Source organism: Silene latifolia, chromosome 8 (assembly GCF_048544455.1).
Source record: "Silene latifolia isolate original U9 population chromosome 8, ASM4854445v1, whole genome shotgun sequence".
In the NCBI taxonomy this organism is placed as follows: domain Eukaryota; kingdom Viridiplantae; phylum Streptophyta; class Magnoliopsida; order Caryophyllales; family Caryophyllaceae; genus Silene; species Silene latifolia.
The window spans coordinates 32,531,117-32,603,205 of NC_133533.1; the positions used below are offsets into that span (position 1 = coordinate 32,531,117).

The 72,089-nt window shown below is 36.2% G+C and overlaps 5 protein-coding genes, 1 long non-coding RNA gene and 1 other non-coding gene across 7 annotated transcripts; 3 read left to right on the forward strand and 4 right to left on the reverse strand.

Annotated features, from left to right (window-relative positions):
* Positions 1 to 4,648: 4,648 nt before the first annotated feature.
* On the reverse strand, positions 4,649 to 5,417 carry LOC141594281 (uncharacterized). The gene is made up of 3 exons (XR_012522095.1): positions 5,278 to 5,417; positions 5,114 to 5,164; positions 4,649 to 4,860 (listed from the first exon to the last, which is right to left on the reverse strand). It is a non-coding gene; the product is annotated as an uncharacterized LOC141594281 (long non-coding RNA).
* A 3,758-nt stretch (positions 5,418 to 9,175) lies between these two features.
* LOC141596718 (UDP-galactose/UDP-glucose transporter 2-like) lies at positions 9,176 to 12,995 on the forward strand. The gene is made up of 7 exons (XM_074416960.1): positions 9,176 to 9,552; positions 10,047 to 10,075; positions 10,557 to 10,758; positions 11,343 to 11,585; positions 11,690 to 11,791; positions 11,899 to 12,006; positions 12,468 to 12,995. Exons 1-7 carry the CDS (start codon positions 9,409 to 9,411, stop codon positions 12,729 to 12,731), a joined length of 1,092 nt encoding a protein of 363 aa, XP_074273061.1. The 5' UTR covers positions 9,176 to 9,408; the 3' UTR covers positions 12,732 to 12,995.
* Positions 12,996 to 13,705: 710 nt separating this feature from the next.
* LOC141596721 (uncharacterized) lies at positions 13,706 to 14,836 on the forward strand. Its single transcript, XM_074416962.1, has 2 exons — positions 13,706 to 14,209; positions 14,450 to 14,836. The coding sequence occupies exons 1-2, from the start codon at positions 13,775 to 13,777 to the stop codon at positions 14,834 to 14,836; spliced, it is 822 nt and encodes a 273-aa protein (XP_074273063.1). The 5' UTR covers positions 13,706 to 13,774.
* LOC141596719 (uncharacterized) lies at positions 14,409 to 27,794 on the reverse strand. Its single transcript, XM_074416961.1, has 16 exons — positions 27,557 to 27,794; positions 27,358 to 27,448; positions 23,346 to 23,520; positions 23,159 to 23,264; positions 22,157 to 22,239; positions 21,630 to 21,656; positions 21,389 to 21,498; positions 21,198 to 21,311; positions 19,365 to 19,445; positions 19,118 to 19,182; positions 17,429 to 17,485; positions 17,143 to 17,214; positions 16,794 to 17,039; positions 16,192 to 16,307; positions 15,452 to 15,681; positions 14,409 to 14,832 (listed from the first exon to the last, which is right to left on the reverse strand). The coding sequence occupies exons 1-15, from the start codon at positions 27,605 to 27,607 to the stop codon at positions 15,483 to 15,485; spliced, it is 1,593 nt and encodes a 530-aa protein (XP_074273062.1). The 5' UTR covers positions 27,608 to 27,794; the 3' UTR covers positions 14,409 to 14,832; positions 15,452 to 15,482.
* A 9,128-nt stretch (positions 27,795 to 36,922) lies between these two features.
* Positions 36,923 to 37,028, forward strand: LOC141597748 (small nucleolar RNA R71). The gene has a single exon (XR_012522967.1). It is a non-coding gene; the product is annotated as a small nucleolar RNA R71 (small nucleolar RNA).
* An 18,250-nt stretch (positions 37,029 to 55,278) lies between these two features.
* On the reverse strand, positions 55,279 to 56,133 carry LOC141594995 (uncharacterized). The gene has a single exon (XM_074414973.1). The coding sequence runs from the start codon at positions 56,131 to 56,133 to the stop codon at positions 55,279 to 55,281; it is 855 nt and encodes a 284-aa protein (XP_074271074.1).
* Positions 56,134 to 58,652: 2,519 nt separating this feature from the next.
* Positions 58,653 to 60,071, reverse strand: LOC141594996 (uncharacterized). The gene is made up of 2 exons (XM_074414974.1): positions 58,854 to 60,071; positions 58,653 to 58,727 (listed from the first exon to the last, which is right to left on the reverse strand). Exons 1-2 carry the CDS (start codon positions 60,069 to 60,071, stop codon positions 58,653 to 58,655), a joined length of 1,293 nt encoding a protein of 430 aa, XP_074271075.1.
* Between the last annotated feature and the right edge of the window lie 12,018 nt (positions 60,072 to 72,089).

The following is a 72,089-nucleotide window of genomic DNA, read 5'->3' on the forward strand; positions in this document are numbered from 1 at the left end:
TTTTTAGTGTAAATATCGAGTTTGCTCCATTCTCATGGGTAGGGATCGAACATCTGACCTCATAGTTAAGAGATGATAAGCTGGACAACCACCACACCAAATTCATTTGGTTGAAAATTTTACAATGTTAGTATGTTAATTTATGGTATTGCATAATTCGTCTCTCCTAAAATTGTATACCCCTAACCTAAGAGCATCCGGTTTTAAATTTTGAAACATTTTGATATTGTCACCGACTCACCGTATAATTACTTGCTCAATTATAAGTGAATAGTTCGCGATATTAGAAGGTTGGAGATAGGTAAAACATAATTTTCCTTCACATTTCTTTTATCAACCACAATTTATAAATAAGATTGTTTCACGATGTAAGGTCGCGTATACACAAATAGGATTATACATTCAGTTGTACCATAAGCATGGTACAACCAAGTATAAGAATTCGAGCTTACGTGTATTTTTTCTAAGCTAATTTAAATTTCATGTTTTTAATGTGTAAATGAATGAACTCAATAATTTCTAATAAAGCTCATATTCTTTAATATAAAGCTCGAATACTTTGACACAAAGCTCAGATTCTACACCGTACAACATATACATCTGGTTGTATAATCCATGAATTGTCGCGTATAACTCTCCGATGCATGTGCAATTAGCTATTGTAGTGCAAGAACTAACATCAATGATATAGTAGATTAACATTATACGAAGCATGAAACGAGGCGCATCCTTGGTTCAATTGGTCTCCCTTGTGGCGGGTTACCATTTGTGGCGGATATTTTGTGAGTTAAAATGGTAACAAAATGGGTTAGTGGAGAAAGGGGACCACATGAATAGTGTTGCAGAGAGAGAAAAAGTGGATATTTTGTGAGGTAAAATGGTATCCGTCACTCAAGAGTGACGGATATGTGCCGTCACAAACAAGAATTTGTGTCCTTGGTGATAGGCGTCTATTTGATTTGCTTAGAGAATTATACTACCACCGTTTTACTCTTTTACTTTATGCTGCCAGCTACTTCCGAGTTTTTTTTTTTTTTTTTTTTTTTTTTTGGAATTAAGCTACTTGATAGTGTCAAATTGTGACGAGTCAATAGGTTAATGTTATCACAATAAATATGTTTGATACCGGGTTTTAGTTGGACTTGTTGTAATATACCGGTTTGCACTTTTGGTTGTAATTTTAGAGTCTTAACTTATAACTTACCAAGGTGAAGGAGGAGAGGCAAAGGTAAGCCAAGGGAATAAGTGCAAAGTCAAGAGAAGCAAGTAAAAGGAAGAATTGAAGCCTTGGCATGCACAAACAAGAGCCAAAATGAAGAATTGAAAACTCGATTTCACAAGGGTCAACTTCAAACGAGTATATCTCGAGTTCTAGAGCTTGTATCGACGCAAGGCCAATTGGAAGTGAAAGCTTGTGATCTTATCTTTCCAACGGTAGGTCACACGCCTCATTTGTCCAAGAAACGGGGAGATAATGCCTTCGAAAAATGTTGTTTGTCGATCTGAAACGCACTTGCGTCATATGACGCACTGCGCTCTCGCTTCCGAAATCGCAAATCTAGTTCCGTGTTTTGGGCTTTCTTGAGGGACTTAACCTAGATTCTCGTGCCTCCCTATATATATCTAGAATTTTGAGATCTAAAGACACTAGTCACACTACTACTCTCATCAAATCTTGGGAGGCAATAATCTCAAAAACTTGGATGTTAAGAAAACTTGGTATTTTAGGAGAAAAGTTGTAATCTTTGATATTAGATGTTAATCTTTCTTCATTTTGTGGGTTTTAACAAGACTATGGAAGGATAAATCCTTCTTTGCTTGGTGTAATTCATCCAAAGTTTTCAACTTTGGTATTGTAAGACTCTTTTAATCTCTCTTAATTTATCTATTGTTCTTTCCTTGTGCTTATTTTCTTATGTTGAATGAGTTTATGTTTGGGTTGGTCATCCATGCTTATTATTTGTTCAACTATTGCAAATTCGAGAGAAATGGTTTAATCTATCTAGAATTAATTGGAGCAAGCTTGTTGTATGTTGATTTGGTTGAAAGGATTCATGCAATAAGTAGGAAATTTCATGTATTTTCTCATTTGTATGGTTTAATCTTGTGAGACTTTATCCTAGCTTCTTATCTTGGTATAATTCTTAATGCTCATGTTTAATTCTCACTCATGGTTTAATGAATTGTTGGTTATAAACTTGAAGGATATACATGGATGGTTTAATTTGTGTATGTTAACATCTTGATTTGATAGTATTTGGTGGATAATAAGAAGAGAGTTATAAAAGAGTCAAGCTTTATCTTTGTTGGTTACTAAGGAGGGATCACACCAAGTTCTTCTTAATATTGAGTTTTCCGGGGAAGTGGTGATTGACCCCCATAACTTTGTGCAATTGTGAAATTAACCCCCATAACTTTCAATTGGAGTGATTAGGCCCCGTAACTTACATAATAAGTGAAATTAAACCCCTTTGTCAAAATCTCACGAGAAATTCAATTTATCATATCACAAAAGTAAAAATGGTTATGTTTTTACGAAAAATACAAAATAAAAGTTTAAAAAATTAATTAAAAAGATAGCATATATATTAGATAAAAACAATTTTTTAAATACGTATGTAATTCAGTATGATTTTTGAAAAAAAACAAACTATTTGAATATATTTTTTAAAATGTTGAAAAATAGAAAAATTTGAATATATTTTTTTTACCCTTTTATTATATTTTTTATATATTTTGTCATGAAATCTTTTATTCCGACTTCTAATTTTAAGATAACTATCTAACAAAATATTTTGCAATTGAATTTTTTTTACAAAAATTGTACAGTAAAAAATTTGAAATTATATAAAAATAATAGGGTTATTTCATAAAAATAATCTAAACTAAGGCCTCTCTTCTCATATTAACCCAAATTAATGTTTAACTCAGAAAAATCCAAACTATTACATCATTTAACTTGTACTGATCTTGTCCCATATTTGACCTGATACAACCTGTTGCCCAACAGGTCATGAGGTGAGCCCAGTGCTTTTCTATTTTTTCTTCTTCTTTTTTTCATGGTCATTCACATCTTCTTCTTCCTTCCACATTTCTTCATTCTCTCTACAACTTTTACAAAAGCCAAAACCCCTCCAATTTCTTCACCTTCCTTCTCTCCATTTCTATGTAACCCTAAAATTGCAAATGTTTCCCATTGATATAATAACAAAACGGCTGCCTTCATCATAACCTCCTTAACCCTGTAATTCTTATTCAATGCTTATTTAGAACAATTCAACCATTAAACCACCCTAAAATTCCAAATTTCAAGTATACTTCACTATTACAATCAAGATTTTTCAAAAATGGAAGCAAACTGGATCATATCACGAATTATATCCCAAATTTAGCATTAATTATAAGCAAATATCTCGATTTAATGAACTAAAAATACTGGATTAGGCCTAATAATTACCAGGTGAGAGTGAAGAGAATCAAAGCCCCAATTGAAATAATGGCGCAAATCGCCATAGATTGAAAGCATTAAACCAGCAATTCAATTCAAATTTGACGATTAATCAATCATTCTCGCTGTATTAATTGGGGAAGAACATGGAAAAGTGAGGAGAGAGAATAGAGAGTAAGGTATTGCGAAAGAATTAATTAGCGCAAATGGAAGTTCATATGTTTTTCTTTCCAATAATTCTCCCTTGTGACGGTCACAATTTGCGACGGCTAAATGTGACCACTTTTTGATAAAATGTAACCACCCATAAACTGTTCATAAAATGTTACCTATGAAAAAATGGTCACATTTTCTCATAAAATGGTCACATTTGGCCCGTCTCTTATTTGAGACGGAATAGTACCCGTCGCAAATAAGAATTTGCGTTTTCATATTGCCCAGATTTTCTAGGTTTTGTTTTAATTTGGTGAAGAAATTTAGTTTTTGTTTTCTTTTTGTTAAATGTGACTTGATCAGTAGGTAGCCGGTTACCGGGTGCATTGTGAGAAAAATGAGGGGATAATTCGGATTATTCTGAGTTAAAGTATAATATGGATTAATATAAGAAGGAAGGACATAGGTTGGATTATTCCTATGAAATAACCCAAAATAATAATCTGTTTGTTTTCGTATAATATTTTAATTTTTTTATCTAATATATTTTAATTTTTTATCTAATATATTTTAATTTTTTTATTAATTTAAACTTTTATTTTGTATTTTTCATAAAAACATAACCACTACAAGTAAAAGGGCGATTAGCAACCAACTTGGTTGGTAGCAAACTGCCCAAAATTAGTCGCTAAACTCAATTTGCGACCAATTAGCGACCAATTTTAGGTAGTCGCTGTAGGCCCAGTCGCAGATCTCAATTGGTTGCTATATTGGTTGCTAATTAGCGACCAACTAAATTAGTCGCTAAACAGCGACCGACTAAATTAGTCGCTAATCAGCGACCAACTCAATTAGTCGCTAATCAGCAACCACTTCATTTGGTAGCAATTTAACTACTACTTATACATTCAGTTGCAAAAATGGTTGCAAACCGTATTTTCGTATTTAAAAAAAAATACGACCTCCCTACCTAATTAGGTAGAGATGAGAAAGACGTAATTAAAAATCTTAAGACAATTAGCTTAGAACTAAGATTGAGACGCCCAATTAAGGAATTCGCGATATCATTCGAAATAAAAATTATAGAGCCAACAAATACTTTTCTTGATTACAACTTACAGCATATATTGTTGCCCATAACATTTGAATATCTATATGGCCAAAATATTAGTGCAAAAAATAGATATACTCCTATTTATTAAAGAAAATCTGAGAATCAAAGTATTCTTCAAATCAAATCTCTGAATCCCGATACATGCCTGCAATTTAGAAACACACGATGTTAGTACTTGGTGGAATTAAAAGGACGAAGTGAAGAAAATTACATGTAATAAGGCCAATGAGGCCAGATCTAAGATTTAAAGTGCAAAAATTAAGATCAAGACAAGTAAAATCAATAATGAAATTCACTTGTTCAAACAAAATTAAGACCTACAGATAAATGAACAAAATGAGGGAGAAAACGAAGACAAACGATTGAACACAAACGAATTGAAGGAGAAAATGTTGTACCTTTGCTTTAGCTTTGATTTTACAGTGGTACAGTGACCCCGGAGCTCCAATCTGCCATAAAAACAATGAATGAAGGAGAAGAAGATGTAGGAGAAAACAATTGAAAGGGACAACGAATGAAAGAGAAGACAAATGAAGAAGATAGATAGATTCATTGATCTTACCAGTTTTAGGGAGAAGCTTGGCTAGGGTTAATTAAAAGAGGTGATTCAAGGAGAAAGAGGGGCAGTTTGGCAAAAAATAAGATGAATAAAATAAGAACCCTAGCACTTAGTTCTAGTATAAGATACCAATTACCAAGACAAAGATGTTGTGTTTGGCGGAAAACGAAATTTAGAAAACAATTTCTCCCGCCTAACCCCAAATTTGGAATAGTGTGAGTGCAACTTTGGTGGGACTTGGGAGTGTGTGACTTAGCTTACTCCGTACTACATTAATTAAAGTAAGTAATTAATTAAAAAAAGATGAATTCATGATATTATAAAATCAAAATAAAAGAGTACTGTATTTCCTAAAGTAAAATAAATATAAGTTACGGAGTATTTTATTTAAAAGAAACTATCTTATGCAAGCGGAATCATTAGTGTAATAGACGAAAATAAATGAAAGACAAATACGGTTCAGCAAGTTGTTATTACAGTCAGAACAATTTCCCGTTATTAGTCTTGTTAATCTTGTAATTGGCTAAACTATCGCGTTTCGAGTTAGTCTTCTAATATCGGTGTAATTTTCCGTTATTAATCTTTCGTTATTGTCCGTTAATAATTTTTCGTTATTAATCTTGTTAAGACAAATACGGTTCAGCAAGTTGTTATTACACAAAATCAATGTTAAGTTGGTCGTTAATACCAACTTGTTATTAGTTGCTAATTAGCATCTAATATTTGCAACCAATGTCAGAGTGGATGCTAATTAGCTACCAACTTGGGATTGGTTGCTAATTAGCATCCAATGTTTGCAACCAATAATAAGGTGGTTTCTAATTAGCGACCAACTTGTGATTAGTTGCTAATTAGCGTCTAATTTTTACAACCAATGTTTAGATGGTTGCTAAAGAGCGACCAACTTGTAAGTGGTTGCTAATTAGCAACTAATAAATGGTTAGTCGCAAAAGTTGGTCGCTAAACAGCCTTTTTGTTGTAGTGAACCATTTTTACTTTTGTGATATGATAAATTGAATTTCTCGCGAGATTTTGACAAAAGGGTTTAATTTCACTTATTATGCAAGTTACGGGGCCTAATCACTCCAATTGAAAGTTATGGGGGTTAATTTCACAATTGCACAAAGTTATAGGGGTAAATCACCACTTTCCCGTTGAACGTTTCTTGCTCACCAAGTGTTTGTTATATTGCTTGTTAGAAAAGATTGTCATTTTACCTTACATTCATGTTACCAATCAACTCAAACCCTCTCTTTTTGATCTATGTTCATCTACTTGTTGGTCATTGTTAATAACCATTGTGTGTTTATAAACTTGTCATTAGAGCCTAAATTAGTAGTAGAGTCTTGTTTAGTATTCAATAGTTTACAATTCAAGTTTTTAGTTTAATAGTCCTTCTCTTGGGATCGACCCTTACTTGCACTATATTGCTTTATCCATTAGAGTAATCTAGAGTATAGTTTGGCTTATAAATTGTTAATTTGGTAGTCTAATTCTAGTATTTAGCGACCTAGTCTTTTCACTAATCACTACTTCCGAGTTTGGTGATAAGTAAATGAGCCATATAGCATACTAGCCTATATTTACAACAAGTAAGATAGATGTTGATGTTTGGATCATAATCATTTACGGCGTATGATATTCATCTTATACCGTAGTAACGTAGATGCTAATGCCAAATTAAAGAATGAATGATTAGCTGAGGCCGAGCCTCCTCTCGAAACTAAGGTCCATCGCTGGACCTCAAGCAGCCCTATTCGGCAAACATTTATATTAGCGGGCTGAGTTGGACCGCCCTCACTATAAACACCAACTTTCCTATAGGACTATCCTATAGCATAGGACTGACCCAAAAGGAGAAAAGTCCAAAGTTAACCTATAATTACATTCATATTTCAGTTTTATTTTGATTACCCGATATCTAATAATGAATACCGACATATTTAAATATGCAAGTTATCAAGATAAATTATTATGTTACCAAAATAAACAATTTTTACACATTTATTAACTTATTTAGTTGGCTTTGTGTCATTAGACTAGTCTTTTACAAAAAATAGTCTTATAGAACAATTTGTGCACTATAAATTATCCAATTTTAAAACTCGTATATAAAAATTGTTTATTGGAATCCTTTCCATGGTATAGTAGTTATTACGGAATTTTATACTCCATAGTAACAATACCCGTGCATATTAATGACAACTACCAAATAAGAACCGGAATTTAATGACAAAAAAGAATCATACCTGAAATTGACTTAAACTAGGAACAACACAACGTAAGGGGCATCGTCTGATTTAATAAACTACCTAATTCTTTGAGCATTATTTTTTATGCAAAAAATCTGGTATCAAATCATCTCTATATACCTAGCCGCTAATGTAACTAATTAAATGAAAATTGTCATATATTATGAGTAATTTTGTTGGTTTTATATACTTAATAAATAAATAAATACATTCAGTTCATTTCAGCTCATCTTATCTTTTCATAAATTAATTCTTATTTCGATTCAATTTAGTTCCATTCAGACTAGTTCAATTCATTACAGCTTCATTAAGTTAAATTCAACTCTTTCCAGTCGAAAAAAATAAGGCTAAAAAGATGAGCTAGAGTGTACTGAATGAAGTTAAACTGAACTGAATAGAGCTGAACTGAACTGAAATGAGTTGAAATTAAGTCAAAAGAACAGCGCGACATGAAGAGATGAGATTGCTGAACTGAATGAAGTTGAATTGAACTAAGTTCAAATTAAATACAGTACAAAAGAACATGACCGAAGTTTTATTTTAGCTTAATGGAATTAAAAGTAAAGACTTTAGTTAAAATAGAGAAGTTTTATATGTAAATGTTTCCCTTGAGTCCTATGAATTAATTAAATGATACTTCATATCATATATATAAGGTTTTGGCTGGTCTCATTAGTGTGATTTACTAGACTCATCAGTAACTGAAGTGATATAAAAATATTTAATTAAAATGATATAAAAACATACCTATACCATATAAATACTCTTGAATAACACCTAAACAAAGATCACTAAGTGAAAAGATCATAATTTATTTCCATTATCTTATTGAGGTCAACACATATTAGAACTTTGACCGTATTAAAAACGATTCCAAAAATATACTAATTCTGTTCCGGTTATTTGTTGTCCTATTTTATTTTTGGGTGTCTCGATCAATTGTTGTCATTTCTCTTTTAAGAATGAACTTGATGAGCAATTTGATCATTCACACACAATATAATCCACTTGCCATTTTAGTAATTGGTCCCTTCCTCTTTCCTCGATCTTTGTCCAAAACTAATGACAACAATTGACCAGGATTTGACGGAGGAGTATATTTTTACAACAAAAATATAAAAATATGTTATTAAAATGTTAGTTTCAAACCTCTACCAAATTAAACAGAGAATGAATAAAAATGAAATGAAAAGTGTATACGAAATCGATCATTAACTATTACTCCGTATGTTACTAAAAACATCTATAAACATTTAAAAATCACATTATTTTTATACATATATGATTGCCTCATGTAGACATGCACTGGTGGAGCTAGATGGGGTAACAGTAACGCTTACCCTCATTGTCGGATAGAAATTTCATAAATTGAAGTTAAAATATTCTAACTTTTTCCGAATTTCCATGTTAAAAAAATGTCTCCTCTCTAAGAGTTAAAATCCTGGTTTCGTCAATAGCTACATATATTTTTTCTTAAACATTTTATAGTATTTTTTTATATATATTTTATATTTTTTTTTTATATAAAAAGGTCCAAATTTTAACTCAAAAACCGGTAGAAATATCATACTACTACAAATCGGACCCACCCGGCACCCCTCAAGAGAATATAATAATTATAAAAGGTATGCAAGTACTAAACCTCAATCAGTCTCCTTCCACTACTAAAACTCCCAAAGATGACCTCTTTCTCCTAAAATTCAACAATTCACAAACTTGTATACAACACACCACACCTCTTTTTTCTTTCAAAAAAAAAACCAGAGAATACCATAATCAAATCCCAATTATTTATGTCTATATATATGAGTATATAATTTCTAACCAAAATCATTAATTTCATTCACTTTTTATTTAATTGGTAGTAATTATAATCAGGAAAATGAAGAACAATAATCATAATAATAATGAAGAACAAACAAGGTCTTTGTTTGGAATTAACTTAACAAGCAGACCAGTTTGGCATCAATTTCTTATTTGTTCTTCTGGGTTTTTCTTTGGTTATCTTGTTAATGGCATTTGTGAGGTTTGTTCTTCTTTTTAATTATTCCAATTTTTTAGTCTATTAAAATTTAAAACAATTGGGTTTTTCAGGGATTGATAATTCAATGATCAAATTAATTAAGTTTCGACTTTTCAACCTTTTTGCGTTATACTAAGTTCCGGTCAATAGTTATCTATCTGACCTGACTTCTCTGTTTGTTTTTTTTTTGTTGCACTGAGATAAGTCATTTTTTACCGTGAGTCATGGTAAAAGTTACCGTGTCTGGTAATTTTGGTATCTAAACTATCCATGCATGTGATCAAAAAATAGGATTTTGTAATGTAGTATGTATGTAGTCATGGTTTATGGCAGATAAATGTGTGAATCACTTTTTTAATGGAAATTATGGGCCTAATTGATCATGGTGTATGTCTATATGTGATTGCTAATTTATGATTAAAACAATTGCAATTTGCAAATTGTGTATTTGGGGAAATTTAGCTGATTTTGGTAAATGGGTATTTTTCTTGTTGCAGGAATATGTATACAACAGGCTCAAATTTAGGTGAGTTTCAGAATTTTGGTACACTGTTCTTTGGTCATTTTTAGGCCTTGTGTGTAGCTGGTAAATAATCTCAGGCTCTAATTATGTTATGAAAAGTTGAATGTAGCTCTTGGCCCGTTTCAGAAATATTTTCCATAATCGTATTAAAATAACACTATTTTTTTTTTTTTTGCATTTCAACCAAAAAAACATGCTTCCTGGATCCGAAATCATTTGTTTGCATTTGGTTGTAATAAAAAATAAAAATAAAAAGTAAACAAAAGATTGAGACGGGGAGAGTACTATATTTGTCCGAAAATGTGTGAAAGAAACACAAGGTATAAATGATCCTAATCCCACTTCATAATTCTTGTAAAGTGGAAGTTATTTCTAAAACCGATTATATTATTAACCGGTGACATTAACTTTTTTATTTGTAGATGATGCAAACTAAAAAAAAGTGTTAATTTTTTAATGTGGGTATATGGGTGTGTGGTTGCAGCTATGGTTGGTACTTCACATTTATTCAGGGGTTTGTGTACCTAGCTTTAATCTACTTGAATGGTTTTACCACCAAACAAATGGTGAACCCATGGAAGACTTATGTCAAATTGTCTGCTGTGCTCATGGGATCTCATGGGTTAACTAAAGGATCCTTGGCTTGGCTTAATTACCCGGCGCAAATTATGTTCAAATCCACCAAGGTACTCGATTTTCCTGAATCGTGTACATGATTTCTGCTTGATTTAATATTTTAGTGATGGCATTGTATGATAGGTCTACAAGTTGTTTGAAACGACAAAATAGTCTTAGTTCCAAAATGTACTGGGGTTGGCCGACATAATCTAATTTAAAACTGCTGACGACGAGATAAATTATGAAAGCAACACTAGCGTCGATACAAGTAACGATAAGAAAGTCAAATAATGCATCTGTGATGGTGAATTCTAGTTTAGGCATAGTCATTAGAAATTGTGTTAATTGAGAAGTACTTGTATTAGGTAGTAATATACTGTACTATTGTATGTGTGATGGTGACTTTGTTTAGAGTTAACTTTCTGAAGGAACTAAGATACTCTTGTCATTTAATTACGGCAAGTGGAGGTTGAAAGAGATGTTTTTGGTTTGACTTGTTATGCTATCGGCTGTGGATCTACGCCTTCCCTATCCTTTTCTCGGATGCCTCCTAAATAACTAGTGTTTACAAACTAGGACGCAGTTTATCGATGCACGATAGCTGATATTGCTTTCACCAAGTTACTAATCATGCACCTTGTGATTCCACCAGGTTTTGCCTGTGATGATAATGGGCGCTTTTATCCCGGGTCTAAGGCGAAAATACCCCCCACATGAGTATATATCTGCAATACTATTAGTGGTCGGTTTGATCCTTTTCACCCTGGCAGATGCCCAAACTTCCCCAAACTTCAGCATAGTTGGCGTTATCATGATTACAGGCGCTCTAGTCATGGATTCATTCCTCGGGAACGTGCAAGAGGCGATATTTACCATGAATCCCGAAACAACTCAGGTGTGATCTTTGCATCTTATGTCACACTGTTGTGCTCTAAAACTCGAAAACAGTCATATGAAACAAGTGAATTATAACGACTTTTATTCGGGTTTTCTGCATAGATGGAAATGTTGTTCTGCTCAACCGTCGTGGGTTTGCCGATGTTGATCCCGCCTATGGTCCTAACAGGAGAATTATTCAGGGCATGGACATCATGTTCTCAGGTAGAATTCCTCTTTTCAGCTTTCAGTAACCATATAGTTGTCTTTTCCCTAACTCCTCACTTTGTCTTTCTGTTTTAATTGACACATTTGTTTTAACCCTTGTGCAGCATCCCTATGTGTATGGTGTGTTGGTTTTTGAAGCCATGGCTACCTTTATTGGTCAAGTCTCTGTCTTATCTCTCATTGCTTTGTTTGGTGCTGCAACCACTGCCATGGTAAATACCTAAATATGCTCTTTCAACCAGCTTTTTAACTGTTTTTTTACCCTTGTCATTTTCTTCCGCAGGAACTTTTAAAAACTTCAATGTTATTTTCAGAAAAACCGATGACAAAAACCGATACCATATGACTTTATAAATTTTACGAAACCCCGCTTTTTTATGCTTTTCATTATTCGGAACTTTTAGTTAAAAGTATGAAAGGTGGTACTCATAGGTTGTGGTCGAATCTCATTAGCACAAAACTGTCCTCGTGGCTTCCTTACAGCGGAAAAAGGAACCATTGGGTTTCAATTTTCGGAACAAAAATTATGTTGCCGACAACATTCAATTCATATACAAAAATGCTTATGAAAGCATATCTTGGACAGATTAAGGGTCAAAGGTAGCGTCTCGACATGCAAGAGCGGTATATATATTCTATTTGAGGGTATTAATTTAATTGAGTTGGATCTCAGGTGACTACAGCTAGGAAGGCAGTGACATTGCTTCTATCATACTTGATCTTCACAAAACCTTTGACCGAACAGCACGGAACAGGACTGATATTGATAGGCATGGGGATTGCACTCAAACTCTTACCTGATAATAACAAGCCTCCTCAAAGAAGAGTATCTCTCCCTATAGCGGTGTTCAAGTCTGAGAAACAATTGTCCAAAGAAGAAGAAGAATTTAGCCGGTTGATTAAAGACGAGGGTCAAGAAATGCGGTCGGAGGTGTGAGAATAGTAATGATGTTAAGTATATATCACATTGTTATTACCTGTTTAGTGGAGTTCTTTTCTTGAAGAATAGGTTTCCCCTGCAATTGAGGGACAAAATTAGGAACCTTTTTTAAGTTATGAGAAAACAAGTTTATAGAGGTTAATTAAATTCCTTTTTTTCTGGTGTGTATGTCATTGGTCCATTCGGTGTTATGTCCTGTCAAATTATTCCGAAGTTTACAGCGAGAAGGTGGTATAATAACTGAGTTGGTCTTGCTTAAAATTGTCTTTGATTTAAGACCTCTCGCAATCGGGTGTGAGAGTCGTCATAAGTTAAGACGACTCTTACCCAAGAAATGGTGTAACTTATTTGTGTGGTTACTTTTCAAATAACTTGCACGATTGTCTTTGAAAGTAACATAACTTGTAATTGTCAAATGATCACTAATGATATTCCTCTTATTATTATTACCTATATTTACTAAGCAATCCATTTTCCAAGCTCAATAGCACGACTTCGACTTGTGGTTCAACATGCAGGAAGTAATTTTCGAGTATGACTTACAAATATCCATATTGTTACAAACTAAAATAAAGAGATGTAAGATCGTAATTTTCGAGTAGGGCTTATAATTATCACTTTAACATTTAGCTATACATATACATTAAATAGTTTGGTTGTTAATCTTAGATCTAAAGATCGTCTTATTATATACGAAGTATATATGTTAGCTCATACGCAAGACCGACTCATTAATTTCGTTTGTGATAAATAACATGCACTGAAAATCAAGAAAATAAAGTGGATGATAGAACCAACAATAATTGTGAATCAAACAATTTCGAATAGTCTGCCTAATATTATGCAAACTATTGACACGTCTCAATAACTTGCTACATTTACCATGCATACATACACCACCTTCCTTTCTTTTACTTTAAATAGAAGCAAACTTTAGATAAAACACTTCTAAAATTCGAGCTTAAATTTTTTTATTCAGTAGCAAAATAAGACAATTTTTTTAAAAAAGAAAAAAAATTATCACCAAATATAAAGTAACCATGCAAATGCCTAAAAATCAAATTGATAAGAGCAAACTCTTGAAGCAAGAAATTGATGAAGAAAGCCCAATGATTAGGGTAGAGAAATGTGATAGGCCCAAACCAAAAGGCCCAACATGGAAGGGAGAGCATGCCAAGAGCATTGTTTATGGTGGGTTGGATGCTATTGTTACATGCTTCTCTCTTATATCTTCCATATCTAGTGGTGGGAGTATGTCGTCAGTCGATGTCCTCGTCTTGGGGTTTGCTAATCTCGTGGCTGACGGTATTTCGATGGGGTTTGGGGATTATGTGAGTAGTAGTACGGAGAAGAACATGGCTGCCATGGAAAAGGATGTGACTGAATGGGAGGTTGGTAATAATGGCAAGTCCGAGATTAGGAATTTGCTTCGGCGGTATGAATCACTTGGCATGGATCCAAATGATGCCGCCATGGTAATTCTCAAATAGTCCCTCCATCCCCATTCTTTTTTGAAATTTCGATCCACATTGTCATGACCTTTGCCATCATTAAGAAAAACGGCCAAGTCGGGTCAATTTTAACATGACGATAAAAAAAAAAACAGGAGATCCGAGAATTGATGTCTCATAAGAGATGAACAAACAATGCAGAATGTAGCACACAAGATGTCGATCGATGATTTTGAAGTTTCAACCTTTGCTTCTTGCGAACAGGTAGTGAGTATTATATCCAAATACAAAAACATAATGGTGGAAGAAGAAATGATGGGCGAAAAGGGAATAATACCAGGAGACCAAGACGAGAAGCCATGGAAGAGTGGCCTAGTCACTTTCACTTCCTTCCTAATCTTTGGAAGCGCTCCTCTTCTTTCATTCATCATCCTAATACCGTTTACAAATGACGACAATGTCAAGTTCATTGGAGCATGTGTCCTCTCTGGATTGGCCCTTGCACTTCTTGGACTGGCAAAGGCGAAGATCTCTGGTGAAAACTATGGTATCTCGGCTTTGGTGACGCTGTCAAATGGTGCAATAGCAGCTGGCACTGCATACGGCATTGGATGGGCTCTTAGAAATGTGGCCGGCCTTGAAGAGCCCTGAAAAATGTAAAACGCATCTTATGATGATGCGAACAACTCTTGACTTGAAATATACAATTTGATAAGTTGGTAGTCACAAAGTGATGGGTGCTTAAAGTTTTCAATGTTACATTTCCTTCGAGGCAAAGAGCCAAAGACTCACTACTCTGAAGCTCATACAAAATGACACACAGAACTGGTTGCTCTTCTTTTGATGAGCAGTCAGTTGGCAATTCCCGACGCTGGTCTGTGTTAGCAACACAGATACTGGAGTAATGTATTAGAAGTATGTTTTTAAGCTGTCGCAACAAGCATGGCGTATATAGTCATTTCTAGTAAAAGTTATGTGAAACGATCTTCCATTTTGTATGAGCTTAACTTCCATTTCATTTAAGTTAGATGGTGTTCTTTCCGTGTTGATTGACCTCCCATTTTTTCTTAACTACCATATCAGATACTCGGCACTTATTTTAAGGCCAAAACGTGACAAACTTTTAGAAAATTTGCATCGGACACGTAGCATATCCCAGTTAGGGATTCTTAGAATGGAGTCTTAAGAGACGTCGGACTTCCACGAACCAATAATCTACTACCACGCAAATTACATACAAGAAAGATTTGGAGATAGAATACTCACTGCATGATATAAGTGCAGATCTTGAAGTTGGTTAAGATGATCCTGGCTTTTCTTGATCCAAACATAGCTGCAAAACATGTTCTGCCTCCCTGAGGAAAAGACGAGTGAGTTGTTTTTGTCCTCGCCGATAGACTATACTTGCCCTCCTGTTTTTACTCATCCCTGAATCTGCTTGTAGCAATCTTGTATCGGATTCCTCAGTGCCAGAGCCTTCTATGAGATTCATCAACCTGATAGGTAAGATTTTCGGAAAAGCGTAAAAAAGGCATTAATCTAGATGCTAGGATGACTCACATAAAAGGGGGAAAAAAGACGCCGGAATGAACTGGATGTGTGTGTTCTACTCTTTACAGGATAAAAAGAAGGATCGTTGGATTTACTTTCACCAGTTTCATTTATTAAGGTCATGAGAGGTGGTTCTCGTGACCTGGGTTCGAATCTAATTAAACATCAAACCCCTCCCTTGTTGCTTCCTTCGCACAAAGAAAAAACAATTTATTAACTGGTTGCAGAAGCTCACTTGGTGAGAGTCTACTTTCCAGTTCCAATGCCAAGTCAGTACTTGAACCCGTGTTCAATATCCCAACTTATACACTCCAGAGTTAGGTTTCTATTTCCAATCAGGCTAAAGACATTATTCTGCGACACATTGAACACTATGTTTCTTTGTACTGCGGAAGTAGCAGAGTAGTGTCGATGCATTTCACAACGCAATTTCATAGAAGGAACTGAGGACATACTTGGTATTCAGTAAATCAACAAGAAGCTGCAGAGCTCCACAATCCCCACAAGCCTCCCACACCGCTGCTCGAACTTCAGTATCAGATGGCTCCCTCTCCCCTTCACTTCCTACAAGCTACTCGTATATAACATGACATGGAAGAAAGAACTTTAGCCTGACCAGATTAGAACGAGAAATAGACTGAAAAAAGTAACGGAAATTCTAGGCAGCATTAGCCCAGATATCCCAGATCCTTTAAGAAGAAACAGGGACGTAAAATCATCTGAAGATCATGCTAACTGGTCACAATTGCAAGCACAACTGTATGCCAATTGCCAAAGAGACCAGAACCTTCTCACATCTTCCAAGAGATTTCCATTCACTAAAACCATCTTAAAATAATAGTTTGAACAGAGCTAGCAGGGAGAGTGAGCAGATATCTATAAAGTATATGGCCTTAATCTTAAATATGAAGAATGAGTCAGTCAGTCATGGCGCAACTAGAATATAAGTAAATAAAAACAATGTTCTGCTAGAGGGTTGACCAGAATTCGGTTATGCAAAGAAACTAAATTAGATAATACCATCGCTAAAACATAAATAGATTGAATGAAACTTCACCTCTTCAAGAAGTGATTGGACCTTGAAAAGTTCGTCCTCCTGCATGGCTATAGTCCGCAATGAAGTCAACAGATCATCTGGGAAAACTAGCTTATTCACATATGACGGTGTCTTCCGTTGACCACTCCAACTATAGTTACAGGTTTTGTTAACACTGCTCTCGGGAGTATTGTTTTCTGAGGTGCAGTCCAAGAAGAAACCATGATCCAGTAAGCTTCTGGGCAGCAGACATCTTAATTCAGCTCTCTGTAAAACAATATCATTATTGCAATGCTTCAATTTCACACGAGCTGGGTATATTATGAGAAGTGACTAGTGAGCACAAGAAGCCAATGTCACTTCAACTTACCTGTGCTTGGAGAAGCTGTGTTTTGGGGTCAGAAAAGGAAGCATTGTGTAGAGCCTCGGCTGGATAATGAACCTACAAAGTGCATACTGGTATAATCACGTAAAAGGGAGGAAAAAATAGAAAAGAAAAGAAAGATGTGCAGACAAGCAAATAACATAAGGGCTGTTAGTAATGAGATCAATCAGCATTGTCATGAAAAATCAATGCCAAAAAAATATAAATAATGACATTTTTGTCATCCCAGAAGTTGCATCAGCTAGTCAGATTGCTTCAGACAAAGACTTACCATTAGATAATCATCTGGATTGTCTTCAATAACAAATCCATAGAGGTAAAGCAGCTCCTGAGTCAAATGCATGTTAAATTTCGCTATCAGAATATGGCAATAGGTTAACGTCATAGACACAGTATTCATTTACACAAAAACTTGTGTAAGACCAGGATTGATTTGCAAGCTTTTAAAATAGAAGAGTTAGGCATTAAACTCTATTCAAAGTTATAATATTTACGTGTAAGATCAGGACTAGAAGTTTGTAAACTGCGAAAGTGGTGACTAGCCCCTTTATTTTTACCATTGAGAGATTAAACCCCTTAAGTTTCAAACGTAGTAATTGCCCCATACTTTGAACAAAAACTTCAACCCAATTTCTTACTTTTAAACCAAAATCACAAGATTCACAAAAAAGAAAAAAAAAATCATTTTATATTTATTTATACAACTTATTAAAACATATAATAACGCTTATAATAAACTTGCAAACTTTGTATGCGCTTTATTTTACATTTAATAAAAATTACTTGCATGAATTACAAAAAAATGGGTTTTTTTTAATAAAGTATTCTCACATGTATATAAATTGTATTTAAATTGGAACAAACGAATAAATATATTCTAAAAGTTATGTCAATAAATTAGTTACAGATTTTTAAAATTGTAATAATTTTTTAGTTGATGATGAGCTTAGATATATAATTATTTAATTATACAATTTAGGTTGAAAATGAAAATTGAGCTCAATTTCACTTTTGGTCAAACTTACGGGGCCTAATTAATACATTTGTAACTTATAGGGCTTAATCTCATAATGGACCAAAATCTTCCACATAAATATTAAAACCTTGAAATCCTTGCGAATGATATTATGTTGATTAATGAGACGAAAGATGGGATTTAAAAGAAGTTGGAGCTAGGACGGCAAACGTTTGAAATGCTGAGCAGGGGTAAGAATATTTAATGTGTAGTTTTAGTGGGAATGGAGGCAACATAGTGATGACAACTTTGTTGTTATAATGTTACTCATATACTTGAACAAATACTCCAAACTCATTTGCAGTTTGAATGTGTAACAAACAAGAGAGCACTTATGGTGTTAGAGGCCAAGACGAACCCTCACCCTGAAAGGGAATTTTCCAATTCCAATTACCAAGGTGAAAGCCTGTAACATCTATTGTTATCACTTGTCGAGCAAAATCAACGGATAATTCACGCGGTACACCTGAAGTTGGCCACTTTGCACAAAATACCCAAATTTTTTATTCGAAAAACTTAAAGAGGCCATAACTCGGGTTTACGAACTCAGAAAGTGAAGATTTTTTTTTTCAAATCGATCATCTTTCCGAGTACTACGATTTGGAAAAAAAGTTTGACGAGTTTGGAACTCGTGACCAGGAGATATACTCACTCAAAGTTTGTTTGGTCGAAAAAACTTTGACGCACAACAACTCCTAGTAGCGGAATCCAAATGCGACAATTTTTTTTTTCAAATTGTAGTTCTCGGAAAGATGAACGATTTGGAAAAAAATTCGTCACTTTTGGAACTCGTAAACACGAGTTATGACCTCTTTAAGATTTCCGGATCAAAAATTTGGGTATTTCGCACAAATTGGCAAACCTTAAAGGTACCGCATGAACTATCCGAACTCTCTAATATTTGGTACAAAGGGAATAAGCAAGTGTCAAGAGTGCAAGATGTACCTCATTCCCTTTATTACCATAGCTAATGGTTATCTCTTTGCTGATTTCCGAATGACCTTGGTTTACTATGCACATGAAGAAGATATTACTGATCAGCCACCAGCCAAGAGCACAAGACAGTTACAAAATGGCAATCAAACAATATTAACAGTCATACAGGTTGGAATATAGAAAAAAATCACTATTTAAAAGTTTTAGTACTCCTGATCTGTATCGAGATAAAGATCTGAGAAGAAACAGAACTTACCAGATAGAAGATACATAGAGTTAGGCACACCAGTAGCAGCTCCAGTGCCATCTACTTCCCATGTTGCTGCAGCTTTCAAATCTGAATTGCAAATCGCAAGTGACTCAGAAATTGCAATCGAAATCATACAAATCCGAAGTAGCCATGTATACATCTGAATTACTTGGAACCTTTATAAGTCCAACTAGATTTAAACCATATAGCTTAGACATACAAACCGTTTCAGTGGAATATAATCAGATTCCATCACTCCATTCAAAAATGAAATGTTCGGTCGAAAGAAAATCAGCACTTATTTTACGTAGCATGGCATTAATCAAGTCTCCATACTCGAGTTATCACTTAAGTCTAAACTAAAAAATTAATGATCTCCAGTGTACACATAGAACAACCAAATATAACATGCTGCCTACACAGCTAGACAGTTGAATTTAACCAACTCCTCTAATTTCACCACCCTACTCCCTTCCCGTCCTACCAACCACCTCCATACCCAGCCCTGCAGACTAACATCCTCCCAACCAACCCCATCAACCACCACAACAGACAAACTCGAAGCCAAAGCCACGACCCTGATGCACAACTAATAACCCTGACCAGCTGACCCATGACCCATGCTGAGGAAGGAGAACTCTGGAGGTCAGGTAGTGGAGAACAAAACACTGCCAGAGTGGAGGACAGGGTGGTGATTGTCGAACAGACAGCCGTAAAAGTCTAAAGGACAATATCGTGGTGGAGCACTATGGCTGGACCCAAGATGATGTGAGGGCGGTTCTCTGGTATCACGAACTGATCTATGGTAGATGTTGGGTGGAGGACATGGGGTGGTTGTTTGCAAGGAGGTGAAATGGATATAGTGGAGAGACTGAAAGTTTGACAGAGAAAGCGGGACATTAAGTTGTGCATACCCAAAATGGTAACAGTAAAACCTTCCTAAAAAGGAATACAGATAGAAAACAGAAGTGCAGAGAGAGTACATCATATTTTTATAGCCAGAGAATAGTGAGTCTTTGCCTCCAACATGGTAGTCCCTCCGTTTTTATAAGTCGTTTTAGGAGATTGCACACAAATTAAGAAAGTGTTGGAAATTGTTTTTTTTTTTTTTGGTGTAAACCAAAGTGTTGGAAATTGTTGTAGTAGTTATATGTGATAAATGATTTTTGAAGATAAAAAGACCTGAATATTTCCACCAATACAATAGCTAAAAGTTCCTTTTTTTTTTTTCAAAATAATGGTGTTTTGGAAAATGTAGTGACGATGTAATACATGGAAAAATATAAAACGACATACAAAAAGAAATTTTTTATTTTTTATAAAACGTCTTATAATACAAAACGGAGGTAGTTAGCAGAACAAATGTTGAGGAGAAACGTGATACAATAAAGTATAATCCCCTATATACTAAGAGATTAACTCTCCTTGAAAATTTTCCCTCCAAAGAGCTAAATTTAATAAGGAAACTATACTATTGATAATACATACATAATATATCAATTCATACAAATTAATTGCAAATCATTATAATTATGAACACCATGCACTACTATAATTAGTTTCGTGAAAAAAAAAATCCATTACAATAATTTGAGAAAAAAAAATATTATTCGTTTCGTTATACAAAAATACACATCTCATAACATTAGTTAACTCTCTTGATTAGTTCTTTATTTCAATTTTTTTTCTTCTCAAATCAAAATATAAGGATGAGAAATATGAAAATTATAATAAGTTGTCAATCGAAAATCTATAAGTAATATACTAGGGGAAAAAAATAAGAATATATATATACCGTGCAAGAGTTGCACGGGGTCTATAAAATATAGGCAGTATTACCATGATTACAAAAGTCAATTCCTGGAACAAGACCCTCTACCCACAGAGTCTCTCCTTGCCCAGAGTTGATATCAACTTTACCAGCAATACCATTAGCTTCATGATTCTCAGATCCTGAAAAAAGTAATCATGTAAATTCATGACAATAATTTTGCGATCAAGAGACACAGAATCTAAAAAGTAAAGGGAACCTGAATCCTGGCTAGGCTTTGACAAATTCGTTTCTTCTTCACTTCCAGGGAATACAAAAGATCGTGGAAGAGGGATGTTCAAAGCACGCGTCCAAAAGACAGAATTAGCCCTGCAAGCACGACCTTTTTGTCATATGAATTACCTAACAAAAAAATAAAAATAAAAATAATCAACAAACATGCTGTGTTGAATTAAAAATTAGCTAGTTAGTAGACCCTGAAAGATAAAAAAATTGCATACCATAGAAAATCTTCAAAGCTCACCTCACTGTAACGCAAAAAGTAAACTTGTCAGCAAACCTTTACACGTTTCAAGATAAATTACATAATGAAAAGGCAAAGATTACAAAGCATAAAAAAAATTATTGTTGTGCTCAACCTTTTCAGGTTGGATAAAGCGAGAACACGCTAACTTACTAGACACCATACTAGACTGAAAACTCTGATTGACTCATGACTGCCGTTTGGCAACAAAATGAAGGTCTAGAAATAAGATAGCGCAAAGGAAAAATAAGAAACTTGTAGTATAACACTCCGTGTTTTCATATACTGATAATACTTGCTTTGGAGCCTGTAGATCTTCTCGTAAAAGTTTAAGAGATTTACACCCCCACCCCCCAAAAAACAATAAAAATATAAGCTAGTGCACCAAAATATGCTCTATCACAGGTGCTCATTTTCTGTCGATAAAGGGAGCTCCAGCAGAGTGACCTGGCTCTTTTGAGTAAAATCTTATCATTTTAAGATTTGACAAGTATAAACACCAACCTTTCCCGGTCTCCATCCAGAATCAGAAGTTTTTTCACCAGGTCCTTCACTTTATCCTCATACATAGCTCGCAAACTCTTCTTCTGCAGTGTTCAAAAGAGACACGACTAAAGTCCTACACTATTGGTGGAAAGGAACATACATCCAAAACAGTAAGCACATTGAACTAGAAAAACATGGTTATAATGAAGCACAAAAAAGGTTTTATGAACAAAGATGAGCATTAAGGTCTATGACCCAACAAAAGAGTTGACTGCATAGTGTTGCAGATGGTTTGAGAGTCAAACTACTAGCTCATAAACAATGTCCGTACCAACGTACTATTTAACAATTTATGAACACAAGGAGATGTTTTAAAACTTCTTTCACAGTAGATTATTTCATACACATAAGTCTAATGTGTCATTTAAGTCATTAACAAAGCAAAAGTCCCAAAAAAAACACTTAAGACAACTTGACAGACTAACAGATACAGAATATAACAAGAAGTCTCAACCAGTCTATAGTCATTTAACTCATGGTGTTAAGTTTTAGGCAATATGGCGTTATGTAAAGGTAAACCAACCACACCAATATTTTCAGTATGTGAGGATTCCAGCATAAATAGCCGATATTTGACAATTATGCCTGCTGCTTGACTGTTAGGGCAATTGTTTAATCGGCAATGCAGATTCTATGCCGATACCTAACGAAAAGAACTAAAACAAAATCAATGCAGCTGATATGACTCAAACAAAGATAAGCTGCGATATACCGCGTCACTGCATCATAGTGTACGTTACCGCAATTCATGATCGATACCGTCCGACTTAATACCATGAATTAATAATAAAACTACAAGCAGCATTAACACGAATAACCACACATGGAAAGGTCAACAAAATTGTAGCCCACAACGCTACAAAGTTTTCAACTGCTTGAAGGTCCTGAACATGAATTTTAATATCTGACTTTCCGAGAAGATCTAGAAGATATATAATCAAGCAAAATATCACTTATTACCTGCAAAAGACTAGCTCGATACACTGTTGTCCCTTTCAATTCTTCAAACTCATCGTCGGTAAACCAAAGTGGACTTCCAAAGGATGAAGGAATCATATCAATGTACCTAAAACAATCACGTACTCAATCTAGTTAAAAGTGAATAATGTTCAACCAAGTAGCAATAACTCAGTAGGAACAAACATACGGTTTCCATGAAGAATTCTTGCGAAGACGTTCCACTGTCAAAAGCAACACCATCAACAACCTATCATCTACTTCACCTTCTTCTAGCATTGCTCTACATGATGGTCCCAGCAAAGGGTCTTGCAATACCCTCATAGGAGTTATGGCCAAATTAAGTGGCACAACCAGAAACACCCCTAAAGAATAAATCCACAACCACACATTACATTTTAAGCAGTAGTATTTCATAGTATAAATTTTCAGGTTCTATAACGTTGTATTAAACATATAAGAGTACTAGTTAAGAAACCAATCACACAATCATGAATCCACAAAGAGCTAAAACAATGTGAAGATCTCGCTATAATTACACAAATTACTAGGCACTTTTAAATGCAACAACAATGTAAGAAGCTCACGGTGTATTCAAAATTTTAAACCCAACATACGCACGTTACATATAAGAGACAAGAGAGTCAATAATGTTATAAAAAGACAGATATTCTATCTAATTGTCAAAGCTTACACTAGTTAGGGAAAATGGAAAAACCATCAAGAATCCATCAAATACCAGGTAAAACAATGCAAAAATGCTACTGAAATTTCTGAAAAATGTATCACGGATAATTAGGCATAGTTTCGGACCTTTGTTACTCATACTTGATTAGAACATTTAGAAGCATCTGAACCAGTGTGTCTAGATGCCAGACTCTGCTATTTTATGTAAAAATTGTTCCATTACCCGGGTATACTTAATTAAGAATTAATATAAACGTTTTCCAGAAATTAATCTTAATGTGGTCCCTTTTCCGAGAGGTTACTCATGACCATGACCAAGGTAACTACAGCCCACTTAAAAAAACTGCCCTCTCCCACCTTTACTTAATCACCCACAACCTCCATGTTTTAGGGTTCTTTGAAGGCAAGACCCCTACTTAAGAAAAACTTGATTGAGCTTTGCTCCACCATTCACTGAAGTACACTATCTAAAACTGAGAATGACCGTTTGGAAAAGCTTAATCAATTACAAAAAATATTTAATCAACGGCTGGAGTTATATAATTTGATCTAACTTAGTGGGCTCTTTCTTCATGTCCCTCTTTATTTTACAGAAGCACGTAGACTCTTTCTTAATTACTTGCTTACCCGGAATTTTCCCTTAGCCTTTTCCTTAATGTAAGCTTTATTCTCCTTTGTAGGGATAGTAAGCTTATTCTCCTTTGTAGGGATAGTAAGGTTGACCTTTACGCTCTCCTCCATCAATAATCTTCCTTCCTCTTCAACACACGGTCATAAGCTCATTAATTGACCATTATCTTGTGTGTCTTATAAGAGATCTTAGGCCATATTGTTGAAGAATAGTTTACAGAATCTCGTGCTCTTGAACAAATTTCGCAAATGAACGATAGGCTTGTGGTTCTCAATATATCTACCGTACTACACCTCTACCCAAAGGAACAGTATGTCTACTGTACTACGCCTCTATCCAAATGAAGGATACGCTTGTCGTTCTCAGCTCTTAATGTATCTACTGTATTACACCTATATCCAATAAAAATATGTTCCAATCTCCATGTGTCGCAAAATTGAAAACCTTTTACTCATAATACATCATTTTAAACTAGTATTACCATGTGTAGTATGGGGGATACCATTTTGCAACTCAATACAAGATGAACCATTGAAAAAATACCATAATCAATAACTTAAGAATTCATTTTCTCTTGAGCAAGAATTCGAAAATTTAAAGAAAAATTCTAAAGATACATGTCTTGAAACTCCAATCAAATATCTAGAGACATTGAGAGCATAAAATGCCTTTTCAAAATGCAAAATTCCACCAAAAATTAATGTTAAATTATAGGTCCCAACAGTTTTTCATATGTGAACGTATCTGACATCGTGAATAGATGTAATGATCCCATTGATTTCCTTAGGTTTGCCATCCCTACAAGGTATTCGAAAGATGGATTGTAGTACCAAAATCTACCCACCATGTATTATGATTAGAATTAAATTAACCATATTAGATTCATAACAAACAAATTCTAAAGAATTATCTTTCTTTTCAAGCCAAGTCCTGAACTTAATATACTCTTTTCATGTACTCCTTCTTTTTACAAAAGAAGCACGTTAAGTCTTTCTCTACAACGTATTTATCCAAAATCATTTCTTTGGCCTTTAACTTAATACGAGCCCTTTGCTCCTTTTTGTAAGAGTAGTAAGGTTCACTTTTTCGCACTACTTACTCAATAATCTTCCCTACTTTTGAACACGCATGGTCATAAACGCATTAGTCGACCATCCATTGCTATGTGTGTTATAAGAGATCTTAAAAGGGCCATAGTGCCGAGGAAGAGTACGCAAAATAAAACGCACCATGAAAGCTTCACACGTGGTATATCCTAAACTCTTAAGCAAAGCCACGATATTCCTCAAGTGCATGATATAATCACGAACATTCTTAATTTATTTCCCTCTAGTGAACTCAGATGAAAATTAAATAACTAAAGTGTTAGTAAGAGCTTTCTTAGAGGCTGTGAACTGTTAATCAATGGCCTTAAGAGATCTTCAACCTTAGTATGTTGATCGACGGAAGCTCGAAAACTAGCACAAATTTTGGTCTTCTTGAACAGAACGGAGATACGATTAGATCGCTTGCACTTTTATAAATATCAAAAAAAAAATTAGAATACTAGTATTCGTTATGATAGGTGGTTCGAATTTCCGAGTTGCATAGTCGAAATCTATCCATATTAATACACTAATGTTCTTTCTTTCCACACATTCTAGTTATCATGCCTTAATTCAAAAATGTCACCTTGAGTCCTTGACATTAAAGCTATTTAATAAAAGGTAAAATAACTGAAAAAATAACAACATATATTTTGTAAAGGTGTGCAAGGAAAAAGGTGTTACTGCGTTTGAGATTAATGGATGTCGACTATACTATTCGGAAAGACGAACCGCCTACCATAACCGAGATTAATACTCTAGAAATAGTTGATCTGCGCATCTACTTAATGCTCATAAAGACAAAAAATTGTGCTCGTATACATGATTCCGTCTATCAACATACTAAAGTTAATGATCCTAAGGTCATCGATTAGCAGTTTGCAATTTCTAACAAAGCTCTTGCTAACACTATAATTATGCAGTTTTTATCCATGGGGCCTACCACTAAGATTAAGGGAGTGCGTGGTTATATCATGTGCAATTGCGCGCGCAAAGGATATTGGGGCTCTACAAGAATTTCATATTGACCATATGTGAAGCTTTCGGTGAGCTCGACAATATTGCCCTTCTAAGATCTCTTATAACACACGCAATGATAAATGATCACTTAATAGCTTATTGCCCTGTTGGTTCAGATGAGGAAAGGGCACAAAAATGAAATTTACTGCCCTTACAATTGAGAAAAAGACTCGCAATAATTTGAAGCCTAACGAAATGATTAGGGTTCTGAGATTGGATAGAGGTTGTATGAAAAAAAAATGTAATGTCAATGGGAGTAAAGTTGTTTCCCATGATCAAGGTTACTACATCCCACTTAAGAAAAGTAGCCTCTCCCACCTACATTTTAATCACCGACAACCTCCATGTTTACGAGTACTTTAATGGCAAGACTGCTACTTAAGAAAAAACGTAATTAAGCTCTAAATAAGGCCACTAATCCTAATCTCCATTCAATTAATCACACTAACTAGAACTGATAAGTGAGGATTTTGAAAAGATTAATCATTTTCAACGAAATTCAAAGCAATGGCCGGAGGTATGTAATTCGATCTAATTTAAAGGTTCCGCCTTTAATCATGCATATTCATTATATTATAGAGAACACGATAACTTACAAAAATCTCCCATTCCTTGCTTATAATGAAGCGTTCAAGTGTCATGCCGAGTAGCAAAGTAATAAAAAAAGTCGGCATCGATTGAAATTCAAACCCGAATTTTGTTAACGAACAACTATTTCAACAATTCATTTCTACATGAATAATCTGAAGAAAATGAAGTCATAAATATGGAAAACATACCATCAGAAACATGGGTATCAGAGAAAATGCCAAACCCTTTACTGGAATCGCAGTATTTGATGTTGCATCCACGAAGTTCAACTCCATTTACCTGATTATGTCGATTGTGAAGAAATGAATAATGATGATAATTAACTAAATATAAGAGTAATAAATGCAAGCAGAACGAAATCAGAGAGGATGTGATGATAGAAATTACCTGAAGCCATTGGAGGAAAAGTTGAAGCTTGGTTTCTTCTTCGGTCGTCATTTTCAACACAGTATTCGAGGTCCTTGTGTTAAGCTACTACGGAATAGGTTTTATCCCAAAATCTCATTGAAGACGAGATATCCGTTATAAGCATGTGATGGATATCATTTCCTCTCATAAAATGTCCATCAAGAAATGAGTGGGAAGCACATGGGTGTTCCACCTTTTCCCCTATTCCTTCAAGACTAGCTGAGGTTTTATTTGGTTGGGAAACATTATATATTTTTTTTTTTTGGTGCAGAAGAGGGTCAAGTCCATAAATTAATTGTTAGCTATTATACGGGGAATAACAACCCCAAAAATATCCTCACGAAGGATAATAGTAAAGCATTAAAAGAAACTTCTAAATGCATAGGTAAAGTACTAGAGGAAATTCCTCTATTAGCTAATAAATTTGCGGCTCTGTTTACTTCTCTATAGGTATGTTCGAGCTTGACCATCCATTGGTTGTCTCTGATTAGATCCCGACATCTTTTAACTATGAACTTCAAACTGTTGCTCACCAACTGCTCTTCATTTAAAAGAAGTGATTTTACCCTTTCCAACTCAGCTAGTAGAGCAAGAAATTCGGCCTTCATAGACGTACACTCCCCACAAGAGAAATAATAAACAGTAACAAAATTACCCGTCTCATCTCTAAAAATACCTTCACCCCCTGCTGGACCCGGATTGCCCTTAGAGGCATCATCAGTGTTTAATTTAACCCAACCATAAGATGGTGGAAGCCAATGTACGAATATTTCAACTCTTTGGTTAATTGGCTGGGGTATAAATATGTTAAAACGATCGAAGGCTTGCTTGGTTACTTCGAATTGTCGATAGAGGAAGTTGCGCGGGTCCAATGGATTCTCGTTATCCCGGCCAAAAACTATATTGTTTCTCCACTTCCAAATCCACCAACATGTGTGGTCGGACTAAATCTTTTCGGTAACTTGTCGTTAGGAGCACCTAGACCAAAACACAATTTATAGCTTCACAAACAACTCTACAATTAGTAAAGAGGAAAGTAAAGGTCGGATCCCAAGGGACGGGAATTGAGATGAGATTTCTATTGCAACTAGTGGTGTCTTAGGGGTGTCACAATTTGGGTTGATGTAGAAGGTCACTAAACTAAATAGTAATGAAAGTAAACAAGCAAGATGAATTGAAAAGGGTTGTAAACAATTGATAAAAAGCACTAGGGTATCATGGGGTCATAGGGGATTCATGGGAATTAATCATACAAACATGTTCTCAAATTATAAGCAAGCAATTATTGTTGTGATGGATTGAGTTGGGTTATATCTTACAATTCTAGGAAAGTTTGGGTCCCGAAGCCGAATCGATTAGATTGTACAACACCTACAAGTCGACTTAGTCTTCCCTACTCAACAACATGCATGGTCTAATGAGACTCGAGTTGGTTTATGTCTTACAAGTCTCATTGAAAAGATAGGTGATAGGTAAAAAATACAAGGATTCATAGGCTCGCATTTCATCAAACATAACATGTGTATGAGTTGAGATCATAACAAGCAAGCAAATAAATCATGAAAGCATATTAATTTAAGCATGAATCATTCCCCATGTTGGTTTCCCCTAATTACCCATTAACCCTAGCTATGGAACTACTCACTCATTATCATGTTGAACATGCTAGCAAGGTTGTCAATCATACCAACAAAGTGAAACATGATGAACAAATGAAAGTAATTAGCAATAATTAAAAAGGGATTAAGAGAATTATACCTACTAATTATTCCAATAATAAAGCAAAGAATAAAGAAGTACTTGATGCTTGATTGAGAGGTTGTCAATCTCCCAATAATAACCCAAATAATCTTCAATTACCCAAAATAAAGGATGAACAAAAGAGAGATTAAGGAAATAAAACTTGTATTAAAACTTGATTAAGTGTTGATTACAATATTAAAGAGAGATTTGATTGATATTAACTATACTAGAGATTGCTAAGAAGTACATGCTCTTCTAATTAGACTAATGGGGTATTTATAGTGGGGATTAGGTGTAGGAATTAGGGTTAACTAAGGGCTTAAATGACGATTAAGTCCCTACTTAGGAAAACGCCGGTATTTTTGGAAGGATGGACATCTTTCTTGAAGCTTGAAGAAACGGTTATCTTTGCCTTGAATCCGTGCGTCTTAGGCACGGGACGGCGGATTCGTGAGTTGTTGCCGGGCGTCTTTGGGAGAAGACGAGCGTCTTCCTGGGGTTCTTTGCCGGGCGTCTTGGAGTGAAGACGCTCGGATTGTGGAGGTGGAGGACGGGCGTCTTCAGGACAATCCGCACGGATTGCTGGACAATCACTTTTCTTCTTCTTTTCTTCCCTTTTCTTCATAAAATCCTTGGGGATTTCCTCGGGGATGCAAGGATCTTTTCTCATCATTGGCCATCTACTATAGTATGTACAAAGGCCTTCTAATCTTGTCTCTCCTTGATGCTTGGTCATTGAATTCAATCAATTTAGTCTCGTTTTGCCATGAAAATGCAAGGTTTGCACTCCTTTCCTACCAAAGACACAAAACCTCAAAGAAAATGCAAAACAAAGAACTAAAAACAATAAATGACCCAAATATGCACTAAAAAGGATGAGAACAAGGCTAATTCGGGGACTAAATATGCTCTAATTATGGTCACATCAAATATCCCTAAACCGAACCTTTGCTCGTCCCGAGTAAAGAGGTGACAAAAACTAGGACCATTATTTTAAACTAACCTAATAACATAGCCGACATGAGACAATTAGCGGGTCTCACTCCGCCCCTTCAACTCACAACAAGACAACCATGAGGTATGATGCCTTCTTGCAAGGCAAGGTGGGTCTTGCCAAAATGGCGACACATCCAAACGTTAAGCACATAAAATCAAATAATGGATGCATCTACAAAAGAATAGCCACTTTTCTCATCTAAGTGGCGGAAATTATCTACAAGGGAAGCAATTCAAGGGTACACACTCCTTCATAGATGCAATTTTTTCAAACTACTAAGCCTAGAAGGATACCGATAAATCACCTCCAAGTTGTGTCAAGCTAGGGTACCTTTGTCCTCAATCGTTAAATGCTTTTGTCAAGAGTAAACTCCCTATGGTGTTAGAAACACTGGAGGATCGCGGAATTCCCCTTCTTGCCTAAACAAGAAGAAGGGTCGTCCCCTCTCGACCATGCACAAAAATGGATATGGTGGATAAAGGGATCAATAGATATTTGAGTTTCACTTTGGGAGTTTGCTTTCATTTTTGTTTTTCCCCCCAATTTCTTGTGGCATATAACATTTGAGAACACTTTCTTGCCATTTCTTTTGATTTTTGGCATTTCAACACTTGACAACTTTCTTTGCATTTCTTTTGAACATTTTCAAAGTCACCTCATATGTAGTGAAGGTGGCTTATATTTGAAGTTTTAGGAGTTCTATTTTTGCTCATTTTTTCATTTGATGCATTTTTTTTTTGCAAACTTTCTTTCACTTTTCATTTCATTGAACTCAAATTGATTTCTTTTTGTGCTCATTCCCTTTGATGACAAAAATATGGTAGAACATGGATGATGGATAGATGGATGCATGGTTTCAAGGATCACCTTGGAATAAACGGTAGCCAAGGAGTTATCACACCACAAGGTACTCTTGACTAGGCCTTAAACCATGGGTCAAAGGATACTAGCATGACACATCATAGGGTGTTTCACAAGTATTCTAACAAGCAAAGTCTTAAGAAGAAAAAGCATCTACTAGGGCCTATATACACTTGTCAAGCTTCCCAAGTAGATGGTTTCGCAAAATTTTTCTAACATGCAACTACATGCCATGATGCAACTAACATATAAATATCCTAATGCAAATGATTCTACCAACTAATATGCCATATAAACTAAATGCAAGTTCTAGGTTCACATTGTTGTACCGCATCAATCAAAATAAAGCCACATAGTCATTAACATAAAGAGGAAAAAGGAGATTGGAAAGATCATATCATGCGGTTTTCAATATCCTCATGTCTCGGATGTGGCGTAGTCGATCAATGTGAACAAGGGTAAAACAAACACAATATATACAATAATATATACACGACTACACTACAAAGGAAATGAACATGTTTTTGGTTTTTCAATTTTTCACATTTTTATGGTTTTTTTGAAATTTTCAATTTTTTTTGGATTTTTGAATAGAAGTTAAGTTAGAATTCCCCATCCCCACACTAATATGGGCATTGTACTCAATGGCCAAAATGATGGGAAATCATGCAAGTATGATGCATGAATTCTAAACTAAATGCAAGCTACACTAATCTACACTACATGATGCATGATTTTTGTTTATGACGGAGAGGATAATTTAGATTACCTCCAGTTGTGTATGTATGTACTTCCCCAAACCGAGTTAGACATTATTGCTAATGTCCTAAGGTTGGGTGTAGTTCATGCACACACAATGCAATGCATGAAACTAAATTTGTCATTTTGGATTTTCAAAAGTGGGAACAATAAAATAAGAACACCTTAATGGGGCCGAGGTGTTAGTCCTCTATGTTGCTAGGACTACTCCAATCATGATCAAGATAAATAAATAAAACAAAGAAGTAAACAAACCTCAAGAGGGTAGGAGCCTCCAAAGCTTGCTAATCTTCCATCATATCATCACTATCATCATCTTCCTCAATAGAAGTGGAATCATCACCACTTCCCTCTTCACTTTCTTGTTCACTTTGTTCATCATCCTCTTCTTCTTCACTAGCCTCTTCATGAATGCTATTATCAACCGCAACACCGACAACCTCATCGTCACCCGGACTTTCATCCCTAGATGCACTCGAAAAGAAGACTTCCTTATCCGCCCAACTAGGCAAAGGACATGAAGGATCAAGGAGTCCTTACCTAGCTAAATGAAGGAGGGGTGGATATTGGGCTAAGTAAGCATCTTCCCGATCCTTAAAAGCTTGCTTGTGCATCTCTTGCATAAGAAGAGTCATATAATCTTTACTTGCTTCAACACCTTCGGGTTTGAACTCTTGGTACTTGAAAGTATAGGGTGGTGTGACAATGGAAGAGGAGGGCATTTCAATTTCATCCCATTGTTGTCGGATAATGTATTCGGCTTCTTTTGAGAGGGGAAGGAGATAGTTGGTCCGATGGGCACTTAAACGACAAATCTTCGAAGGCAAAGTAAAAGATATAGCCTCACTAGTGAGCCACCCATACTTGGTGTCAAGAGGGTTATGAGAGACCCACTTGTATTTGTTTATCATAGTATCAATATCAATGAGATGACCACCCTTTTTCGCCACATACTTGCTATCCTTGTTGAAGTTCGGATCAAAGTATTTAGCCAAAAGAGTGACTAGACCTCCATTCACAATAACGGTAGTGCCTTGCTTCCCACAATCAACATTTAGCCATCTATCCACCAAAAGCCTTAGAGAGTTGAAAGGCTTGGTGAATTCCCTTCCAATGTTTAAGACCGACTCAAGAAGAACAAAATCGAGCTTGGTAAAGTGGTTGGTGTCTTTTCTTGCAATGATGGTGTTCCCTATGACCTTGTACCACACTCTAATGCCCGGATGGTGGACTAATAGAGCGCGACTAGCATGACAGTTCTCAAATTTCCTTCCGAAAATCGCCTCCCAAAGAGGAGCGGGGTCATACTTGCCAACATTATTGAAATAACTATGTGAATCATCAAGACCCAAAGCTTTACTCATTTCCTCAAAGGATATGCGCCTACTAACATTATCTAGGCGGAACTCGATGTTTTCCATGGTCTCTACCTTTGTAACTTTCAAAGAACTCAAGAATTCTAAGGTAAGGAAGGAGTATGTCAATTCTTTTGTTGCAAACAATTTTTCCAACCCCATGGCTTTAATGAAGGCTCTAGTTTGCTCAAGGACACCCAACTTATCTAAGGCACCTTCACAAATAAATTTGGTGGATAGAAAGGATTTTCTAGCAAACTTGGCAAAAGTTTCCCTATGGGATTTGGAAATGAAAATTACCTCCGGATAGTTCGAAAGTTGAGCAATTTTCGGAGTAGTAGAAGTAGTTGCTTCCAAGGGAGGTTGTTCTTGTTGCACTTCCAAGTTTGATCTAGCTACCACCATAGCCAATGAGGCTTTCTTTGCTTGAAGACTTTTTTGTCTTGTTGAGAGTGCCTTTGCCTTTGGTGCCTTTGTTGCTCCTTTTGTCCTTGTCATTGATGCTTGAACCAAGAAAAGAGTGAAAATATTCAATTTCCAAGTGTACCCAAATCGATTTTAAGATGAAAGGCTTTGCCTTTATAAATTCAAAAATCGACTCAAAGGTTGAAAATTTTGGTGCTTAGTTTGATTTTTGTTGAAAGAGGAGTGATTAATTTTTGTTAGAAGGATGTTTTGGTTTGATTTTGATGAATGTGGTTGAGGAAATCTTGTTTTTGTGATGGAGAGGATGAGGGTTTTGAGTATTGGGGTTTATGGGTAGTGTTTTGAATGAAGGAATGAATAAATGAATGTGGGAGGGGGTTTATAAAGGACCCGAAAATTTTGAAATGCAGGGGGAAGACGGGCGGCTTTCCTTCGGGACGCCCGGATTACATGCGTTCAGGTTGAGAAATCCTCGCCTAAAGACGGGCGGCTTTGAGCAAAGACGCTCGGATTGTTCAGCTGCGGGACGGGCGTCTTTCGGTGAAGACGGGCAGATTCCTTTCCAGGGAATTTTCTTGTTTTTATCAGCCAAAAAGACAGGCGTCTTTTCTTGCAGGACGGGCGTCTTTTTGAGGACGGGCGGATTCTTTTGCAGGACGCCCGGATTTGCTAACAGTCCCAAAATTTCAAAAATTCAGCTCATGAAGGACGGGCGGATTCGGACCAAGTCGCTCGGGTTGCCTGAAGACGGGCGGATTCTCTTGAAAACGCTCAGATTCTTGCCCTTTTTCCTAGATTCAGTTCCATCCGTGTACTTGCATATCCCTTGTCATTTTTCATTCTTTAAAATCTCGTGTTCTTCATTGTGGGGACACTACTAAGGCATGGATAGCCTAGACAATTGCTATCCCCACACTAGACTAAAGCACTACACATCAATTGAAATCATTAGTCCCTCCCTCACTTCTCTCAAACATGATAGTTATCTTGATCAAGGCATAAAAATCCAAAAATGACAAAAATGCAATATAAGAATTAAAACGCGAGTTAGGGAGTTAGAAATATTTACAAATGGTGGTTTAGGGAGGACTCCACCAAACTCTCATCCTTGTGAGATGTCATGGGGGCATGTCCAAGGTGTTGTTGATGTTGCTCAAAACCTTGAAGAAGTAATCAAAAGCTTGTTCATTGTCATGATAAAGATCTTCAATAGATCTTTGCCCTTGTTGTCGGTCTTGATCGATAGCATTACCAATATAGGAATTGAAAATCCCTTCAAACTCATCGTCCCAAAGACCACAAACTTCATCTACTTGATCACTAAATATCTCTTGAGTTGATAGAGACAACTCTCTCATTATCACGTTTTGGCCAATGGGGCCATCTTCTTCATTGCTTGACTTTGGTGAGGTTTTCAAGCTCTCTTTGTTACAATTCACTTGCTCTTTGAATGGAGCATCTTCAATTCTCTTCTTCCATTAGAGTTCCGACTTCTTCCTATCATCCTTCCGGCTATAATGATCAATCATAAAACATGGTTCATACAAACGGGGAGCTCTCATAGTCTTGTCAAGATTGAAAGTTATACTCTCATCTCCCACTTCTAGAGTGAGCTCTCCATGTTTCACATCAATCACTGCACCCGCGGTGTGTAAGAAAGGTCTTCCTAGAATGATTTGAATGTTGGAGTCTTCTTCCATATCAACAATGACAAAGTCCACCGGGATGAAAAATTTCCCAATTAAATGCACGGAACATCTTCCCATATCCCTAATGGTGTCTTCGTCGATCTATCGGCCATTTGGAGTGTGATATTGGTGCATTTAAGCTCTCCCATCCCCAACTTTTTACTCACCGAGTACGGCATAACACTCACACTAGCCCCTAGATCACATAAGGCTTTGTTGATCGTGGTGTCGCCAATGGTACACGGTATTGAGAAGCTTCCCGGATCCTTGAGTTTTGGAGGTGAACTCCCTTGAAGTATTGCACTACTCACCTTAGTGAAGGCGATAGCCTCAAGCTTCCGGATCGACTTCTTCGGTGTGAGGATGTCTTTCATGTATTTCGCATAGACCGGCACATGATTGATTAATTCCGTGAAAGGAATTGAGACTTCCTAATTCTTCATAATTTCCATAAATTTTCCAAGTTGGTCATCAAATTTGGGCTTGGCTTGACGACTTGGAAAAGGAAGTCTAATCACAATGGGCTCCTTCTCCTTGACCTTGTCTTCATTTTTCTTTGAGATTTCTTCTTTTGATGGTTCTCCATCCTTGGAGTTTTGCACAATTTCTTCCTTGTCATTAGCTTCCACAACTTTATCCTCAACTTGCTTCTTCGGTGCTTCATACCTTGTACCACTTCTCAAGTGAATGGCACTAACCGTTTCATGTCTTGGGGGATTACTTTGAGGTGGTTATTGCCCCTTTTGTCTTTGTGAGCTTGAAGATGCTAGTTGAGTCAATTGGGTTTCCAACATTTTTGTGTGAGCTAGGATGTTGTTGATGGTGGTTTCCTTTGCTTGACTATCCTTTTGCATTTGAGTGAAAAACTCTTGTTGATTCTTTTGCATTTAAAGGACCGCTTTTTGAACATCAAAACCTTGTTCATTTTGTTGATTGTATGGAGATTGATTTTGGTAACCTTGATTTTGGTTGTAAAAGGGTCTTTGATTTTGGTTTCTCATGGGAGGTGGGGTGTATGTTGTTTGAGGGTTTTGAACATTTTGGCTTTTGTATGAGAGATTTGGATGGAATTTGGTGTTTTCATTGTAATAGTTGGAATAAGGGGTACCACTCTTGTATGCTTGGAAAGCATTCACTTGTTCATTTGTTCCCCTACATTCACTTGGGTCATGTCCCAAAGTTCCACAATTCTCACATATCCCACTTGGGATTGATGAAGATGCCGTCGTGGCATTAACATGATGCTTTGGTGATTTTGAGGCTTCTTCAAGTCTAGCCATAGCATTTTCAAACTTCAAATTGATGGTATCAATGTGAGCACTAAGTTGAGCACCCAATTGAATGTTCCTTGCGAGGTCTACTATATTGTGAGTTATGGACCGCCATTTCCTCAATTTTGTTCCAAGTTTGATTGTCATCAACTTCGGTGAACATTCCATTTGATCCCATGTTGAGAATGTTCCTTGAATCTTCATATAGACCGTTTCAAAATTGTTGTACCAAGAACCACTCGCTAAGTCCATGGTGAGGACATGAGCGACAAATTCCCTTGAACCGCTCCCAAGCTTCATACAAATATCTTCATCCCTTTGCTTAAAACCCATAATTTGAGCTCTTAGCATGTTAGTCTTTTCCGGTGGGTAGAACTTTTTGTAGAAAGCTAGAGCCAATTTCTTCCAAGAATCAATTCCGAGAGTGGCCTTATCAAGGCTCTTCAACCATTGTTTCGCGGTGCCAATTAGAGAAAAAGGAAATAAGACCCATCGAATTTGGTCTTGAGTTACACCGGTTTGAGAAATCGCATCACAATAGTCACAAAAAGCCTCCATATGAGAGTGATGGTCTTCACTAGGCATCCCCCCAAATTGGCTTCTTTCGACTAATTGGATAAATGCGGATTTGGCAATGAAATTTCCGGTTAGATGTTGTGGTGTGGGAGTACCATTGGGTAGGTTCTCCTCGGTGGGTACGGAATGTGATGAAAACTTAGGCATTGTGGGTTGATTTTGTGTTGTATTTTGTGTTGGGTTCTCCTCACCTTCTCTTGCAAAAGGGTTGATGAACTCAATAGTTGGTTGAATATCTACAACCTCACCAATACCTCTCAAATTTCTCCTAGCAAGTCTTCTATTGGTTGTCAAAGTTCTTTCAATTTCACGATCAAAGGGTAACAAGTCACCTTGTGACCTTCTAGACATGCAAAATATCAAACAACTCGAAAACAATTAGAACAAACCTTGAGGAGTTTTACTTCCCCAAGGTAAAGAAAGACACAACTAATAACAATATAAGAAAATCTAAATCAAGTTAACACCGTCCCCGGCAACGGCGCCATTTTTGGTCGGACTAAATCTTTTCGGTAACTTGTCGTTATGAGCACCTAGACCAAAACACAATTTATAACTTCACAAACAACTCTACAATTAGTAAAGAGGCAAGTAAAGGTCGGATCCCAAGGAACGGGAATTGAGATGAGATTTCTATTGCAACTAGTGGTGTCTTAGGGGTGTCACAATTTGGGTTGTTGTAGAAGGTCACTAAACTAAATATAATGAAAGTAAACAAGTAAGATGAATTGAAAAGGGTTGTAAACAATTGATAAAAAGCACTAGGGTATCATGAGGTCATAGGGGATTCATGAGAATTGATCATACAAACATGTTCTCAAATTATACGCAAGCAATTATTGTTGTGATGGATTGAGTTGGGTTATATCTTACAATTCTAGGAAAGTTTGGGTCCCGGAGCCGAATCGATTAGATTGTACAACACCTACAAGTCAACTTAGTCTTCCCTACTCAACAACATGCATGGTCTAATGAGACTCGAGTTGGTTTATGTCTTACAAGTCTCATTGAAAAGATAGGTGATGGGTAAAAAATGCAAGGATTCATAGACTCGCATTTCATCAAACATAACATGTGCATGAGTTGAGATCATAACAAGCAAGCAAATAAACCATGAAAGCATATTAATTTAAGCATGAATCATTTCCCATGTTGGTTTCCCCTAATTACCCATTAACCCTAGCTATGGAACTACTCACTCATTATCATGTTGAACATGCTAGCAAGGTTGTCAATCATACCAACAAAGTGAAACATGATGAACAAATGAAAGTAATTAGCAATAATTAAAAAGGGATTAAGAGAATTATACCTACTAATGATTCCAATAATAAAGCAAAGAATAAAAGAAGTACTTGATGCTTGATTGAGAGGTTGTCAATCTCCCAATAATAACCCAAATAATCTTCAATTACCCAAAATAAAGGATGAACAAAAGAGAGATTAAGGAAATAAAACTTGTATTAAAACTTGATTAATTGTTGATTACAATATTAAAGAGAGATTTGATTGATATTAACTATACTAGAGATTGCTAAGAAGTACATGCTCTTCTAATTAGACTAATGGGGTATTTATAGTGGGGATTAGGTGTAGGAATTAGGGTTAACTAAGGGCTTAAATGACGATTAAGTCCCTACTTAGGAAAACGCCGGTATTTTTGGAAGGATGGACATCTTTCTTGAAGCTTGAAGAAACGAAGTTGTGCTGCCTTGGAATCCGTGCGTTTTAGGCACGGGACGGACGGATTCGTGAGTTGTTGCCCGGACGTCTTTGGGAGAAGACAAGCGTCTTCTGGGGTTGCTGCCCGGGCGTCTTGGAGTGAAGACGCTCGGATTGTGGAGGTGGAGGACGGGCGTCTTCAGGACAATCCGCACGGATTGCTGGACAATCACTTTTCTTCTTCTTTTCTTCCCTTTTCTTCATAAAATCCTTGGGGATTTCCTCGGGGATGCAAGGATCTTTTCTCATCATTGGCCATCTACTATAGTATGTACAAAGGTCTTCTAATCTTGTCTCTCCTTGATGCTTGGTCATTGAATTCAATCAATTTAGTCTCGTTTTGCCATGAAAATGCAAGGTTTGCACTCCTTTCCTACCAAGGACACAAAACCTCAAAGAAAATGCAAAACAAAGAACTAAAGACAATAAATGACCCAAATATGCACTAAAAAGCATGGGAACAAGGCTAATTCGGGGACTAAATATGCTCTAATTATGGTCACATCAATGTGACAGCGAAATAAATCGGCCAATCCTCAGTGGTAGTTTTTACATCATTAGTAGCACATTTAGAGAGCCACTCAGAGAAAGGAGAAGTGTAGAAAAAATTATTATAGGGAGGTATACCAACCAAGTCCCATATCTGACAAGATATAAGGCAAGAGCGCAAGAGATGTTCCGTCGTTTCTTCATTATCAACAAACCGAGGGCACATGGGATTATCACCCATATTCCGTTTGACACGGTTCACATTAACCATTAAACGACCATGAACAGCTAACCAAAGGAACATACAAATACGTTGTTGGACTGGAAGACGCCATATAGTTCTCCAAATGATAGATTCCGATTCGTCTGTAGTATCCAATTCCTTAAGAAAACCTAAGGCTGATTTAATAGAAAATTTACCCGAGATCGTATCTTTCCAATAGAGAGTGTCTTCTAAATCTGGGTCATTAATAAGAGATATAGAAGCTATTCTTTGAAGTTGAACCTGCGGTAGCAAATCTGCGAAACGGTCCTATTTCCAACCGTTTTGTTCACACCACATATCACTTACCGTATCCCCAAGCATAGATTCTGGTATCGGTGCTATATTGAAATCAGAAAGGCGAGTACCATCCACCCAAGCATGGTCCCAAAAAAGCGTATGTCTCCCATTACCACTTATATGGGGTGTTTGATTTACTGCTTAGGAATGGAATGGATTGGAATGAGAAACTAGGGAAGTATGGGTTCTAACCCATATCTTTTCAAACTTGTCTGGTTCATTGGAAAAATAAACATAAAGGTATAGAGTTTGAATCCATGAAGAGGAGATGAGTATGAGATTTCAAGGGGTTGAAAGGAGTTACAATCCATTGGGTATTTAACTCCATTCTCAAATACTCCAACCAAACATTTCATTCCAATGATGTCAACCAAACACCTACTTCCTCCCATCCAAACAAAAAATTAAGGATTTATATTGTTCAGAAATTCATATGACAAATGTGTATAAGGCAATTTTATGCAAATTTATCGTAAAAAAAGAATGGTTTTAGGTCCTGTTATTTTGGACTTAATTTCAGCTTATTTTAGCTCAATTCAGCTCAATTCAGTCCAGTTTAGTTCAACTTCATCCAGTTTAGTTCAGCTTTTTTCTTCACAAATTAACTCTTATTTTAGCTCAATTAAGTTCAGCTCCATTGAGTTCAATTCAAATAGTTTCAGTCCAAAAGAATAAGGCCCGGTATTTACTTTTGTTTATCCTCTCTAATAAAGTTGTGTTTTGATCCGTTTTATAAGTATAAGTGTAGGATTATGGCGAAAGTAGCAGTTGATCCTCATAACTTTGTCTAATCGTGAGATTAAGCCCCTCAAGTTTCAAATGGAGTAATTAAGCCCCATTAGTTTGACAAAAAGTGTAATTAAGCCCCATTAGTTTGACAAAAAGGTGTAATCCAACCCCTTATCCAAAATATCATGAGAAATTGAATATCTCATACTAAAAAATAAATACTTAACCTAAAATATAATCAGATTTTGGGATATATATATATATATATATATATATATATCTTTTGAGTCCATAAGTCCCTCCCACAACCCTTGGATTATGCATGGTGGAAGGTTGAGATTGAAAGCAAGAAACACACTTAACACTAATTAATTTACTTCTCTCTCTAGTTTTAGTAATACATTCACTAATTCATTATCATACACAATTAACACCACCTTTTGTCTTATACTTCAAAGTTTGTGAAAATTTTGTTAACATTTTTCCTGGTTCGGTTTTTTCATTTTTTTTTCGAGACAAGTTTTCGATATTTTAGGATTTTACGAGTGTAATTCTAACAGCAAAAAGTGTAATTTTAAGGAATATTTTCGAGAATTTTGCGTTTTACAAGTTTAACTTCAATCTTTTCCGAGTGATTTTAACGAATAATATTTTGCATTTTTGTAATTTTATCACAAGTTATTGTAATTTAGCATTTTACGAGTGTTATTTTAATGACAAAAAATGTTATTTTAGTCCAGGTAAGTGTAATTTCAGTCCAATGAGATTGTTATTTTTAGTCAAAGAGAATGTAATTTTAGTCCAGAAAAGTGTAATTTTAGTCCAGAAAAGTATAATTTCAGTCCACTGAGAATGTAAATTTAGTCCATTGAGAGTGTAACATTAGTCCAATGAGAATATGAGAATATGACCAAGTCCATTGAGAGTATAACATTAGTCCAATAGAAGTAAGTGTAATTCTAGCAGAAAAAGTGTAATTTTAGCCGAAAAAGTGTTATTCTAGCGAGAAAAAGTGTAATTTTAACGAGAAAAAGTGTAATTTTAGCGGAGAAAAGTGTAATTTTAACAGAAAAAAGTGTAATTTTAGCGGAGAAAAGTGTAATTTTAATAGAAAAAAGTGTAATTCTAACAACAACAAAAAGTGTAATTTTAGCAGAAAAAGTGTAATTTTAGCCGAAAAAAGTGTTATTCTAGTAGAAAAAAGTATAATTTTAACAGAAAAAAAGTGTAATTTTAATGGAGAAAAGTGTAATTTTAACAGAAAAAAGTGTAATTCTAACAACAAATAAAAGTGTAATTTTAACAGAAAAAAATGCAATTTTAATGGAGAAAAGAGAAATTTTAACAGAAAAATGTGTAATTTTAATGGAGAAAAGTGTAACTTTAACAGAACAAAGTGTAATTTTAACAGAAAAAAGTGTAATTTTAATAGAAAAAAGTGTAATTTTAATAAAGAAAAGTGTAACTTTAATAATAGAGAAAAATATAACTTTAGTGTAACTTTAATAGAAAAAAGTGTAATTTTAAAATAAAAAAAGTGTAATTTTAATGGAAAAAGTGTAATACCTTAAAAAAAAGACTATATTTTAAATATATCTAAGATTAAAATCAACAAATAATTTTAGATCTATTTAGTAGATCTAAAACTAAAATAAAAATATCTCACAAAATAAAAATAAGAACTAAGAAAAAAAATATAAAGAAAATATTTCATATTAAGTAGATTTAATATTAAAATCAAAATATAATTTATAATAACACCACCAAATATAATCTGGAAAAAACAAAAAAATTTAAAAAAAAAAACAAAAACAAAAACAAGAGAGGGAGGAGGAACACGTGAATTTAGAAGAAGAAGAAGGAAAAAAAATAAAAATAAAGAGAAACAGGATACGTGAGTTTAGTAGAAGAAGAAGAAAAAAAAAAGAACAAAGAGAAATAACAGATCTGGAATTTTGGAACAGAAAAAAAAGAGAACAAAAAGAACACGGTAGAGGAGGAGTGTGGTGTTGCCACCACCCCACGACACCTCACCCACTACGGATGACACAAAAAAAAACAAGAGAAATGAGGACAAGGGAGGCGACATTCGACAAGGAGAGGCGGCGGACGAGTGGTGGTGTCCAGATCTGAAAAAAAAAAAGGAGGAAAGTTGTGGGGTGGCTTGAGATGGCGGTAGTGGGAGCAATGGTGGTGATGGGTCGGCTGTGGTGGCTCGGATCTGGGAGATATGGGGTCGTGTTGTGCGGTGGTGGGTTGCATGGCGGTAGTGGGTGGCGGTCGCGGGGTACCGTGGTGGTAGGATGGTGTCGGGTTGTGGGTCGTGGTTGTGGTGTGGGTGGAAGCGGCAGGGGAGAAGAGGAGGCGTGTGGGGGTGGGTGACGGTGGCCACGGGGGTGGGTGGGTGGTGGCCGTGGGAGTCGTGGTTGTTGTGTGGGTAGTTGCGGGAGGGAGGTGGCTGTGAGGTTAGGTGGGGTTGGGTTGGTGAGGTTGTGGTGGGTCGTGTGCGTGTGGTGGCTGGGATGTCGGGGTGGGAGGGTGGGGTGGCGTTGTGGTGGGTCGTGGGGTGGCGTTGTGGTGGGTCGTGTGCGTGTGGTGGCTGGGGTGTCGGGGTGGGAGGGTGGGAGGGAGGTTATTTTTTGGGTTTTATGAGAGGTGATTTTTTTAGGTTTATTTGGGATGGAGGTTTATTTGGGAGGTGATTTTTTTAGGTTTTCAGAGTGTAAAATGAGGGAAAAGTGAGGTAGAGAGAGAGAGAGAGAAAATGAGGTATATATATTAAATTAGTGAGGAATTAGTGATTAATTAGGAATAGTAGAGAGAGAGAGAGAGCTAAAACATCTTATTAATCACCATTTTTTTTGTTCCAATCTCAGCCACCCATTTTTTTCATCTAATGGTCTATAGGAGGACTTATGGACTCACATCTTCAAATAGGACTCTCTTAATTAGGAATAGTAGAGAGAGAGAGAGAGAGAGAGAGAGAGAGAGAGAGAGAGAGAGAGAGAGAGAGAGAGAGAGAGAGAGAGAGAGAGAATTTTTTTCAGAGGTTTTAGAATTTTCATTTTATCTTCTAAATTTTCAGCAGTTTCTCCAAGATATGATTTTTTTTTCTAAATAATATTATAATTCTGTTATTTGTATTATTTTCCGTAATTTTATTATGTAGTAGGTTAAATATTTGTATTTGTGCTATGAGATATCAATTTCTCATGAGATTTGGGTAGGGGGTTGATTTCACTTTGTATCTAAGTTAAGGGGCCTAATCACTCCAATTAAAACTTGAGGGGCTTAATCTCACGATTAGGCAAAGTTATGGGGGTCAATTACTACTTTCGCGATAAAATTATTTTATACAAGACTGAGTCAATTAAATTAAAATAAACTATTTATGTTCTTTTAGAAGTCATTTTATTTAAATAAATATTTTTTTTGTGTATACTTCTATGTCGTGGTTAATCTAGGCTGAGAGGGTTGATTTTTCGACAATGATTAGGGAAAGATCGTTACTTTTTTTGGTGTGTTCTTCTTAGGTCTCGTTTAGTTGTCGTACGAAAATTAATTTTCCATAACTTTACAAAATATATGAATTGGACATACGAATTGCGCAAAATTCGTTTGGTTGGCATTCGGGAGTTGAATTGACACGGGAGTTTCCAATTATCTAGGGCAACGTATCCTCCATTATGGAGGAGTTGGCAATTGATGGGAAAAAAAGAGATTCCGTGATTTGGGATAACCAAACATCGCTCATTTTTCCAAATCATGGGATTTTCCAATTCTCTCGTTTTTTTATGGTGGCAACTGGCAACCAAGCAAGCCTTTAAGGTAATTTGGCTAAGGCATTGTTTGGTAAATAGCGGATTAATATTGGCAGAAGCAGATTTATAAAGCATATTTGACTAACATGATGATTTAGCAGGTTTGACTAGCAGATTTATTTAGTAGAATTGTTTTAGAGGTGTTTGGTAATTGACAATTTTAGATTAGCAGATTGTTTAGGTCCTTTGTAAAATGACAAACAAGGACATGAACAATTTATTTATTAAATATATAAAATGAAGGTTAGTATTCTTTAACAATAGGTCTCACTTGTGATGGATATATCTGTGACGGGTCAAGTATCACCCACATGGGTAGATACGACAAAAAGTAGAATGCATAGAGAATCACAAATGACTTGTCTTTATCCTCCCATATGTGTTTTATTTGACTCGTCACAAGCTTGTGACGGATATCGGCCGTCACAAATGAGAATTTGTGATTCTTTAAAGGGTAAAGAAGACAATTTATTTTCTTTCTAATCCGCTAATCCAATATGCTGGTAGGAGCAGCATATTGCAAAATAGCATATTGGACCGCAATATACTATTTCAATGACTATGTTTGGTAAACAACATATTGAGTAAAATTAGTAGATTCCGGCCTAATTAGTAGGTTGACTCATCAATCTACCATTTTCATGTGTTTGGTAAACGGCGTATTCTAATAGCATATTGGCCAGAATCTACTATTTTTGAATATGCTGCTATTAGCAGCATATTGGGGTGTTTGGTAAACGGCATATTGGCCGATTTTTAGCATATTCAAGGGCTGCAAAAAAAAGGGTTGTAGCATGTTTGACCAATCAATATGCTAATTTTAGTGTTTGGTGAACAACGTATTGAAATAGTATATTTGTGGTCAATATGTTGTTTTACAATATGCTGCTTACCCCAGCATGCATATTGGTTAGCATATTGTAAAATAGTAAACTTTATTACATTTTACAAAGAAAATTAACAATCTACTAATTGTAAACTGTCAATTAGCAAACACTCAAATTAATTATGCTATCTGCTTTTATAATATGTTTATGCTGAAATTAATCTGTTATTTACCAAACAGGACCATTGTATGAACAATTTAGCATATTTAATTTATTCATAAAATCATTCTAATTATCCTATAATCTGTTAATTACCAAACACTCTTTCTTAATCTGCTAATTTAATTTGATAGTCAAACATGCTACTAAAATCTGCTAACCGTATTCTGTTAAAATTTTCTACTATTTTGAATCTGCTGATGCCGTTTGCCAAACAGGGCCAATTGTGACACCCCGCGATAACGCGGAAAACATAACTAATGAATTAAAGTGGAAATTTATGAGATTTTAAAAACTTTTTATTACTAGTTAGAGATTAACATGCGGGAACCACTAATGAAATGAAACAAATACAAAAATCGGCAAACTTAGGTTATTACAACCCAAGTCTAGAAAGCGGGGAAAAGATATCCCACGAATAAACAAATTAGGGTTTCTAAACTAGCAAACTAAGGTCCAAGGGTTTAGTTCTCGCTAGCCCACACGTCTTCCCAACGTAAGCATCTTCACAACCTGTCATTCATGTAAACATGAACGCCACAGTTAGTGGGGAGTAACTCAAGGTTCTCCCAGCCACAATATGTCGAAATGCAAGTAAACAACCACTTAATTAAACATATTGATCATGCATCATATATGAACAATAAAGAACAAGAGAATATAATTGATAATCATGATGAGATATGCATAATACTTTCTTAATGGAATAGGCATGATACGTTAGAATAAACATGCAATCAAGGAAATAGAATAATCAAGTCAACCAACTCATATTGACACTACTCACAAGTGTAAGACCAACACAAAGTGTAGACGGAGTATCCGTTTCAGAGGCTACCTCTAAAGCATGTCCGAGATACTAAACACAAGACTACATCCTAGACTCCAACCTCCTGGTAGGACGACGATCATAATACAGTCCTAGTCTAAACCTGGATCCAGACTCTTGGGATGAACGTCACCCGATTCGACATACGATACACCAATCGTATCCAAGACTCGAAACATGGCACACACTCATAACCAAAGGTCGAGTAACCTCTAATCGGAAACATTGCACACACTCGTAACCAAAGGTCCGAAGAAAGGCGGAAGGATATCCTAATTCGGAAACATGGCACACACCCTTAACCAAAGGTCCAAAAGAGGAAAGATAACCCAATCCTGAAACATGGCAAACACTCGTAACCAAATGTCCGAAAGGGGTAAATAAGTAATGTCAAGTCGTCACACAATGTAAAACGTCACACTTGAGTCACAATAAGAGTAAGAAGGATCATGCAAATATAAACACGATAGAATGTCATAAATCACGGAATCACTAATGTCACATTCATACTTATGGCTTGCATCTTACCCTAAGTATGGGTGAGAACATTAATCCCGACGATCATATCGCAACTAGAGGGCTTATAGCTCACCTCTAGTATCCGATAGGACCAAGACTCTCACATCCGGACAATACAAGACATTATCAAGAATATGATTCTTACAAGTACTTATAATAAATATCTCATACTTGTATTATATTAATAAATACCCCATTTTTATAATTTAACATGCCGGTTAAATAAAATATAACATGCGCTAATGAATAATTTACGTTAAATGAATTTACGGAATAAAATGGAACCGACTCAAGTGGGTCATTTTTAGACATTCTCATGATAATGGGTTGACCAAACCAAAGGCACACAAGCGTAACAAAAGGAGAGCATGTAAGTCCAACCACAAAGAGCATACCAATCCAATAGATAAAATAAGGTGAGCCCGGTAGGCAAAGCATGATAAGCCCAACAAAAGAGGAATAGTTAGCCCAACAAAAGAGGAATAGTGAGCCTATCTTTTAATAACAAAAACAAACCTTGTTACAACAAAACAAGGAAGAAGAGAAGGTGAGTAGAAGACTCATCAACCGTGTCCACTGACACGAGTTACCAACCGCGGCTGCACCACCGGCTCACGACCAGTCACCGACCAACCACGTCGGCCACCAAAATCGTATCCATCACGGTCCATAAAGAGCTATTTGACACAGGATTATCGAGCATAAACAAGATGGAATTTAATGGTTCACACTTACTAAAACCAACATAACCCATTTCGAAACATAAATATCGTCCTAAGACCGCCCAATACAGTCCACTCAAATGCCATTATGCGGCTACCAGCAGCCTGCAAAACGGCTCCAGCACCCGAGTCAATACAACCTCGCCACTCCACATACCCGTCCCAAACACAACCCAAACCCTTCCATTTCAACTGTCCCAAGACAAACACCCATCTATCCATCCTAAACAGATTCGAAAGCATTCCCAAAATAGTATTATACGGACCACTCGCACAAAGCAACTCAAAACGGTCCTAAAACGCATACAACCCGTCTCCCAGTCTCGACAAGTACTCGTCTCAAAACCTGCCCAGAAAACACGCCCAAAACAGGGCTCACGGACTCCCCCTGTCTCGGTTTCAATCCCGGAACCTAGCAGTCCGTGTTAGAAAAAGTGGAGCAATATTACCGTAAATAATATTACAACAATATACAATAATATAAATGACGTAAATAAAAGAACAATAATATAAAATAGAGTAGAGAAGAAAGATATAGCCTGGGTCGAATCGCGCTAGGCGCTTTCCTAAGAGAGATAACGCCTCCACTGCACTGGTTACCAAATAGTGCGTTCCTCTCCCAAGATACGACAACCCGTTGGACTTCTTCGGTAGCAGCAAGTGGAGCCCCAGAACCGACGATCACCCGATGCTCAATAATATTTTTAAGATAAAATCATTTATAAGAAAAATTCTCTCGTAAAATAATATAAATAATAAGATAGTTCTGTGTAATATCAAACTCTAGTTTTATGCCTTGAATAAAACCATTTGTTATTTTTCCACATACCAAAAACAAAGCACCAAGGCTTAAATATATGGGTAATATGTATTATGCTCTAACGTTGCACAAAGCTTACGTAAACACCAACATAAATACACCCCATTAACTCACATTGATTAGCCGAATAATTAGTGCTAACCAATTACCAACTTATTGACATGTACGTTGCAAGATTTAGATTTAGGAAGGAATAATCTCTGAGCATTAAAATGCAACATTAACAATAACCTTTAATATTCATAAATCCACCAAAATAAGGACCATTGACCATATAAATCTTTTTCATAACTCATAAGAATAATGAAGGATAAATATCTTAATAAACTATATTTAATATATTTTCTCAAATATTAAAACACATTAAATAATTTTCAATCACAATATTTTCCAACAGTCCGTTCCACTCGAATGAAAACAGATTTCGAAGGTGTAGTTCAGACGGAAGTATGCACGACTCAAAACGCGAATATCCACCATAATTAACCATCACCAAGCTCGACCAAAACCAGGAAAAGAAGCTACAAACACCCGTCCTTTTGAGACGAAAACTGTACTCAAAACAACATTCCATACCCGCTTTCACCAAGGGAAAACAGACTACGAAAACACCCAAATAGCCATGTAACAATGACCACAAAATTCGCATATTCAAACACGCATATAAGAGATATAAATGGCTAAACTTTACGACAAATAAAAGTGGAAATAGAGTAGAAAGGGCGAAATATCGACACATTGTCGAGTAACCTATCACCGTTACCTTAGCTCTCGAATTCCCGAGTAAAAGCTTCCAAAATCATGAGCCTTTCTTCAGTCTTCAAGGTCTTCAACTAAAAGGAGGAAAAACGAGTTGTTTGAGTCATAAAACCGGGTTTGTCATAAGATGCCATTTTCAAAACTTAACCAAAACCGAAACTTTCTTACCTTAAAAGAATGAGGAAGGAAATAGGAAGCTAATGGTGCAAAAATTATAGGAAAAGGTTGAGAATTGGAGGAGAAATCTGGGTTTGAAAGGGACGAAAATGGAGTACGGAGCTCTGTCGACACTACTACAAATCCAGGCAACTACAACGCCCCTTTAACAACGATTATTCACGAAAATCACAATAGACATTGTAGAATGTATGGCGCGAATTTTACTAAAATGAATTACAACGGGTATGGTTATAAAAATCGTTGTTATTAGTTTTAACAACGGGTAACACATGCGGAACCGTTGTTAATAATTTGGCGCAAAATTGGCGCAAAGTTAGTAAAAAGTAATCACAACGGTTACTTTTGAAACCCGTTGTTAAAACATATTTGACAACGGGTGTTTTTTACAACCGTTGTTAAAACTTATTTGACAACGGTTATTTTTTACAACCGTTGTTAAAACATATTTGACAACGGTTGTTGTTTAATAACCGTTGTTAATACCTTCCATACTATAAACCACACAAACACAAGTCTGCTGCAGCCACAAAACACAAACCTTAATACACAAACACAGCAGACAAACACAAACACAAAACACACACTTTCTCATCGTCTCTTTCTCTCTTTCTCATCGTCGCTTTATCTTCTCGCCGTCACTGTTGATTTCATCATCTCTTATGTTCTGTAATTATCAGGTAAATCTCGCCGTCACTGTTAGTTTTATCGTCATTATTTTCTTTTTCTAATTATTTCATTTGCATGTATGTGTTTTTATCGACCATTATGTTATTTCTTTAAGTATTGTTCGCATAATTAGCTAGTAAAACAAAGAAGAAGCAAGATGAAGAAGCAAGATAAACATAATATATATATATATATATATATATATATATATATTTATATATATATATATATATTTATAAATACATAAATTAAAAAAAAAATTACATTAATAAAAATGCAATTCTTATATTTTCATAGAGGATCTTATTCTCCTCTATCATATCCGTCCTCTCCTCCTTGGCTATTTGGAGGTTCCGTTCAGCAGTTGCTATATCGTCATATAGCTGCAACTGCTGCTGCTCCGTCAAGCCATCTTCTTTGCATCCTTCAGTACGGATCGAGCATCCACAAGGTAGCTCCTGAAACTTTCCTCAATATGGAGCAACCGGCGGATGAAATTGTTGTTGTTCTCGATCATAGTAAGAGTCTTAAGGATGATATCATTCATTTTGTTGGAGTTTGGAGTTTGTTTTGAAAGATTAAGTAGGGTTAATTTATTTGGAGTTTGTTTTAGCAGTTAGGGTTTGGAGATGTATATATATTGAGATAATGGAAATGTTAGTTGAGATAATGCATGTATTTATACTAAGCAATGTGTGGGTTGAATTGTTTTTTTAATTAATATATATGTTAGGAAGTTGTGCCATAATCATCATCATATCTCTCAATGCTGCTTCAAATCTTATTACTAACCCTTCTCATTCCATATTGTCCGTTCATATGCACAGTGATGGCAGTAATAATGGATGCATCGGAATTATAACGGGCCGTAATTATGCATGCATCTAGTAATATTTAATTTAATTTTTATTTTTTATTTTTTAAGAACAAACAACAACGGTTATTTATAAAAAACCCGTTGTTATAACTTTCCCCCCAAAATCGAGTCACACTTTCCACAACGGGTTTTTATACTTAAAACCGTTGTTAATATTTTTAACAACGGTTTCCTTAAGAAAACCAACCGTTGTTAAAACCTTTTACAACGGACGCTTTAACAACGTCCACTTTTTTATATAACAACGGTTTTTGACCGTTGTTATAGCCTGTATTTGTAGTAGTGCGTCGTATTGTTTGTTGTTGTTGTTGTTGTTGTGCTTTCGAAAAAAGAAGAAGAAGGGGACTGTGCAGGTGGTGGGACTCGGTTAATCTCAACAATACCATTATATAATAATAATAATAATAATAATAATAATGATAATAATAATAATAATATATAATAATAATATATAATGATAATAATAATATATAAATGTAGTGTGTAGGGTGAGTGTATGAGTGGATAATTATTAGACTAGTTAGGTGAAAAAGGTAAGTGGTGTGTTGTCGGTATGAGATAGGTCGAGAAAAGATTAGTCTCACAATTGGAAATGTGACGGTCTATAGCTAGACGGAAGTTAAGATGATAAATTATTATTATTACTGTCACAACTATTGTCCGACCAAAAATACGTATATATATAAATTATGTCTTAAAAATATAATTTAATAATACGTATTTTTATATAAATGAGCTTTTATGTATTACTTTTATAAAAATCGTATTTGAAATAAAATTAATTAAATTGAATAATTCAAAAATATTCTTATATTAAAGGCTCGGTTCTTGTCTGCAAAGAAAAATGGCAACCTGAGAGATGGAGGAATGATAAGAGTTCTCCTGGATCGATGATGAAGATGATGATTCGTGATTTTTTAGGGTTCTAAATTGGGGATTTTCTGGGATTTGTTGTCTTATCCTTTTATGATTTGTTTTGTTGGTTGACTTTCTCCTAATTTTGTTTTGTTTATTTGGGCTCGGTTTAGGGCTATGGTGTATTGGGCTGGGTGTGGCATGTTGTGTACGAGTCCGTTAAACGATAGCACATATTGCTGTATATGGTTACGTTGCTTTATTAATATACTTACATTTTTACCGAAAAAAAGAATAATTCAAAAATATAAAATAAAGCAATCAAACGGTTTAATAAATTTTAAATGTCAAAATGTGAAATTCGCGGGTGTTACACCAATATTCCATTAACCAAACGCTCTAAATAGCATATTCGTAAGTCAAACATGCTAAACCTCCCCAATATGCTGAAATTTGGCCAATATGTCATTTACCAAAGAGAGCCTTAAACTAAATGACATTTAGTTTTTCCGAAGGTGAAGGAAGAGTTGTAAGATAAATTATAAGGATCATTGTATAAGGTTCATACCTTTAGCGGAAGTAATAGTCAGATCGTCTGGAGCGTATAATAATAATAAGTAATCAGATGATTAGTATACTAGGATCTTCTCCTCCCTCTTCTAGGTTTTCCTTATGTTGACAATCAATGGGGCATGTCAACCCAATAACCTATTTATATAGGTTAGAGGTATTCTAGACAGGAAGAGAGACCTAGCCATAATAGAACTGTATTTGGGCCCCCCCATCAGGCTGCACACTGTATAATAAACATGCCCTACACTTATCAGTACCATCACACTATGTACTTAACTGTACTGACTGAGACAGACCTAGGCCCAATGGATCATATAACTGTACTGAGCTTTACCGGTCACATTCAACCCGTTTTCATAAATAAGAAAACCGACTAATGAAAGTCCAAATCCAACATTCTCCCACTTGGGCGACATTTGTTGGTTTTATTAAAAGAAGTTTTATTTTACGAAAATATTTCGAAAACCTTTATTTTGTAAAACGACTCTCGGGTTGAACAACATGGCCATAAAAACATCTCAGTCTACAGAACTCGGTCTAATAAGTAATTTAATGTGAACCATACCGGACATAGTACAATTAAGTCATACAAGACCTTCCATGATCACAACACCAAAAACTTACCGACATAAGTCCCAAGTGTGACAAAGTGTAGTGTGGTTTTAGCATAATAGATCCAAACTTTAATATGAGCATGCTTAACCACATTCGGTCACAGTCTCAAACAAGACCCACTTCTGAAGAATTATTGCCCTTAATTACCTTAAAAGGTAAAGATCACTTAAGGTATGTTTATAATCATTAGAGATTAAAGCACCCAATAAAGGGTAAAGATACCAAAACAGGCAATGACTAAACAACCAACATCCATTAAAGGATAACTCCACCCACTAATAGGCAAATACACCACAACTAGCAATGGCTCAACAGCCAACATCCATTTCAGGATAAATCCACCCACTAAATGGGAAAAACTTTAATGTACAACATCTCTTAACGAGACAGGAACTGAACTATAACAATAATCATACATGCATTAAGCTTATATTTAACATGCATACATTTAGTGAGAATTGAACATCAACCTTATTACCGGAATCATACAGTACCTTAAGTACTAAAATATCTTAACTACAACTCCCACTAATTCAGTACATCAAAAGAAATTACAAGATTCATATTTTCAACATGCTTTTAATAACTCAATAGACCTGAGTCTTTTAGTCAACGAGTCTGCAATCATCTCTTTGACCCAATTTCCGACTTTATGAATCTTCAAATAAAACCACTTCGATTTGCCAGATTTTACATTCTTCTTAGTGCATAAGACTAAATCCCTAGTATCACAACTAATAGTGATAGCTTGTGTGATATGAAGAATGACCATAAAGGTATAAATGTAATCTCTCAATTTCTTGACATGATGAGTGGATGTATAACAGGCTGTAATCTTTGCCTCCATAACAGAGGTAGACAACTAGACATATTCTTTCAAGAGATAACACCACCAGCTAACATAAAAACAAATCCTATACCGGATTTCATATCATCAAACACAGCCTCGAAGGTCTAATACACACTTCAGTATACAACAAATTATAAACAACACTATCATAAAGAATCTCCTACATAGTGTTCTCATCAAGTATACTTTAAGGACGACATTCATTCTTACTTAAATTGTCACTTTTAGATATGAGAGTTACACCAGGTTATTCAACATTATTTCTCCCTTAAGATAATCCTAGCTAACATTCTGTTAGACATGTCACACTCAATCTTAATACCAAGCACTACCAAGCACAAAACATTCTTCCCCCAAATCGTTCATGTCGAAGACAATGAAAAGATTTGCTTTTGTGTCATGCAACAAACCAAGATCATTACTACCAAGTAAAATAGCATCAACATAAAGAATGAGGAATATCAATTCAATATCCTCCCACTGATCTTGTAATATATGCAAATATCATTAACATTTCAACAAGTACATTAAACTTCACAAACTTATAAAACTTCATATACCACCGACAAAAACCTTGTTTCAATTCATAAATTGATTCCTTCAATTTATATACCATATGTTCTTGAACTTTCTCAACAAAATCATTCAAAACAGAACAATGAGAATATCCATTTTAGTATAACTTTAAATCATGAATAGTGAAAGACCTAAAAAACCTTTGAAATAATAGGTGAAACTATTTTATTGAAATTCACATTTTCTCTTTTAGTATAACCCTTTATCACAAATATAACCTTAGGTTTCTTAATAACCTTTATAATCAATCTTTATTTTAAAGATTCACTTTACACCCAACTGGATAAAAAAAAACAAAAAACAAAACCCACTTGAGTGACAATTAACTCCTAAACTTTATTATGTATCTTATCGATTGCATCTCATCACATATATAACCTCCTTATGATTTATCTGCTTGCACAAAATAAATACCTTGTTTATAGGTTATAATCTTAACTATTTCACTCAAGTCATAATCAACTTCCCCGATATAGACAACAAAATCACCATACGTAAATGCATGATTTCTCTTTAAAAGCAGCTTAGAGTTGCAACAACATCTGACAAATTATTCAAGGATTGTGAAATAGTATTATTGGTCATCATACTTCCCCCATTAGAAAAAGAAGAAGAAATATTTTTCTAATGCATAAATAGAATACTAACAAACACATGATGAGACAAACAAGCTTTCTATTACAACAACAGGTCCCTAAGCCATTCTCTAGAAATTTATATATTTTTTTTTTGCAAGAATGGCAAGCCGTATTATTCATCCATTAAGGAAATAAAGAGGTCGGATCTCACAAAGATATAACCAATAATTAGACTACTCAATTTAGAATCCCAACTATCTCATCCTCATAAGACGGGTGAGTTACAAATAATAACCTAGTACTTACAAAGAATTGAATTTGTTTAGTAACATAATCAATCGTGCGTTCAACTTCTTTGAAAATACGTGCATTTCTTTCCTCCCATATGCAATATACAGTAGCCCCCAAACAACTAGAAAACCAAGATGCTTTCCAATACTTCCTTACCCTTCTACCAGCCAGCCAACGTAATTCTTTGCTCAAGTCCTCAGTTCTATTGTATAGTTCCAACCAGGCCAACACATTTTTCCAAACACTAGCAGCAAAGTGACACTGAAAGAACAAGTGCTTATGCGTTTCACAATGAGCCTTGCAGAGTATACAACGATTCACTAAACAAAATCCCTTCATGCTCAAGTTATCAATTGTAGCTAATTTCCTCTGCATAGCTAAAACCATGATAAAACTATGCTTGGGAAGGACAACTCTAATCCAAACCCCTTTCGTCCATGGTAGCCTTGCTCCCTTATCTCTGAAATTATCATACAACAGGCGTAGTTGTAACTTTCCTGCCTTTACACAACTGTTCAGAAGGGAACTAGGTAACTCAACTCCTCCTGCCTTTGTGATCAGTTCATTTCTTACAGACAGAATGCTCCTCCAGCTTTCTGAATGGTATGGTTTAATCTGCATATCCCAGAAAGTATGTGCTTTGATATTGTAGGCTAGATTCCATTTAGTCCATGTACTATTTGATGAACTATCTATCGCCCATATCCATTTGCATAATATACTTTTGTTCCAAGCCAAGATTTCTTTTATATTGAAACCTCCCTCATGGTGTGGAAAACAACAGAATGTCCAATTCTTCATTATGAGTTTCCTAGTCCCTTCTTCAGATTGCCAAAGGAATTGTATGCAAAATTTGTTGATGAGCTTTATAACTCATTTGGGAATCAATAAGGTAGCACACCAGTATTGCTCCAAACCAAAAATGACAGTGTTTATCAAGGTTATTCTCCCTACATAGGAGAGCCTGTGTGTAGCCCAGTAACTCATTGCTTTCTGAATTTTATTTAATAAATCAGCAAACATAGTTTTGTTCAATTTTCTTTTATTTAGTAGGACTCCCAAATATCTGAAAGGGAAAACTCCTTCAATAAACCCTGTGTTTCTTAGAATGGCCTGCTTGACATCTTCTCTAATCCCTCCCATGTAGATACTTGTCTTATCAGGGTTAGCTTTCAACCCAGACATGCTAGCAAAGGTGTACAGGGAATCAGTAACAGCTTGGACAGAAGGAGTATCACCCCGAACAAATATCATTAAATCATCTGCAAAGATAAGGTGATTGAGCCCTATTTTGCCACATTTTGGATGGTAAGTAACCTGCTTCTATCTATGTATCACCCTCAACAATCTAGACAGTATTTCCATGCTCATAACAAATATAAATGGAGATAGAGGATCTCCCTGCCTCAGCCCACTAGCTCCCTTAAAAAACCGATTAGCAGCTCCATTGACTTTCACACTAAACCAAGTTGAAGTAATGCAACCCATTATCCATTTCTGAAACTGAATAGGGAAATTAAAGACTTGTAGCATTTGACCAATGAAGTCCCACTACAACGAGTCAAAAGCTTTCTTGATATCAATCTTCATAAGACATCTAGGTGATATGCCTTGCTGCCCATAACCTTTAATCAGTGACTGGGTAAGCATAATATTTTCATATATGCTCCTACCTTCCACAAAAGCCCCTTGTTCTTTGCCCACCACTTTAGGTAATAAGGGTTTGAGTCTGCTACATAAAATTTTGCTCACTGTTTTATAAAAAACAGAGCAACAAGCAATAGGTCTGTAGTAAGTAACAGACTGAACCACGGGTTTCTTTGGAATCAAAGCCAATAAAGTGGTTTTTACCTGCCTAGATAGAACTCCATTTTTAAAGACAGCTAGGACTGCTGCACAAAAATCACTTTTTATGGTTTCCCAAGATTTCTTAAAAAACTGAGAGGAGAATCCATCTTGCCCAGGACTTTTCCCAGAATCAATGGAAAACAAAGCTTTCCTGATCTCCAATTCCTCTACAGGCTTGCATAAGTGAGTCCAATCAGACTCCTCAATCTTTGGGCCTTCCAGAAGACTGGGTAAGGCAACAATATCCACCTTCTCTCCCAATAACCATTTGTAGTAATCAACAAAAGCTTGATTTACTTCATTAATTCCTTCCCTTGCATTTCCTTCCCTGTCAGTTATGCGTCCAATAATACTTTGGTGTTTCCTAGCTGCTATTCTAGCAAAGAAATAGCTAATAGGAGCATCATTGTATTTAATGTCTTGAACTTTGGATCTTTGCATAAGACTACTCCTCTCCATGCGTCTTAAAGTCCAGTAGTCCTCCAAAATTTCCTTTTCTTGAGCTAAATAATAAGGATCAAGAGGATTTTGTTGAAGATGCTTCTGACAGGCCTCCAAATCCTTCTTAGCAGTCGTAACTCTCATAGATATATCAGTGAAATTCCTCTTATGTAGGTCAACTAATTTCTGCCTGACATTCTTAAGTCTTGCAAACAGCTTAAACATAGCATTACCCTTTACTGGGAGCTGCCAAGCCTGAGAGACAAGAGCATTATAATCCCGGTGTTCCTCCCAACAGTTTAAGTAACTAAAGCTCTTTTTAAACTGATAAGTTCCCTTAATTTGAACCAATAAAGGGGAGTGATCAGAGATTCCAGCAGGTAGGATTGTAACCTGTGTATGAGGGTACTGAATTAACCATTGTGGATTAGTTAAAACCCTGTCTAGTTTAGACCAAATCCTAGCATCCCCCTCCCTTTTATTAGTACAAGTATAATCACTGCCATAACCTTGTAAATCATCCAGATTGCAATCCAGAAGACATTTATTGAAAACCAAGATCTCAGCTAAGGATGGTGGATTTGGACCCAGTCTTTCCTCCATATCCCTAACAATATTAAAATCTCCCATAATAATCCTTTCGGTAACAGTTGGTGCTAGTTGCCTGAGTTCATCCCATAAACTTTCTCTAATATCTCCATCATTACTTCCATAAATGAAAGTAACATTAACCACTTTATTAGACGCATGGTGCAGAAGCTCCACATGAATCAATTGTGCATGAACTCGAGAGGAAATAACAGTCATCCGTCTTTTATTTATGAAAAGCCATATTCTCCCATTATAATGATGAGAGTAATTATTTAAGATGCAGTAAGAAGGAAAAAACCTACTAATAGCAGCAGCATTATTTATTTTTACTCTAGTCTGCAATAAACCAAACACCTCTACTTTATTTGAAAACAAATAACCCCTAACCTCCTGCTGCTTTATTGGGTCATTAAACCCCCTTATATTCCATGAGGATATTATCATTGACCAGGATCAGGGGGTTCCTCAGCCTGAGTAGCTTCCAATGGGGAGAGTATCTCCATTTCCTCGTTTGTCTGCAACACAGAGTAAATATTGTGTGTAGATATGTTATCTTCCCTAGTTCCTGGCTGCAGATGTCTCTGATCTCCTGCCTCAGTGCATTATGAGCCTCCCCTTTTATCATTAGATGGAGAGTTCACCTCCAAAACAACAGAGTGTGAGCCTAGTCCTCCTGGACATTCTGAGCCCTTCTCAACTGTCTCAGTGGGAAACTCATCCCCTAACTTAGAGGGTGCTGGGCCTAGCACAATGCAGTCAGTAGAAACCTCAGAAATTGGCTTATCCTTGTTCAGTACTGGTTTATAAGTCTGAGTCACCTTAGTTTTCCTAATCTCATCAAGTTTGTTATTTATTTTTGTGAATTTACATTTCTCCGTCACATGACCCAATTTCCTACAGCAGTGGCAATAATGTGGCAGCCACTCATAGATTATCCTCTGAGTTGTTTCTCCACGGTTGGGCGAGTTCAGTTGCATAGTAGTATGCAAGTCACCTGCAACATCCACTTCTACCAGCACCCTTGCAAATGAGAGTTTGGATTTGTAAGTAGTTGGCAGGTCAGCAAAGAGAGGCTTACCAACAACACTAGCCATTTTGCTCAGCACCTTATTAGACCACATAAATGGGTCTAGGTCAGGAAATAGAATCCAAGCTGGGACTATAGAAACCGAGTCCATCTCTTTTGAAAACATTGGTGTCCATTGCTTTAAGACCAAAGTACTAGTACCCATATTCCAAGGGCCTCCCTTCAGTATCTCATTCATATCGGCCTCTGATAGAAACCTGAAACTGTACCATCCTTTTTTATAGTACTGTACTATCGGCCTGGTAACATTCTTCCAATATTTCTGGACATACTCATCAACCTCTTTAATCTTTGGTTTGGCTCCCAAAAAATTTCCCATTAAAGTATTTTTCCAGAATTTTAACTCCTCAACAACATCATCTTCTTCAACCTCAATAACAGTTGATTCAGCTCTTTTATCACAATAGTACAGACTCATTCCAGGTTTAGGTTTAGCAACAGAGCTCCACGTTTTGTTAATTCCTATGCCTAAATCAGTGTGTGGCGGCAAAGAATTCGAGGGAATATCATGGTCCAATTCAGGTTGTACAGTAGACGTGACTGGTTTATCCAATAATCCTGTGAGATTAAGCAATTGTCCAACTGTAGCAGGAGGATCAATACCTGAGTTTATCGGCTGATTAGGTAACAAATCTCCAGCAGGAATCTCGGAATTTTCTGTTTCAGCGTCATCAATAACCTCCGTTTCAATGGAATCCTCTATAATCTGATCAGGAACCTCAGTGGTAGTACCAGTAGTAACAATTTTATTTCGCGCGCGTGTTTTAGCCATGGATCAAGCTGAAAAAGATGAAGAAAATTAACGTATTTTTTGGTTTTTCAGGGTTTTCTTGAGAAAGAATTCATCTCTCTAACCATGGCTCTATTCCATTCATTCTCTAGAAATTTAACTGTTATATACTCTACATATCTTAAACTTTAAAATTTACAGGATAAGTAACAAAGAATTTAGGAGTGGTTTTGGGATCAAAATTTTCCAGAAGGATTATAAATATAAATTCTCAACTTAACTAATTATCCCACACCCTAAACTGTTCAAACTCGATATATATATATTTTTTTTTCAAAAAACACCTCAAGAAAAAAAAACAAATTAAAGTTGTCAGATAGGTATTGAGTCCAAGATAATATAAGACAGATGTAAAAGCTTTACTTTAGCGATAAACTGTTAATTTGTATCTCGAATCAAACTCCTCACCCTATCCTTATAAGTACAATTACAATGCTCAGTCACACCGTTTTATTCAAGAAGACTTGGCATCGTATATTATCCAACAATAAGTATAAAACAAAAAACTCATATACAACCACGAATCACCATGTTTAATTTAACATAACAACTTTCCAACTCGGTCTCATCTTTCAGTCTTAATGGTCATACAAAACAAGCTCTAAACATTAACAATAAATACTTTAAACTTAACAAGAGCCTTAGAGTTACTACTTATAAGGTAAACATAACCACGTCTAGAATCACCATTAATGAATATGATATATGAAGTCTTTCCACAAATAGTAGTGGTTCACTAATGTTAGTGTGAATATCCTTTAAGAGTTCCTTAAAATTAAGTCCAGGTACAATTTCACATTTGACAAGTCCATGAATACGCTCTTTAGTGATCTAACTAAGTCTCTTATGCTATAAAATTATAAATTTTCGTAGGTCAATATTCTTTTGGTTCCAAGACTCTCAACATTCAAGAAAACATCACCAGAATCAAGTCCAATCCAGTTAATACAAATCATAACAAAAGAAAACATTTTCAATCATATGAGAGTTATGAAATAATTCAACCTTTAATTACAAGTAACCAAACGAAATCCACACATGTCAAATTGTGAAATAAATATCGACACATAAAGAATATTTTCTAGAGTCAAATAAAAACGTGAACTAAGCTTTAAGATAATGGTTCTTATGAAAACCATATCAAGTTTCCTTCCATTCATTTCAAACACGATGACTATAACCTCACCTGATAATTATTTATTTTGGAACCCTTTAAGAAAAAAAACTTTTTATAAACAAATGAACCACTATCTAACCATCAAGAATAAAGTGATACATCTACTAAACATGATTGAAAACAAACTGAGGCCAATAAATTACGTCTTTATTATCCTTGCTAACCAGATTTGTATTTTAAACACTTTCTCAATTTATGGTTAGTCTGGTCGCAAAACCAACAAGTAAGTGCAGTAGTAATACTAGATTCTTTATTACTCTTAAGTCTTAACCTCAAGACCCTTTACAAGTATTCTTGTATAAATATTACCTAACTTCCCCTTCGACAAAAGTTGCTTAATGAATAAGTTCACTACTTTTTCCTTTATCTACTTTCCCCTATTTTCTTTTCAATATTCACCCATATAATAAGTCATTGTCGGTCCATGTATCAGTTTGGGCAGTAAGCTATTTTGAAGTGACTCCTTTCCAGAAAGAGAATTAAGAATTTAACCGACAAGGAACAATCTCAACAATGGATACTTTGTCTTTAGTAAGATGATATGATATGCACTTCATTACTACTAATCACATCATACATGATTTAAATTAATAAGGCAGTCCATTAATTCCTTTAAATTCCCAGACATCGAAGTCTTCAATATCAACATACACAATTTATGTACCAATTCCCACCTATAAAGGTGATAGTCATTTTAAGCTTGAGTACTCTCATGTACGAGTGTAAGAGGTTTGTGCACAGTTAAGTCGATATATACATATATTAATCAAATAAACCAATGGCCAACTTAACATCACTTTTCACTTAACAAAAGTATTCTCATTTATACTCTTAATAGCACAAATTTTATTGCTCAAAGAAAATTTGTTGACTAAAACAACAGATCAAGGCCACTATTAGCATGATATGGGTATACTTTCTTTATAACTTTATACAAGAATATGCTAGGGGAGTCGCAATATTCTCACAGGAATGCATATTATATTTTATGCATTCACCTTTGGACAGAATACACAAAACACAATAACTACCTCCAACAGGAATCATATTATATCTTATGCATTCCCTTTGGGCAGAATACACAAGACATAATAACTACCTCCAAGTAAATAGACAAGGAAATTTCTTAAAAATAAATCCCCTTTGGGCAGATAAATTTCCAAGAAATCAAATTATCACACTTGTATTTACTCAACCACTTACTCAAATTAACTTATACAACTTCCCCCTTTGGGCAGGAAATTATAGAAACTAATTTAAGAAGCACAAACATTCCGGAATCCTTACAATTTATTTAAATATTAGTAGATAGCCCGCTTTGGCCAAGCTAACCACTGCAATTAAAATAAATCACCGAAACTATACCCATATTTTACACCATGGTAGTAAAATCTTAGATAATATTTAGTTTGTCGTCGACACATGATAATACGTACAGTTTATATGCGTAAATAAACATAAAGAAAAAAAATATGTAGCATTAAAACATTGTATCAACAACAAATTTTTATAATTTCTCTTACCTAAATCTGCAAAGTAACAATTAATCTTGGTGTATGCATATATAGTTTGCGACTTTACCCAGTGTTTAGGTGCACTTTGTCCAATAATTATACCACATCCTCATTAAAACATGTCAGAAGCATGGAAATTTTGGTAAACTTGCAGTGGGTATATGAAAAGATAGATTAGAATTAAACCAAAAGTACAATGCCACTATGACCTCTTTGATAAAAGCCGACTTAGAAAACAAAGAAGGTACTAAGCTTGACACATTAGCACATCATCAAGCCGTCAATAAAGTCAATCATTATTTCCATCATAATTTATAGCAAAACAAGGACAAACCATAGCGACTGTAATATCAAACCATGACGGTACTTTTGTTATCGTTGATCCGACGAAAAATATTATTTATATAAACCCTAATAGAATCCTGCTCTGATACCACATGTAAGATAAATTATAAGGATCATTGTATAGGGTACATACCTTTAGCGGAAGCAATAGTCAGATCCACTACTACAAATACAGGCTATAACAACGGTAAAAAACCGTTGTTATATAAAAAAGCGTCCGTTGTTAAAGCGTCCGTTGTAAAAGGTTTTAACAACGGTTGGTTTTCTTAAGGAAACCGTTGTTAAAAATATTAACAACGGTTTTAAGTATAAAAACCCGTTGTGGAAAGTGTGACTCAATTTTAGGGGGAAAGTTATAACAACGGGTTGTAATATACAAAACCGTTGTTATAACTAAAGACAACGGTTTTTTTATAAATAACCGTTGATGTTTGTTCTTAAAAAATAAAAAAAAATTAAATTAAATATTACTAGATGCATGCATAATTACGGCCCGTTATAATTCCGATGCATGCATTATTACTGCCATCACTGTGCATATGAACGGACAATATGGAATGACAAGGGTTAGTAATAAGATTTGAAGCAGCATTGAGAGATATGATGATGATTATGGCACAACTTCCTAACATATATATTAATTAAAAAAACAATTCAACCCACACATTGCTTAGTATAAATACATGCATTATCTCAACTAACATTTCCATTATCTCAATATATACATCTCCAAACCCTAACTGCTAAAACAAACTCCAAATAAATTAACTCTACTTAATCTTTCAAAACAAACCCCAAACTCCAACAAAATGAATGATATCATCCTTAAGACTCTTACTATGATCGAGAACAACAACAGTTTCATCCGCCGGTTGCTCCATATTGAGGAAAGTTTCAGGAGCTACCTTGCGGATGCTCGATCCGTACTGAAGGACGCCAAAGAAGATGTCTTGACGGAGCAGCAGCAGTTGCAGCTATATGACGATATAGCAACTATTGAACGAAACTTCCAAATAGCCAAGGAGGAGAGGACGGATATGATAGAGGAGAATAAGATCCTCTATGAAAATATAAAAATTGCATTTTTATTAATGTAATTTTTTTTTTAATTTATGTATTTATAAATATATATATATATATATATATATTAATTATGTTTATCTTGCTTCTTCATCTTGCTTCTTCTTTGTTTTACTAGCTAATTATGCGAACAATACTTAAAGAAATAACATAATGGTTGATAAAAACACATACATGCAAATGAAATAATTAGAAAAAGAAAATAATGACGGTGAAACTAACAGTGACGGCGAGATTTACCTGATAATTACAGAACGTAAGAGACGATGAAATCAACAGTGACGACGAGAAGATAAAGCGACGATGAGAAAGAGAGAAAGAGACGATGAGAAAGTGTGTGTTTTGTGTTTGTGTTTGTCTGCTGTGTTTGTGTTTGTGTATTAGGTTTGTGTTTTGTGGCTGCAGCAGACTTGTGTTTGTGTGGTTTATAGTATGGAAGGTATTGACAACGGTTATTAAACAACAACCATTGTCAAATATGTTTTAACAACGGTTGTAAAAAACAACCGTTGTCAAATAAGTTTTAACAACGGTTGTAAAAAACACCCGTTGTCAAATATGTTTTAACAACGGGTTTCAAAAGTAACCGTTGTGATTACTTTTCACTAACTTTGCGTCAATTTGCGCCAAATTATTAACAACGGTTCCGCATGTGTTACCCGTTGTTAAAACTAATAACAACGGTTTTTATAACCATACCCGTTTTAATTCATTTTAGTAAAATTCGCGCTATACATTCTACAACATCTATTGTGATTTTCGTGAAGAATCGTTGTTAAAGGGGTGTTGTAGTTGCCTGGATTTGTAGTAGTGATCGTTTGGAGCGTATAATAATAATAAGTAATAAGATGATTAGTATACTAGGTTCTTCTCCTCCCTCTTCTAGGTTTTACTTATGTTGACAATCAATGGGGCATGTCAACCCAATAACCTATTTATATAGGTTAGAGGTATTCTAGACAGAAAGAGAGACCTAGCCATAATAGAACTGTATTTGGGTCCCCCCATCAGGCTGCCCACTGTATAATAAACATGCCCTACACTTATCAGTACTATCACACTATGTACTTAACCGTACTGACTGAGACAGACCTAGGCCCAATGGATCATATAACTGTACTGGGCTTTACCGGTCACATTCAACCCGTTTTCATAAATAAGAAAACTGACTAATGAAAGTCCAAATCCAACAAGAGTTTATTGGGGTGGTGTCTTCGTAGGACTCGTGCTTGTGTTAGGATTATTGAGATGGTATTCAAGAGACATGTGGTCTTGTGGACTAGGTAGTGTGCGGAAATTCTGTTTGGCGTCATGATATATGTCATACCTTGTTCTCATCCACCATCACTAATAAAACTGAAAGAAAATCTATTTTTTCGTTTAATAAGGTTGGGATTTGGAGCGTGGACACACATTTGGCTTACGAGACTAGGTTTAGCGACTACTTCGGTCTAAAGTGGATGATATTATGGACGGTGGAATTGAGATTGGTAGTAGAATGGTTGTAACATAATCTAACTACTCCCTCTCATCCAAACCAAAGGTAACACGTACCTTATTCGAACCATCCAAACCAAACTACCCATTCCTTATTTGGTAAAAAACATGACTAAAGACCCCTCATACACCCTTATTATTTACAGAAAATGCCCTCATATTTGTGGCCCTCTATTTTCTTAAAACTTGTGCTCTCTCCCATGTTACCTTTGGTTTGGATGAGAGGGAGTATAATATATCATAAAGATATAGTTGACACAATATAGAAAACTAGGACTACTATAATCTTAGACAATCACAATATGGTAATATTGTGATTTCTATTATTACGGTAATATGATATTCCTTATACGCCCCCACAAGATGGACGACCGGAGGGGAAGGACAATCTTGAGAAGAAGAAGACGGGACCGCAATGTTCCGGGGAAGGACATCTTGAGAGAAGACAGGACTGCAATGTTGACTCATAAGAAGTTGCAAGACGTAGACGAGTAGTATGAGTCTTAATTCTGCCATAATGAACAAGGGAGGAAAATAGAGAAATTGGAGGAGCCAATTTTTGACATTGGAGTAAAAAGGTGAGAAACTTATTTAGGTTAAGTGTTGAAGAAAAGGAGGGGACCAAAAGTCACAATTAGTCTCGTAGGACTTCGCGCTAGAAAAGACATGTAATCAATAATGTGTGTCGAGACACAAGAGAAGCAATGTAGGTAAGAGCAATGTAAGGAAGTGCAAAATAGAGGAAGTGCAAAGTAGAGGATTTGCAGAGGTAAATTGCAAAGATAGTGCAAAGTTAGAGGTAGATAGTGGCTAATGAGACATGTCCATGTACGTTGGCATCATGTTAACATTAGAAGAAGGATAAAGGCTTAACAGGGGAAATTTTGGACTTGAAAGAGTTAGAAAGAAGCACAAAGTAATTCATAAATTTGCCAAATACGTGGCATAGAGTGATACTTGAAGATATTGGAAAATAAATTTGCACCATAAAATTTGTAGTACGGTGTTATAGGGATCCAAATTTGAGCGTTGGATCATGACTTTTAAAAGAAGAGAAGAGAAATATTTGTGAGATGACTTTGTTTTGTGACGAAATTTGGGAAAGGCTAAGAAAGCAAGATGACTTATTGTATTTTTGTGAGAGAATTTTGTAAAGGTCAAGAGAGAGGTACAATTTGACAAGATAAGGTGGCTAAGAGAAAACGGTGGCCAAAATTTTTAATGGAGAAGAGGGTATTTTAGAAAGAATTAATTTGAGAGATTAAGAAAAACTTTATTTTGAAAAGGCGAGATAGTAGGCCCAAGAGTTGTACCGGTCTACGGGAAGACGAGAATGGCTTGTGTCACTTGCAAAAGGAGAACGTTGATAAGCAAGAAAATTGGGGTTAGAGGTTTACTTAGCTTTGTAAACAAAGTTTGGAAGAGGGAGCTTATTGTCAACAAGCTAGAGAGCATGGAGCTGAGGAACGGAAATAGTTAGGATCATATAAGACTCGAGTAAAACATGAGAAGAGATGGCGGTTCGGGAATCGTAAAAGTGAGCGAAAGAGAGAAATTTTATCTTGAAGGTAAATCACTTAGTTGAATATATGAGGATGGGAAAAACTGTGAGCAATGTAGGAGAAGATAAATCAAAATATTTGTGAGAGTTGAAGAAGAAGTTAAAGATGTGAGTAATTTGGGAGAAATAATTCGAAATTGGAGTTAAAAGTTGAGATTTGATTATGGTATATTATAGGAAAAAATAATGAGAATAATCCATACTATTGGTCGTATTCCATTAATAATCCAAGTTCTATTTAATCCCACAATAAACCCAACTAATTACCCTCTCATTAAAGGCTAAACCAGTTGGAAGGGCTACCTATCCAACCGGTTAAAGACTTTATCTTCTTCTTCTTCTTCTTCTTCTTCTTCTTCTTCTTCTTCTTCTTCTTCTTCTTCTTCATGCTCCTCCCTTCTCTCCTGTTCTTCAATCTATTAATCCTTTAGTTTTACTTATATTTTCTTAATCAAAACAACTTGCCATTAATCTAATTGTCATCAAGATTAATGGTTTTACCAGATTCACACCACACACTCCGCACCATTAGAAGACCTTCACACCACTGCCACCATCCTTGTCCTATTGTTAATCGTCAATCTCTCGCTCCACACATAACAATACCCGTAAATTAACAAGGATTAACAAAAACTAACAAAACAGCATGTCTTAAACTCATAAGTCATAACCAAATAATTCGTAAGTGTTCCGGGTGTAATTTCGGAGCAGGATTGTGACCACTTGAGCTTGTAGAATGATGTCGTTGCTCGTCTCTTCCTTTCACTCTTTCCTGTAAAGATGAACAAACTGAGGGCTCGGCTTGGGGCCGAGCGTACTCACTCCGACGCTCAAGTCAGTAAACTTAGAGAGATAAGTTGTATGTTTAACTTGGCAAAGTATATTGTAGAGAGATAAGGGAGTTTGATATTAGATTTCCAGTTGGTTTCTCAATGAGAGATGATGAGTATTTATAGACTTTCACATTTTGTCACGTAGTGGCCAAGTGGCGTAAAGGTGGAAAGACTGTCTTACCCTCGACCGAGGGACCCATGACAGGCCGGCAGGCCTGGTTGACTCCATGCCGAGGGGACTGGATGCGAGTACACGGATATGCCTCTCGGCCGGCTAGTTGCCGAGCCGAGACCCAAGTGACAGGCCGAAAGGCTTTGTCGGTTAGGCCGTTTTTCCTTTGACTTGTTGTCTTTTAGTTCTGACCTTGGTTAATATGTTGACTTGGTCAGCGGGTGCAGAATATGCCCCATCAATTTGCCCTCAGCGTAGTCTATGTCGTGGTATGGACCTTCGATGCGTGTTGAGCGTATTCTGCTCATGTCGAACTTCTTCCTCGGCTTGGTCCTGTTTAGGCCGTACCATATCCCCCCTCCACATTGTTGTGTAATGGACATCGAATGTGGAAAAGAAAATGGCGCTGGCCGAGACCAAGGTTGGGAGTGCCGTGTGCTTTTGATTGCCCCCGGCCGGTGCTGCCAAGCTTGGTTGATCAGCTGGCCGTTGGTAAGCAGATACCAAGGAGCGTGTCGAAGAAGATTTGTCACTGTATGTCGATTGACCTTCTGTGGTTGCATGCTTGGCACGTGGCCTGGTATTGATTGGTAGACGTTTTATGGACTTTGCTCTGATTGGTCCACTGAATGGGCTTTGCTCTATAAATAGAGCAGTGTGCCCCTCATTTTGCTGTGCAAATTTCTTTTTCTTGAAAAATTTCCTCTCTCTAGTTTTCGAAGAGTTTTCTCTCTCTAGTTTTCGAAGAGTTTTCTCTCTCTAGTTTTCGAAGCATTACTCGGCGTAACACTTTCTTTCAAGGTAAAAACAAATTCTTCCCCAAATTTTATTTGTTAAGTATTTGTTGCCACCATGTCTGCTGCTGCTGCTGCTCCGCCTAGTACCTCAACCCCGGGGGACGAACCGCCGCATCCTGATGAACATGACCCACTGGTTGTCTTCCCGGTAGGGTTCGGGGGTCGCAAGTCGCCTTCTCCTGAAATCGACGAGAAATATCTCGAGGATTTTGATGATGATGAGGAGGAAGAGACCCAATCTGATTCAGAGAGGCCGCATTACTTGTGGCACGGCGAAGCCTGCTCGATTAAACCTGATCGCGTTTGGATGAACAAGTTCGCTTTTGTCTCCGGGCCTGAACTTTTCGAAGACCACTACAACTTCGGCAGGGAGTATATAATTATTGTCCCTGAGGGTGATCAAGCAGTCTGTTGCCCTCCCGAGGGTTTCATAGGCGTGTATATTAGACATCTGGAGTATGGGCTCCGTTTTCCTCTTAATGAACATGTCTCGGCCATAATCAAAGCCATGAATGTCGCCGTGGCACAACTGCACCCGTTGTCCATTAGGACGATTATTGGCTTCGTATGGTTTTGTCTCTTTAAGGGGGTGGCCCCGACGGTGAACCTTTTCCGCCGGCTCCACCATCTTCGGCTGTCTATCCAAGGCGTCATGGAGTGGTACAGCGTGCAGACCGAGCCGGGTTACGTGACCGTCTTCAAGCTGACATCTTACAAAGACTGGAAGGGGCGGTGGGTATATGTCGAGGTTCCGGAGGACTATCCTTTGCCGGTCCTTCCGCCTTCGTCAATTTTGTTGTGAGAGTCAGGGGGAGCACGAAAGATATGTCTCCCATAACAAGATTAAGATGGACGCCAAGAAGGTTTATCTTAATGACGGCGAAGTGCGGGCAATGAGCATGTTTGAGGCTGAGAAGGATGGCACGCCGAAGGGATGGATGCCCCCGACGCAAATCATCCTTCAAGACGAGCCGCTTTGTCACGTCGGCCTTATACCGGCCCTCAACCAGGGTGAGTGGGGTCGGTATGAGGCCCCCTTTGCTTTTATGCTTCGGTATTTGAGCCTCGGTTTACTTCTTTCGCTTAACTCCTGCTTTGTTTCTTGCAGATCGATTTGGCTGGGATCTGTCTGTCTCCATCCTAAGTAAGTTGGGACTTGACCAGGACAGGAGAGTTGTTGAACTGCACCCTAAGGCCGCGTCGCGTGATCGCAAGCAGGCCCCGCATGAACTCATGGAGCAGGCGTTGAAAGCAATGGATGTGGGGGCGACTTAAGCAGAGATTGGCGGTAACGTGCCGCGCCGGAGACCAAAAGCAACGTCTTCGGCGGCTATGACGTCAACTCCAACTCGATCTCCAATCCCCATAGTCCGAAAAGATAAGGAGGTCGTCAATGTTGACGAGGACCTCACCGTTCTGGAGGGTCCTCCTCCTTCAAATAAGAGGAAAGAAACAACGCCTGCTGCTGCTGCAGTTACCGAGGCAGGGAAAGATGAGGGGTTAGCCGGCCCTCAATCCAAGAAGGCCAGGACTGGTACGGATCTAACCCATGGCTTGGATTTAGCAGGTTCCTTATGCATTCCTGATGATAGGCTTTCTGATATGGCGCCAATTGTTCCGGGTGTAATTCCGGAGCAGGATTGTGACCACTTGAGCTTGTAGAATGATGTCGTTGCTCGTCTCTTCCTTTCACTCTTTCCTGTAACGATGAACAAACTGAGGGCTCGGCTTGGGGCCGAGCGTACTCACTCCGACGCTCAAGTCAGTAAACTTAGAGAGATAAGTTGTATGTTTAACTTGGCAAAGTATATTGTAGAGAGATAAGGGAGTTTGATATTAGATTTCCAGTTGGTTTCTCAATGAGAGATGATGAGTATTTATAGACTTTCACCTTTTGTCACGTAGTGGCCAAGTGGCGTAAAGGTGGAAAGACTGTCTTACCCTCGGCCGAGGGACCCATGACAGGCCGGCAGGCCTGGTTGACTCCATGCCGAGGAGACTGGATGCGAGTACACGGATATGCCTCTCGGCCGCTAGTTGCGAGCCGAGACCCAGTGACAGCCGACAAAGGCTTTAGCCGGTTAGGGCTGTTTTCCTTTGACTTGTTGTCTTTTAGTTCTGACCTTGGTCAATATGTTGACTTGGTCAGCGGGTGCAGAATATGCCCCATCAGTAAACAATCACCTTCTCTTACACTCCATCAATCTCATTCATATGTTTTTCCCTTCGATCAAAATACCGTCACAAAGAATGAAAAAGATTTGAACAAATCAAACATGACCTTATCACAACCACAGTAATTATCCACAACAAAATACAACATCTGGGTAATGTATAAAGCTAACAACTTATGAAAGTTCATGACTTTCACATCCCTATGCACTGCCATTACCAATTTGGCACCATTTCTGTGTCACCACCACCATTATTCCAAACCATGGATTCATCTTCACATACAATTCAAACATTTGATTGAAGTAATTAAAATTAGTTTGGGTTAATTTTTTGGAGGTGGGTATTTTACCATGGGAAGCACATCAGGGGAGAAAGGAAAGTGAGGGTGTGGTATAAATGGTGGTGATTTGGTTTTGTAAAATTAGGAGTTAATTTGATAAAGGAGAAACAAGGGGAAAAAAAGAATGGAGTGTAGAAGCAGGAAGAAGATCAGAGAAAGAAAGACGAAGATGTAATTTTAATTAACAATAATGGGCCCCATTTTTTATAACCGGAAGCAACAGGTGAAAAAAGGGCCAAGTTTAGGGTGAAATAAGTTGGGCAAAGGTTAGGTTTATCGTGGGATTAAATAAAAATTGGATTATTAGTGGAATACGACAAATACTATGGATTATTCTCATTAATTTTTCCTATATTATCTAGGGATTAGGAAAGAAGAACTAAGACAGATGAACGAAAGATGGATAGGCTAATTATGATTAATGATTTAGCCCGCCGGAGATGGAAAAGTCGAAGAGATGACAACCACCTCTGGACGACAACGGAAATACGTTGGTTGTGGTTGTTTTG

Coding starts and splice junctions, on each gene's coding strand:
- LOC141596718 (XM_074416960.1), top strand. CDS start 9,409: ATGAAGAACAATAATCATAATAATAATGAAGAACAAACAAGGTCTTTG. Junction 10,076..10,556: donor TACAACAGGCTCAAATTTAG/GTGAGTTTCAGA, acceptor GTGTGGTTGCAG/CTATGGTTGGTACTTCACAT. Junction 11,792..11,898: donor CATGGACATCATGTTCTCAG/GTAGAATTCCTC, acceptor ACCCTTGTGCAG/CATCCCTATGTGTATGGTGT.
- LOC141596721 (XM_074416962.1), top strand. CDS start 13,775: ATGCAAATGCCTAAAAATCAAATTGATAAGAGCAAACTCTTGAAGCAA. Junction 14,210..14,449: donor ATCCAAATGATGCCGCCATG/GTAATTCTCAAA, acceptor TCTTGCGAACAG/GTAGTGAGTATTATATCCAA.
- LOC141596719 (XM_074416961.1), bottom strand. CDS start 27,607: ATGACGACCGAAGAAGAAACCAAGCTTCAACTTTTCCTCCAATGGCTT. Junction 21,312..21,388: donor AAAGCCTAGCCAGGATTCAG/GTTCCCTTTACT, acceptor TACTTTTTTCAG/GATCTGAGAATCATGAAGCT. Junction 19,183..19,364: donor CTCTATGTATCTTCTATCTG/GTAAGTTCTGTT, acceptor TCATGTGCATAG/TAAACCAAGGTCATTCGGAA.
- LOC141594995 (XM_074414973.1), bottom strand. CDS start 56,133: ATGAAGAATTGGACATTCTGTTGTTTTCCACACCATGAGGGAGGTTTC.
- LOC141594996 (XM_074414974.1), bottom strand. CDS start 60,071: ATGGCTAAAACACGCGCGCGAAATAAAATTGTTACTACTGGTACTACC. Junction 58,728..58,853: donor CACACTCTGTTGTTTTGGAG/GTGAACTCTCCA, acceptor TCTGTGTTGCAG/ACAAACGAGGAAATGGAGAT.